Here is a 72,089-nt window from a genome sequence, read left to right as displayed (position 1 = left end):
ACAAATTTATATATTTAAATAAAGATGTCACAAAAAGGAAACTGTGAGTGGGTCAGATACTTTGGTTGTATTGGTCCCTGTCTCCTCTTTGTATCTGCTGCTTTTCATTTACTTTTCGTTTATGTTGCCACATGATAGCAGAAACAGGAAAAGAAGGGCTAAGGATTCATTTACCCTTGATCCCTCTGGGAAAGCTGACTTCACAGCCTTTGAAAGAACAACAACCAAAGAGTCACATCTCAACTGTGTTCCAGGACACTGTATCTTACCACCCAATTGTGTGGAGCAGTACATTAATAAAAAGCAGCGGCTATTGTGTGGACAGTTGCTGTCTGTGTTGCCTCTTGCAAACTTAGTTCTGTCTAGGTCTCTCCAAAGTGCTGGTTTATGTGGCATAATGATGGGAAAGAGTTGGTAGGCATGCCTTTCTAAGTCTCCTCAATGGCACCCGGAAGAGGTGGACATCCAGACTCAAGAGTCATATTATTCTCTGCTTGATGAGCAAATTAAATGGTATGAAATGGCTTGAGGTCCAGTTATGTTTTTCTAACTTCTTGACTTTATCCATGAAAGAAATATGGGCAATTAGGGGCTAGAGAGATGGCTCAGTGGTTAAGAGCACTAGATGCTCTTCCAGAAAAAAATGGTTTCAATTCCCAGCACCCACGTGGTAGCTCATGTAGCTCATCTATAACTCCAGGGGGTCGGGCACCCTCACACAGATGTACATGCAAGCAAAAGACTAATGCACATGAAAATAATTTTTAAAAAAAGAAAAAGAAATATGGCCATTCAAATATATAATACTTCATACTTCTAAAGACAGGGTTGACCCTGAGCTATTTTAGACATGTGGACTGGGATGTTTTAACAAAGAGCTTCTTAGGTTTAAGAATAAGGGCATTCCATTTCTGCCTTGGTAGCCTGAATAATTGCCTTTTTCCATGATTGTCCCTGTTTACACATGGGTGTTTACACATGCATTACAACAATTTAATAATCCCCACTGAAACTCCACCAGCAGCGGAGGAACTAGCCAGTTGGTTTCCACCTACTTACTCAACTATACTTAGCTCTCATAATAAGCCTGACACTAAGGGACCAGGACATGACACAGGAGCCCAGTGCAAATGTTAAAGATAAAAACCAAAGAGATTTCTTGTATTGCCTCTAAAGCCTTTGAACACAAACCAACATAAGTCAGTCTGTGTGTATATATGTACCTACGTGTTTTGATAACATTTTAATGACCCCCTTAAAATTGTGTGGTCAAAGCTACAGTAAGTTACTTCTGCTTTCTTGTCCAGTGATACTCCCTTTGCCAGGCTTACATTAAGCCTGAGGCTGAGGGATTTGAATATAAGACAGGAACACAGCAGAAGAACCTTGAAGATGTGACTCTTGGAGTTTTCTGTCAAGGCAAATGGATCAAGGATACTAAGATATTCAATCATGCAAAGGGCTTTACCTTCAGACACATCTTTCAAAGATTAATATCAACAGTTGCTGTATACTGGATCTAATATCATATCATTTTATCTGAGTTTTTAAGGTAAAGGCAATAGGTAAAGATACTCAGCTACTAGCTAGGGTTGTGTGCATATTGAAATAGAGATGTTGTCATTGTGTTTAAATATTTTCCAGAAATTTTAAGTATTTCAGACCAAAGACAATCTTCTCACCGACAAACAAAGGTAGGTGTCAAGTACTGGAAGGGGATTTAGTGTTAAGAAGAATTCATAAGGTAGCCTGGTTCTGAGACAAGGCATTAGACAAGTGTTGAGAGCTTTTCGATTGTTTAATGTGTGGCTGCTACATGTTAAAATCAATGCAAAAAGTGTTTTCCGATAAAAGCAATTCTTCAGATTTTCTCAAATTACCTTTTAATACAAAATGTAAAGATACGTGTGTTGAATTGGAGGAAAGAAAGAACAATGTGTCTCCATTCTGATTCCATCTTCTCCAGTTTATACAATCTTCCTTTCACGAAAAGTAGATAGTATGCTTAGATGAGTCATTCACTGAGGTGACAGCACCTAAGAGCCATGGGATTCAATGATGAAATATTTATTGATGATGTAATGAGACAAGGAAAGATGTTACTAATAAAGGTTTCCTTTCACGCCACACTCCCCACGCCCCCCAATCCACTGCACGGCTTTTCTTGGTGCTTTCTGTGGGGCTGTGACATTTCACCAGTTATTGGCATTATTTCTCTGCCTCTGGCATTGCCATTCATCCAGACAGTGACAAATTTTTATCTCCACTGCTAAAGTTTAAAGTTTCCTATAACAGCCCAAAAGAGAGCCCTACTGTGATTCTATGACACTGGGGCATCAGTGGTCGGACCCCATGGCTGTTGATACCCTTAAATATTTGTATTTCCATCAGACTGAACATGGCCAGAATAAGACCTGGGCTGCACTTGTGTGTGACATAGCTAGCATAAGTCAAGCGCCAACTGTCCTGAGAGGACCCAAAAACCGTGTGAGAAAAGACTAAAGGGTATATCGAGTAGGTGTATGCTTCTTAAATTTCTAATAAACTCAATGTCAGGAATACAAACAAAAGTAATCTGGGGGAGTCTGGCTCTATTTTTTTATTATCAGTTTTTGGTGCACAGTCTTAGGGGTGCTTCACATGTGTGAGAAAGTGGAGTGTCTATGATGTACCCAAGTTTATCTGGAAACTCCTTGACTTTTCAATTAAATAGCCTGTCAGGAAGTGTTTTTCTAGTATCTTTACACTAAAATTGAGACAAAGAAATAACTCCAACTTATTGAACACTCAAAGAGTGATTGTTCCAATAAATAAAAATGGTTTTGGAACTAGATATAAGTACATGTAAAGCCAAGTCCCAACATGCAACTGCTGCAATTAGGTGGAAGTATAGTCTCTTTTCATCTCGTCTTCCTCCACTGGGACTAAGTGAAAGCTGCTTCCTCGAGAATACATAAAAGAAACATTCACCAGACAACTGAGGCTCGAGATAAATGGACTCTTGAGGTCATGGTGACTGCTTTTTCCCAAAACTTACAAATGAGTCTGCTAATGATGCTCACTGGAGAAAGGAAGCAGGAACAGAAGAGGGGAGAGTAGGTTTCTAGTTGATTCCTGTGGTTTTTTATTGGTGGTGGTGATGGAGGTGGTAGTGGTGATGGTTGTTTTTTGTTTGTTTTGTTTTTTCGAGACAAGGTTTTCTGTGTATTTTTGGCTGTCCCGGAACTCACTCTGTACCTCAGACTAACAGAGATCCACCTGCCTCTGCCTCCAAAATGCTGGGATTAAAGGCGTGCAGCACCATGCCCAGCTTGATTTCTATGTTTTTGACAGAGACTGAAATTAGAAACCTGTGTTCAGACCCAGGAAGCTTCTTCCTGTTTCAGTCCTAGAGCATCTCACATGAGTCTCCCCCCACTTTCATGCACACACGCATACACACAAACCCCACAAACACACACACACACACCACACACACACACACACAGTTTCCTCCTCTTCCCTGCTTGCTCAAACCAATACTGATACTGATGCTGTTGACAGCTCACAGTTCGCAGTCAGCGTTTCATCGCTCACTTAGTTAATGACAGAATGAGAAGGGGTGAGACTACCGCTCCAGTTTCTCATGGCAGAGGGTTCAGTGCTGCCTGTCACAAAGCACATAAACCCCACGCTTAGTGAAAAACAAATGATCGTTCAGAGGAATTCCAGAATCTCCATATGAGCTATCCAGGAGTCTCCCTGTACAATGTAGAATATAACTGATAATAATAATAACAAATTAGGAAAAGTTAACTTGATAGTGGTCCTTTTACTTTTTGATAGGAAAGCCAAAATCTTTGCCACTCAAGTAAAATAACTGACAAAAAGAATTATAAAGATTTCATTAAAGCGAAACAAATTGATTGTTTTTTAAAGAGAGATTTACTTAGACCATTGGAAGTTTGATATCAAAAGAATCAAAATGAACCATGGTAAATTTTTTCTATTATAAATATTCTAAGTGACACTACTAGTGAATTTTCTTTTCCAATGTTGCTCTCTGTAGAAAAAAATATTGAATGATTTTCTGTGATAATTTGATTATTAAGTTAACTGCAATATTAAATTATGGACAACAATCTTTTCCAGGTGCTATAGCCATAAAAAGGAGCCTCTGAATTCCATCTTAGAAGCTTAGGAAGACAAGATAAACAGCCTGACGCTTGAAACAAAAAAAGCAAACAAAGAGAGAGACTGTTTTGATAGAGATGGAAAACTACACCAGGGTCAAAGAACTTATTTTCCTTGGCCTGACCCAGAGTCATGAAGTCAGCATGCTGCTGTTCCTTTTCCTTCTCATGGTTTATGTGACAACTCTGCTGGGGAACCTTCTCATCATGGTCACCGTGACCTGTGAGCCGCGCCTTCACACCCCCATGTACTTCTTGCTCAGGAATTTGTCTGTTGCCGACATCTGCTTTTCCTCCATCACTGCACCCAAGGTCCTGGTGGACCTTCTCTCAGACAGGAAGACCATCTCCTTCAATGGCTGCCTCACTCAGATGTTCTTCTTCCACCTTATTGGAGGAGTGGATGTGTTTTCTCTGTCAGTGATGGCTCTAGATCGATATGTGGCCATCTCCAAGCCCCTCCATTATGTGACCATCATGAGCAGAGGCCGTTGCATTGGGTTAATAGTGGGCTCCTGGGTGGGAGGCTTTGCTCACTCCATCGTGCAGATTTCTCTCTTGCTGACACTTCCATTCTGTGGACCCAATGTTCTTGACACTTTCTACTGTGATGTCCCCCAGGTCATCAAACTTGCCTGCACAGACATCTTTGTTCTGGAGCTGCTGATGATTTCCAATAACGGGATGCTCACCACACTGTGGTTCTTCATGCTCCTAGTGTCCTACATGGTCATATTATTATTGCTACGGTCTCATTCAGGAGAGGGACGGAAGAAAGCCATTTCCACCTGCACCTCCCACGTCACTGTGATCGCCCTGCACTTTGTGCCCTGCATCTATGTCTATGCCCGGCCATTCACTGCCCTCCCCACAGACAAAGCCATCTCTGTCACCTTCACAGTCATCTCCCCTCTGCTCAACCCCTTGATCTACACTCTGAGGAACCAGGAGATGAAGTCAGCCATGAGGAGACTTAGGAAAAGACTTGGACCTTCTGATGGAATAGAGAAGTAACTTCTGCTTGTTGCCACCCTAAATGTTTCTATTATAAATAAACTATTTTCTATTATGCCTTCTCATTTCTCTTGTTCTGTTATATTAAGACACCAAAAAAAATATCAAGTTGATCAGTCTAGTTCTCGATTACATATTCACTGTTTGGAACCCATTCCTAAACCACTGAGACTGTGAGTAAATCTTGCTAAAATCTGTGGGATTGAAGGATATAAACAAACGTTGAATATGATTCCAAAGTCAATTAAATTCTTTAGCATTCTTTTTATTCCTTTGGTTTTATTTTTTCACATAGGATCTTATTATGTTTGTCAGTCTAGCTCGACACTCACTATGTAACCCAGGGTATCCCCAGACACAGTAAACCTCTTGTACTTGCTACCAAGTGCTAAAATTGCAGATGTGGAGCCGGGCGGTGGTGGCCCACGCCTTTAATCCCAGCACTCGGGAGGCAGAGGCAGGCGGATCTCTGTGAGTTCGAGGCCAGCCTGGTCTACAAGAGCTAGTTCCAGGACAGGATCCAAAAGCTACGGAGAAACCCTGTCTCGAAAAATCAAAAAAATAAAAAATAAATAAATAAAATAAAATAAAAATAAAATTGCAGATGTGTGCCAAAACATCAATATAGTTTCAGTTGCTTAAATCTAACTATGTGTCTGTGTGCTGATGAAGCTTTATTTATAGACACTAAAATCTGAATTTCATGGGATTTCAGTGTATGAACTTTAGTTTTTGAACAGACATTTCTTCACTGAAACCAAAAGAACAAGAATTGATCATCAGGGTGTGCTGCAGTTCTCCCTTCCTGAGTATCCCTGTGCATCTTTAGGGTACAATCAAATGTCAGACTCAAACTCTTTGTTAGAACTTAGTTACAGCCCAAAGCAGGTTAAGGCTTCTCAATATTTATTTGTTCCAAGCTTAAATCATCCTGTTTTATGACTATGTGCAGGCAGATGTCTACACAGTATTACAATCAAACTGCAAAGACTATACGTTCTACTCAGTCAAAGAGTGTACACACGATTCTGCAGGTCCTGGAAACTTTTCCAAAATACACCACATCCCGAGACACAAAACAAATCTTACAAATTCAGAAAAATTTAAGTAACACCATTTATCTTATCTGACCACAATACCATAAAATTTAAAATCAACAGCAAATGAATCTCTAGTAAGTATTAAAATACATGTAGATTAAACAATACATTTCTGAATAATAAATGGGTCAAAGAAGAGAGAAATTAAAATTTTCTGAAAATAAGAGAAAATGAAAACACAATGCAACAAAACCTCTAGGAAGCATTAAAAGCAGTTTTTTTAATGTTTATTTATTTATTATGTATACAGTATTCTTTCTGCGTGTATGCCTGAAAGCCAGAAGAGGGCACCAGACCCCATTACAGATGGTTGTGAGCCACCATGTGGTTGCTGGGAATTGAACTCAGGACCTTTGGAAGAGCAGGCAATGCTCTTAACCGCTGAGCCATCTCTCCAGCCCCTAAAAGCAGTTTTATAAGGGAATGTGTAACTATAAACACTTGCATTTAAAAATTAGAAAAGATGACCCCATCCCCAGACCCTTCCTGCTACAAGTCCTACTCTGCTCCCAAACCCACCTATCCCCTGCTTCCTCAGAGGAACTCTGAAACACAGGCTGCAAGTACAAGGAAAGAACCAAGAGGTGAGTGACCACTCACCAGCAGGACCCCCAACTCTCTAGGCCCTCCATACCTGGGTAAAACCCTGGGCTCCTCCCCCACCTGCCTCAGCTTCTCTAGCCAGTCAACAGTCAAGCTTCCTACAGGTAAGCTGCTTCAACACCCCCACCTGACCAATCAGACCCTGCCAGCTACAAGTTCCACTCCACCCCCAAGCCCTCCTATCACCAACCTCCTCCCCCAGGCAACCTCAGAGGAACTCTGAAGCACCAGCTGCAACTGAACAGAGAGGACCAAGAGAGGAACTCTGAAGCACAGGCTGTGAATGCACAGAGAAGACCAAGAGAACAACCAAAGAGAGCAGACCAAAAGAGCTGGACGAGAGAGACCTCAGTGGCTCTCTGAAACACGGACAGCAATAGCGCAGAACAGACCAAGAACAGTTCCCAAAGACACAGTCACTGCAAGGATTGGACCAAGAAGCAAAGACACTGCTGACACCTATTAGAGGAAGAGATGGGTAGGCACCAATGCAAGAATTCATTCAACAACCTAAAAGGCAACATGGTAACACCAGAATTCAGTGGTTATACAACAGGAAGACTTGATCATCAACTTTATGAGGATGATGAAGATCTTTAAAGAGGAAACAAAAAATTCCCTTAAAGAAATGGAGGAAAAGATAAAAAAAAAACAATTGGAAGAAATCAATAAATCTCCCAGAGAAAACCAGGAAAACAAAGGGAAAAACAACCAAACAGGTGAAGCAAACAGTTCAAGACTTGAAGACCAAAATAGAGGCAATAAAGAAAACACACACCGAGGGAACTTGTAGCTGGATATGGAAAATCTGGGTAAATAAATGGGAACTAGAGAGGCAAGCATAACCATCCTCAGACCCTTCCTGCTACAAGTCCTACTCTGCCCCCAAACCCACCTATCCCCTGCTTCCTCAGAGGAACTCTGAAACACTGACTTCAAGTTCAAGGAAAGAACCAAGAGGTGAGTGACCACTCACCAGCAGGACACCCAACTCTCTAGGCCCCTCCATCCAATGCCTTATAGACACAGGAGCTGACAGGATGGTCCTCAGAAAAAAAGAGGTATCAGAAACAAAGAGGTACCAGCCTGCTGGGATCTCATAACTGGGCCGCCTATCACAGGAGTTGGGGTAAGGTCTATGTCTCAAGAAATGGCCAGTCCCATAACTTATGTGGGGCCAGACAGAGACAAAGGAAAGTTCAGGCCTTTGATCCTCCTGGGGTTGTCTACAAACTTCCTAGGTCAAGATTTGTTAGGACAAATAAATGCCATTATTACCACTGACCACCTAGCTTTTTATGATGATAAAACTGAGCAAGATGTCATCAGGCAGACCCCCAACACCTGGATTCACCCCCAAAAGTAGAGGTCACTACTCCCATTAGCAGGGCACCTGGTAAGCTGATATGGGTGGAGTAGTGGCCATTACCTAAACTTAAACTCAAGGAAATCACCAGAAATCTGCTTAGAGAAAAACGAATAAGGCCCTCCATGAGCCCCTGGAACAACCCTGTGTTTGTGATATGTAAGCCTAATGGGACCTGGAGAATGTTACAAGACCCAAGAGCAATCAGTGTCCTTATAGAGCTAGTAGGGACCCCTTTAAGGGGCTTACTTTGGGTTCCAGCAATCCCCTCCCAGTTTCACCTCACTGTAATTGATCTAAAGGACTGCTTCTTCTCAATTCCTCTTCATGAAGAGGATTGCAAAAAGTTCACCTTTTTCATTCCCATAGTTAACTCCTCTTAACCAAATGAAAGATACAAATGGGCTATTCTCCCACAGGGGATGGCCAATAGCCCACCCTTTTGCCAACAATATTTGTATAGTATCCTCTCTCTTTATTTTGACAAAGATAATAGCCTCCTATATGTTTATATGGATGATCTAATCATTGGGCATTTGGAGGAATCAGGGCTAGCTCCCTGGGTAACCACTATTGTTGATATCCTCCAACAACATGGCTTTAAAATAGCCCCAAACAAAATATAAAAGGGACCCCCAGCCGGGCGGTGGTGGCGCACGCCTTTAATCCCAGCACTCAGGAGGCAGAGGCAAGTGGATCTCTGTGAGTTCGAGGCCAGCCTGGTCTAGAAGAGCTAGTTCCAGGACAAGAACCAAAAAAAAAAAAAAAAACTACAGAGAAACCCTGTCTCGAAAATCCAAAAAAAAAAAAAAAAAAGGTACCCCCATTTCATATGTTGGTATCCCAATTAACACTCACTCAAGCCAAAGTGAATGGACCCCAGTGAGTTAATCCTGCCTGAGGCTCTCACTTTATCAGGGTTACAAAAGATACTGGGAGAAATGAACTGGGTAAGACCCTGGTTGCCTATAGAGACTGGGAGACTAGATGTGTTATGTGATCTCCTATAAGGGAAGCAACCTTATGTGATCATTTCCTTACCCCTTGAGGGCCATAAGGCACTCACTGAATTCGTCAATGAGCTCCATCAGACTTCTTTGGCGAGATATAATCCTAACATTCCAATGCAAGACTGGATATTATTAGGTGAAAAGACCATGCTGGCTGCCATTGTTCATCAATCACAACCACTAGAATGGGTACACACCACCCCGACGGGGAGGCACTTTCAGAGTATACTCTCTAGTCAATCAAATAGCTGATAGGATTATAAAATCAGGAACACATCCCTCCAATATTATGGAAAAGATCCCTCTATTAATAATTCCATTCAAAATTAAGGACTTAGAATAGACAGCCAGACATTGTTCTTGGAGCCTCACCCTAGAGGGATTTCTGGGAACCCTGGACACGCACTTTAGGGAGTTCCAGTTAGTGAAGCTATGTCAAGAACTACACTGGAGAGTCCCCTTAGTCTTTTCTTCTGGGTCCCTGCCCCAAGCATTTACTGCTTGCACAGATGGTGGGAAAAATGGGGCCACCTTTGTAGTTTTCCCTGCAGGGAGGACCAAGACAAAAATTACCAAAATTCTCCCTTGTGGAGGATCCTCTCAATATAAGGAAATGATGGCCATATATGTTGCCCTTCAAGAGATCCTAGAACCCTGCAACCTCTATTCAGACAGCTCTTATGTGGTGAATCCACTGCCACACTTACCCTATACCTACGTCAGATTGGATGCTAATCCTATTTCTGCCTTGATAATACAACGCGGATCACTCTTAGAAGGTAGGAAAAAAAAACACATGTATTCAACATCTCAGAGGACACCAAAACCTCCCTGGCCTCACTTCCCAAGGGAAGGCTGCTGTGGATGTTGCAGCTTCAGGGACCTGTCTCATAGAGGTCTTAACTCTGCCCATACAAAATGCTATCCAAATGCATGATTTAATTCATGTCAACTGAAGGGAACTCAAATACCTATGTCCCTAGATCCCTGCAACAGAATTAAAGATAATTGTTCATACATGTAAGACTTGCCAACAATTTCTGTGCCACCCCCCAGACAAGGGCCAGGGGTGAACCAAAGAGGATTAGGACCCAATATCATCTGGCAAACAGATGTAACACATTACCCTCCATTTGGCAAATTAAAATATATGTTTGTGACCATAGACATGTACTCTAAGGCATGCTGGGATACCGCCCACTCAGGGGAACAGGCAACCCATGCCAAAAGCCACTTCTTACAAAGTTTGCTATGTTGGGACTACCACAACAGTTCAAGACTGACAATGGCCCCTGTTTTATGAGTAAAACATTAAAAGAATTCTTCCAGAGATGGAATATATCCCACACTACTGGAAGCCCATACAACCCTCAGGGTCACACAATTGTCAAAAGATATCACCAATATCTCAAAGAGGTCTTTAAAAAACAGAAGGGGAATTCTCCCACCCCCATCTACAACTGTAAAAAAGGCATTGTTAACCATCAATGTCTTAAATTGTCAAAAATAAGATGAACAAAATACATTCCAGAAACATTGGGGATCCCTACCAGTGAGGCTCTGCCTAAAGGTTAGGTAGAAGGATCCTCTCACTAACCAATGGAGGGTCCCAGATCCCTTGTTGACACAGGGCCAAGGATATGGATGTCTTTCCAAAGATGTCTTCCCATATAGGGGAAACGCCTATATGACTACCCGCTCGCAATTTAAAATTTCTCTTCTCCCCTCCCCTCAGGACAATGGAGAAAACCAAGCTGACCAATAAAGAAAAAAAAAGATTATGGTGGACAACTCTTAAATTCAAACCCAAGAAAAGAAAAATTACCACTGCCCAAGGGAGATTGACCCTTGAGGAAAGGGTTGCCTGTTTATCTATTTCAGATGGCCCTCCTGGCAGTAATCATGTTAACTCTTCTCACGGGGATCAAGGTCCAGGCAGCATGCCTCCATCAACCACAGAAGATGACCTGGATCCTGTCAAGCTCTGGCACTGGAGTGACCATAAACCAGACTTCTCAGATGACGACACCCTAGACGTGGTGACCTGACCTGATGTTTGACCTCTGTGATTTGGCATTTGGGAGCAGGGACATGGGAGACTAGATTCAGTGGATTGAAGAAAGATCTGAACGTGGAGGTTCTTGGGGTTGTATCCTACCCCAGGCTTTTTACCCTAATGAGCCTGGGTGTTTACATGTCCTCAGGAGACATGCCCTCCTGCAGACACCCTTTTATGTATGCCCAGGAAGCAACTGGACTGCCTCCGCTATTAGAAACTGCAGGGGAGCTCCTGATTACTATTGTCCTTCCTGGGATGTGAGCAGATTGGGACTGGACATTGGATAAAACAACATGGAGATATAATGATCTCCAGGGTCTCCCAGGGACCCCATCCCGGAATTCCCTCTATGGAAGATGTACTCGATTTAGATGTAACCCTCTGATATTAAGGTTTACAACAGAGCAGGGAAAGAAAACAGACTTATCCTGGTTGTCTGGGAAGATGTTGGGATTAAGGCTACACCAAAAGGGATATGATCATGGCCTTATCCTCTTGCTTCACATGGAGAAATTTTCTGAGGACCCTCCTCTGGTGCTGGGACCTGCTTCCAAGACAATACCCATGGGGAACATGCATGTATATACCTCAACTTTACATACCCCAACATCAACTTTACATACTTAAACCCCCTATCATCTACCCCTAAAGTATCCTTTACCAAACCGCCTAGAGTTGTAGGGGTATTAGAAGCTTCTCCTTATTTGATGGAGACCATTAAGATGGCCTTTATGGCTTTAAACCTTACACACCCTGAAGCCACTGAGTCCTGTTGGCTTTGCTTACAGTCACTACCCACCCCCACTTTGAAGCCTTTGGGGTAAATAGCTCTTATGAAATACTAGATAAAGCTGACATTTGTAGATGGGAAAACCCCCAAATGGGGGAGATGTTGGGACTGACTATCCCCCTTTGACAGATGTCAAACGCAATTTGTGTCTCATACACCAGACACCCTTTTCTTAACCTCACTTGTGATGTGGCTGATGGGTCTATAGATTCATGGAGGGTGCCCAAAGATCATGGGTATTTTGGGATCTGCCAAGAGATGGGGGTTACTCCTTGACTGTCTGACCCATAATCATTCAGTATAATGATATTTGCCTGCTTGCATTTATTTTGCCTCATGTGCTTTACCACACACAAGAAGAATTCCGGGCCCAAAGGCATAAGAGAGAGCCCCTAATGGCCCTGGCCATCACCACACTGATGAGGCTAGAGGTGATCAGGACTGCCCTGGGCACCTCATCCCTGGTGATTTTACAAGAAATGGGAATGGTTCGCTGAAATTGACAGCAACATTAGAGAAGACAGAGACTGCATTACATTATTTACAAAAGTCTTTGGATTCCTTAGCAAGGGTAACGTTACAAAATAGAAGACTTGCTGTTTATGGAAAAGGGAGGAATTTGTAGGACACTTGGGGAAGAATGTTGCTTCCATGTAGACCATTCCAGTATAGTTATAAGAACCCTACATGAGTTAAGAAAAGATTCGTTTAAGTCAAGAACCCCCTATGGGACCTGGTTTAATTGGTCCCCATGGATTATCACACTCATCTCTTCCCTAATTGGGTCCGATGGTTGGTTTTTTGTTTTGTTTTGTTTTGTTTTGTTTTTTTTTTGAGACAGGGTTTCTCTGTGGTATTGGAGCCTGTCCTGGAATTAGCTCTTGTAGACCAGGCTGGTCTCGAACTCACAGAGATCTGCCTGCCTCTGCCTCCCAAGTGCTAGGATTAAAGGCGTGCGCCACCACCGCCCAGCCCCAATGGTTGTTTTTTGATCTGTCTTTTTGGCCCATGTGTTCTCCAAAGGCTGAAACAAGCATTCCAAAAACATATACAAAAGGTACAACTCATGGCCCTTCAAGTACAATACAATAGGCTCGATACATCTCATCCCACAAATGAATCTCAATTTTAAGGTATCCAGGCCAAAACTCTGAATAGGGGTGGCCCTCCTGTACTCTCTCCCCAGGGCGCTATTTTTTGCTTTGTGACCAGGGTAGAGAGTGGAATATAAAACAAAAGAGGGAGATTTGGGGCCAAAATTATCTCAGGGCCTGTACCTCAAGGCCTGTAGGACAGAGAAAAGCCAGGCTCGAGTTTGAGGGAACCAAGTGATGATGAGACAGCAAAAACTAGGTAGACGCCCTCCAGCCAGAGGGAGGGCTTGGCTGTCCCTCATTGGCTGGAGGTACCCCCACATCACACTATGTCACTTAACCTATATAAACTGATGCTCACAGTAATAAACTGAGTTCCTGCTTTGACTTGACTCCCTATTGTGTCTGATTGTCCTGCATCATGGGGCTGCCAAACTGGTGGATAGTGCACTCACCTTTCCCTAGGGAATAAGGAGGCTAAGGAGGCCTAACAACTGTTACCCAATGTGGGGCTACTGATCCCAGGACAAAGTGATCATCAAGGTGAGTGGGACCCCACAATGGGTAATGCAACTTCACACAAAAATAACCCAACGCTTAAGGTGTTGAGATATATGCTAGGGTACTGTATTGAATAGATATGGAGAGAATGGACAGCTTTGTCTTGTTCCTGATTTTAGTGGAACTGATTTGAGTTTCTTTCCATTTGATTTTGTTGTTGACATACTGTATATTTTCTTTATTATGTTTAGAAATGTTCCTTGTATCTCTGATCTCTCCAACACATTTATCATTAAGGGGTGTTGCATTTTGTCAAAGTCTTTTTTAGCTTCTAATGAGATAGTCATGCGGTTTTTTTTCAATGGCAGATGATACAGATAGATTTTCATATGTTGACCCATCCCTGCATATTTAGGATAAAGCCTACTTGATCATGGTAGAAGATTTTTATGATGTGTTCTTAGATTCATTTGCCAGTATTTTATTGAGTATTTTTGTATCAATGTTCATGAGGGAGATTGGTCTGTAATTCTCTTTCTTATTGCTTCTTTGTATGATTTGGGTGCAAGGGTGACTGTAGCCTCATAAAAAGAGTTTTGCAGTGTTCCTTCTGCTTCTATGATGTGGGACAATTTGCAGAGTGTCGGTATTAGTTCTTCTTTGAAATTCTGGTAGAATTCTGTACTGAAACCACCTGGCCCTGAACTTTTTTTGGTTAGGAGGTTTTTTTAGTGACTGTTTCAATATAGTACTTGAAGTTCTAGCTAGAACAATAAGACAGCAAAAGGAAATCAAGAAAGTATAAACCAGAAAGGAAGAAATCAAACTTTTGCTATTTGCTGATGATATAACAGTATATATAAGTGACTCCAAAAATGCTGCCAGAGAACTCCTACAGCTGATAAATACCTTCAGTAATGTGGCAGGATACAAGATTAACTCAAAAAAAAAATCAATAGCTCTCCTGTATACAAATGATAAATGAGCTGAAAAGGAAATCAAGAAAACATCACCCTTCACAATAGCCACAAACAACATAAAACATTTTGGGATGGCTCTAACAAAACAAGTGAAATACCTGATGACAAGGTCTTTGAAGAATGAAATTGAGAAGATATCAGAAAATGAAAAGATTGCCCCCACAATCTTGCATAGGTAGGATCAATATAATAAAAATAACAATCTTACCAAAAACAATCTACAGATTCAATACAATACACATAAAAATCTCAACACAATTATTCACAGACCTCAAAAGAACAACACTAAGTTTCATATGGAAAAACAAAAAGGCCAAGAGAGCGAAAACAATACTATACAATATAAGAACATCTGGAAGCATCACCATCCCTGACTTCAAACTCTATTATAGAGCTACAGTAAAGAAAATAGCTTGGAATTGGCATAAATATAGACAAGTGGACCAATAGAATAGAATTGAAGACACTGATATTAACCCACAAACCTATGGTACCTGATTTTTGACAAAGAAGCCAAAGACATAAAATGTATAAAAGAAAACATCTTCAACAAATGGTGATTGTACAACAAGATGTCAACATGTAAAAGAATGAAAATAGATCCATATCTGTCACCATGCACAAAACTCAAGTCCAAATGGATCAAAAACCTCAGCATAAAGCCAACCACACTGAACCTCATAAAAGAGAAAGTGGGAAGCATCTTTGAACACATTGGCACAGGAGACCACTTCCTGAATATAACCCCAGTAGCACAGACACTGAGACTGACAGTAAGTGGAACCTCCTGAAACTGAGATACTTGTGTAAAGCAAAGGACACAGTCAATAAGACAAAAGACCTGCCTACAGAAAGGGAAAAGATCTTTGCCAACCCCACATCTGGCAGAGGGTTGATCTCCAAAATATACAAAGAAACTAGACATCAAACTACTAACTATTCCAATTTAAAAATGGGGTACAGATTAATACAGAAAATTCTCCACAGAAGAATGTCAAATGACTGAAAGACACTTAAGGAAATTTCAACATCCTTAGAAATCAGAGAAATGCAAATCAAAACAACTCTGAGATTCCATCTCAGAAAAAGTAAATCTGGTGAATAACTGGTATCTTCTTAATCTCTCTCTCTCTCTTCATCTATAAATTTATATAAAGATGTCACAAAAAGGAAAATGTGAGTGGGTCAGATATTTTGGGAAAGCTGAAATGTTTAGTAAGTAAGAAAACTGATTACTTCCACTGCATGAAATTATCAAGTAGTGAATCCATAATCTAAAAGATATCCGTGCCTTGGAGTTTAAGAGGTTTGATTAAACAGGCCTCACATCTTATCTGCTAGGAATTGTTGCTTACAAATGGCATTGTAACGATGATAAAATGAAAGCCAGGCATCCTGAAGTCAGACAGCTTTTGATAAGTATGTGGTGGATGCAGAAGTAGAAGTCAAGGAACAGGAAAGAGTTAAAATATGGAAGAAGGGAAAGATATAAAAGAGTTGATATATTAATGGAATAACAGATGTCCTCCAACTTACAGTGATATTATCCTAATAAACCTAACACAAGTTGAAAATATCCTGTCATAGTACATTCAATGTATCTAGCCTGCTGCACATCACAACTTAGTCCCCTTAAACACACTCAGAATACTTACTTTAGCCTACAATTTGACAAAAGTCACCTATCATAAAAGCCATTATATAGTAAAGCACTGGCTGTCCATACAATTTATTGGATTCTGCACCTTATGGATTACAGAATCAGCTGCTTTCCTCTGAAATCATGGAGTTGGCTGGAGTCTGTGACTTCTTGCTGCTGTTTTGCAGCACAAGACTATCATTTTATAAACTGCTTACTTGGGAAGAGATGAACCTTAAAATTTAAAATTTTGGTTCAATTTGTATTTAGCTTTTTTGCACTATCATAAGTTAAAAATTATAATTTGAACCACTGTACATCGGGGATCATCTTAGCGTGTGTGTGTGTGTGTGTGTGTGTGTGTGTGTGTGTGTGTGTATATATATATTTGACTTCAAAACTTGAACATGTTCTGGAGTTATTATCAAAGAGACAAATCAAACATTGAGCCCTTGAGGTTTTTTCTGGGTAAATGAATCCATTGAAATATTTCTCTAGCAAAGTTATAAATTGTTTCTTGTGTTTTCCTGAAGTCTTCAAAGCAGAGGTTCTACATTGTCAGGCGGGAAACTTTGTGCTGGACAGTAGAGTGAGATGTTTCTATCATGGATTCAGCCACTTGAACACATGAGCAGAGGATACACTAAGAAACATAACTAGAGGTTTTCATGTGGACTCTATTTATTTTCTTTTGATCCTGTGCCAATCTAACTTTCTGTCCCTGTCCATCCTTCCATCCCAGGCATTTTCTTCCTGTATCAGTATAAACTCACTGCACTCATAAGCACTCTGAGTACCTGGGACTTTACACATGTGGCTTCATGGATGGAAAATAGTCACCCTGATTTACTGAAAGACAGGCCTCATTCCTGACTTTCCCCCTTAGAGAGCACAGCTAATTAGTTATTTCAGAGACAATGTGAGCAATCTAACTTCATTTTTAACTTTTACGATGATATCCTTGGAATGTTGCGAACCTGTTGGAAGAGGTGGATCACAGTGTGGTAGCCTCAGTCTTTGTTGTAGACCACTTATACCTTATGCCTTTCTGTGATACTCTTAGAAAGTGAAGTTGTGTGTCAGATTGGATGGTTACCATCAAGTTTTTCCTCAAGGTTTTGTTCTGTATCTGAAGATAATTCTCTAGGAATATTTTTAATCTTCCTTCCCTGTCCTCTTATTTCATTTCCCATTAATGGATGACTGGGTTATTTAATTTCTACCCAAAATAGTGTAGATGAATATCCATATTGGAAATGGGATTAGATTACATAAACAATTCTCAACGGTCTCTGCACCATAGGAATTTTACAGTGTTCTCTCTGAAGAGCATAGCAATTGTAATAGAGTTAATAGTGCGCTATATCTTGTGATTTTAGCATCGTGCATGTGTTATCTTAGTCTGTCTCCAGAACTAGCCCTTGAGGGGAGGGGAGTAATATTGCTTCTAATTTGCAAATTAGGAAACTGAGGGTTTAAAAGGATAAGTCACTTACTCAAAAGCATACAACTGGTGGGCATCTGAGCAAAAATTTTAATTAAAAAATATCTGAATCCAGACCTTTTGGGGTGTGTGTGTGTGTTTACCAGAGGTTGACATCCATTGTCTTCCTCTATGACTGCCTTTTTTTCTAGACAACATTTAAGTTTCCAGCTTGGCTAGACTGGCTGGCCAGCAACAGAGATTCTTTTGTCTCTGCCTTTAGTGCTTGGATTACAAGTGTTTTACCTCAACTTTTTATCTGGGCGCTGGGAATCAAGACTCCCAAACACTTTGCCAACTGAGCCAGCATATTCCCAGCATCAGACCTAGCCAGTCGTATAACAACTCTTTTATATTGCCTCAAACCTTGTTTTGAAAATTTGTGTACCCAATTTAAACCTTTAAAAGCAATGAGAAACAAGCTAATGATTTTTCAGGTAAGCTAAGTGGAAACAGTAATTTAGGTCGCCCCCAACTGACCTCATCACTGAAAACATGAACAAGTGAACTAAAACACAGTCCTTAGGGAAGCTGTACCAGTGGAATAGCCCTGATGTAACTTAACTCTTGGGTATGGTGATTTTTCATCTTGTTAATTTATGCTTCCCAAGCTGACCTCAGTCACCTCAGGGGGCCAACAATGGCTTGTTACTCAAGTTATGGTTGCTGGTTAATAATACTTTCAAATCTGAAAACTGGTGAAACTTCAAGGGTAAGTTCAGGAAGCTACAAAGATGTCATAAGTAAAGAATGATTTGTAACTGTGAACAAAGAAAAGAAAAGGGTGGAATGTACGTCTAGAAGAGCTAATGAGGTAGGAATCATGTCTGGTTTTCAGATGATTTCCCATCATGTTGTCAGTTAGCAACACTAGTGATTTAGAAGTGGTCACCACTGCAGCCTGGAGATTTTGCAAGGACACAAAAGCCTTGAGGCACAGACCTTGAGTTCTCAGACTTTTGCCAAGAATTCTTATAAATTCATAATGTATAGAAAGAAGTCCAAAGAAGTTCATCAAAAGGTAAGAATCACATCCCTTATATCAGATTTTAATATTAGAAAACTCCTGTGCCTGTCATCAGGCCAAGGCTTGGGCAGCCATTGGCCAGGAAGAGGTTGAGTGTGGAGCTTTGCAAAGCAGACAGTTGTGTAGTTCCTACTCAGAAGCAGCATTTGATGCCAGGAAGCCTTTCAGGAACTCAAGAACCATGGCCTAATGCTTGTCAAACTGATGCCAGGCAGAGAGAAACATCTGTTCCCGAAGAGTAAGAGGTCACCATCCTACGTCAGATAATATATGCTCGGCACTAAATCAGCCTTGAGACAGAAACATGAATATGTTCAAGGAGTTCTCTGCTATTTAAAAATAGCCACAATTTTAATTTCTCAGTTGTAGAAAACAGAAAATATTTAATTGTATTAGAGAAGAAATAATCAGAAGTTTCATTCACATGAGTCCTCTTTATGCATTAAAAGTAGCTGTGACAGCCCACATTTTGCTAAAAGGCAATACTGCAACCATAGCACATTGTCCTGCTAGAGCCGCCCTCAGCTGGATTTGCCTGGTGTGATTTTACTCTCTTTGGCAGTCAATGTTGAGCTTTCTTGTTTTCAGCTCTTCTTTCCCCCAGAAACTAGAGCCAAGCCTTGTATGAGATAAAATCTCAAAAAAGAAAAAGATAAGATAAAGACTCAATAATATTTGTTAAAGTAAACTCAGGTGTTGAGTGCACACCTTTGATGGGCGCCTTTGACTCTAGCACTCAGGAGGCACAAGCAGGCTGAACTCTGTGAGTTGGAGGCCAGCTTGGTCGACATATCAAGTTCCATGCCAGACAGAAATGCACAGTGAGAGCCTGATCCTCAACCCCTTCCTCCCTCCTCCCATCCCATCCTCTTTCCTCCCTCTCTGTGAGCATGGGGGTGTGTGAATTTCCCTGGAAACATCACTCCCTCCCCAAAAACACACACCCACATGGCAGTGTGGGGGGAGAGGAAGAGAGAGATTCCCCAAAATTATTTATGAAAATAAATATTAAATAAGTACGTGATGAAAGAGGAAGATTGGGAAAGAAATAGAGGTTCAAATTCAGCATGATTTCTAAAAATTTATTTGTATATGTTTGGGTGTTTTGCTGGCATGTATGCATATGCACTGTGTGTCTTCTTGGTGCCCAGGAAGGCCAGTAAAGCGCACTGAATTTTATAGGACATCACAAATTATGTTGCTTTTTCAGGTAGAGAGTTGGCTCAATGACTGAGCTGTCATATGGGTCCACACATACTCTTAAGCATTGAGCCAACTCTCTAGACTGAAACTCAACATAATTCTGTGGTGGGATGCTTGTGGCACAGCACTTTACAGTGGCATACTTTATCAGTTAAAAAAAAATCAGAAAACAGAATTAAAGGCCTTTCCCTCTCTAGGACAGCTGTCACTTACTCTGCACCTAGTATGTGTTCGGTGACCTATGACTTATGATGACAGACTTAATTCCAAGTGGATCTAAGCGTTAATGCCCTGTCATTTACTAACTGGGCAAGTTAAATTTTTAAACCACAGTTTATTCATTCAAAAACTATGAAGGGCTGAAGAGAGGGCTCCACAATTAAGAGCATTGGCTGCTTTTCCAGAGGACCCAGGTTCAGTTCCCAGCACCCAACCCACATGGTTCTCACATCTGTAACTCCAGTTCCAGGGGATCTGATTTCTTCTTTTGCCCTCATATGGGTACTCACATGGTTCACATATGTACATGCAGGCAAAACACTCATACACATAAAATAATAATTTTAAAATTAAACATACATGAACAATAAAGTCACATGTTATATGGGATGACTTCACAGTTCACTTGAAGACATATGCCAACCACATCAAATTGCCTGGGTACTGCCATTGTTGAACTTCAGGAGTATGCGATCAGTAAAAGGTCCAGCTTTGGCTCTCCTTCCATTCTAGATGCTACTGACAAGAAACAAACAAAACCCTCAGCAAATCATGCATAGCTGTTATTTAAGAATGTCACAGTTGAAGCTGGTGGCAGTGACCCACAACTCTAATACCGGCATTTCAGCCTACTCTACAATTTCAGGCCAGTCAAGGCATCATAACTAGATTTAGTATCAAAAAATTATTTCTTCATGAGCAAGGAAATCAGGACCACGAGGCGTGCACCCACCCACTGTGACAGTGGAAATGATCTCTTGGGAGCTCTTCAAGGCCAGCTGGACTGGGACTGAATAAGCATGGGTTGAAACTGGACTCTCTGAACATGGCGGACAATGAAGGCTGATGAGAAGCCAAGGACAATGGCACTAGGTTTCGATCCTAATACATGAACTGGCTTTGTGGGAGCTTAGCCTGTTTGGATGCTCACCTTCCTGGGCCTGGATGGAAGTGGGAGGACCTTGGTCTTCCTGTAGGGCAGGGAATTTGGACTGCTCTTCAGTATCAAGAGGGAGGGGGAATGGACTGGGGGGAGGAGAATAGGAGTGGGGATGGGGGAGGGGAGTGGGGGGAGGGGGCAATGTGTGGGAGGAGGGGAGGGAAATGGGAAACGGGGAGCAGTTGGAAATTTTAATTAAAAAAGAATAAAAAAAAAAGAAAAAAAAATTATTTCTTATAAGGATATACTAGTTTTTGTTTGAATGCATCTATCATTGAAACCTGTAATTTCCTGCTGGTGGTGCTGCTGTTGCTGCTGTTGTTGTTTGAGAGGGATCCAGTGTTTTTGTTTAACAAAAACTAAGGCCAGCGAGATAAAGGGATTTTCACTGAATCAAAATTGCTTTGATCCTTTGCCAACAAGATCATCCATTATAAAACAAAAGAATAATTGAAGAAGCTAATAAATATCAGAGGAGTCCAATTCTGTTCTATCTCCATTTTCTGAAACTCCTGTCCTACCTTGCCATTAACCAGCACCTCTTCCCTGACAGTTTCTGCCAGGGTCTCCAGAAGCTACCACATGCTGTAGTGAAGGCAGAGCTTTTGCCCTGGCTATGATGTTCCACCATTTCTGGTCATCTCACCATCACAATCCCCAAACCAATACTTTATTCCCATCTTTGGGTAAATCCAGAATTATGCTAATCTCTAAATTTAGGTCAGTCCAGTCATGAAGATGAGCTTAAAGTCAACATATTTTAAGATGGCGCTAGGAAAATGGCATTAGGATCTGTGTTAGAATCCTTAGCATCCACATGAAAAACTGGGTGTGACCACACCATGGTGAGACAGAGACAAGATGACTGGGACTTACTGAGTTTTAGCAGAGCTTAAGTAGTGAGCTCCAGGTTTAGTGGGAAACTGTCTCATGGGAATAAGGCAGAGTACACATATGTGCCCATACAGCACCACTCCCCCTCCACACACACTTTTCCATAAACTAGTGTCTTTTTAACAGTAAAATGTGATGTAGAAAACTGGAAATGGAACCAAGAGAGCCATAAAACCTCTTCCAGAAAATATAAGATGGGTTGTCACATATATTCTATCTACTCAGAAACTATTTTCATCCCCAGGACAGACAATGAATGAATCCATAAATCTACCCACTTTTTGGAGCATCTAATAGACATTTTAGATTATTTTTCTCATAAGTGTTGTTTAATTTGCATCTAAAAATAACTTTCTAGTGAAGCAGTGAGATGCTAGTCTGAGGAAATCAGGTAAACTGACTTAGAAGATACAAAACTAGTTAAGAGAGAAGGATGGGATTCTAACAGACTCCATGCAATTCCATCAAAGCCTGCTTTCAGCCACTGCCAAATGTATATAATGTATAGGAGCATAAATATATATTACACACATATAATTGGAATTGCATTACATAATCAAGAAGGCAGGTTTTTTTTTACCTAAATCCACCGACATTTTCTCTGAAGATTTAGTAAAATAAAGTTTCTTTGAATATACTCTTTCCTCCCTATGATTAAATGCTGTCTACACATGAAAAGTGATGGTAACTGACAAGGTGGGATTATGCAAAGTATTTGTAAATGGTGTTGTCCCATCGATCCCATAGAGGAGATTGCATTATATCATCTTTGAGACCCCTTTGCATCTTGTGACTAATTTTTAAACTGATCCATTATCAATCTTGAACAAATCAAACACTCTCTTCCTCAAAGAAATAGTCTAGGTAGCCTACAGAATTCTCCTTCTACAGGCATCTAAGTTTCTAAAACCACTCGCCAATGGACAGGGGTAAAACAGCCAAAGGCAAAGAACTTGTAAGCTGTTCTTCTTGGTTCACGCTGGTGAACAATTCTTGGTTCACGCTGGTGAACAATCTCAAGAAGTAAAAATAAACTATCTTCTTTTTATAAAGGAGAGGATTTTTGAGAGTTTTTCTGAGTTGTGCCTGTCTCAGAAGAATTTGCCTGATACGTTGTTTTCTTTAAAAATGGTAAGAGGGAAGCTATTTGAAGTGATGATTCCAGACCTAAAAAATTTAGGGAATTGTGTCTTGCACTAGGTGATAGTTAATCAATGTTCTAAATCAACACATCAGAAACCTTTTCATTCCTGTCTTCTAATCAGCAACAAGACAGCTTACACTCCTAAGAATTTAGAGATCAGCCACAAAAAGGAAAAAAATAAAATTTACTTGAAATCTTATTTTTATATTCCCAACATCACACAAATAAACCAATGTTTCTTTTAATATAAAAATTATTTCCCCCAATTTTTCAAATTAGAAATGATTTTTAAAATGTCCTGTAACTTCAGTTTTCCAGGAACACAGCTTTGTCCCACTTAGATCCTAGAGCATAACACATTCCAAGTCAGGGAAGATGTGTGGTCAGTGTCACCCCACGGCTGCTGTGAAAATGGAGTCAGCACTGTTTAGAGCTGTATGCTTTCACGAGGCCCAAGCTTTGGCTCAATAATTTGCCATTATATGGTTAGAAAGCCGTGTTGGAATATTCTGGATCATGTTACAAAGGCTGCATCTAGTTAGCCTCTTCATTGCAATGGCAAAAGCCCTTGATATATGCTAAAAATTCTGCTTCCATATGTGACCTAACTCACTGTTTTCCTCATCACCAGGTAGGTGGGGAAATGATGAACGTGAAGCAATTACATAAAAATGACATGGGTGCTGTGCCACCATTATGGGCATTGGGGTTCTGTTTCGTTTAGTGAAGTGCCCTGGGCTATGCAACACTTTTCAATGATTTTCTTCTCTTTTTCTCTACACTTTATGAAGAAATGAAAGATATGTAGTCACTGAAATACAAGTGCCTTAAAATTAGGAACATTTATGTCTAAAATGGGACTTCCTGGGCCTAAGAAGGCTTGAGAGAACGTGACAGAAGGCACCACTGAGACATCTCATCACTAGAGTCCCAGTGAACTGAGTAGTCATTGTGTATAGATTTGTTTTAATTTCAAGATACTGTTCTGATCTTTGACTAGAATCTTGGCAACCAGGAGGTAGACGTTTCAAACCCTAGGCACCTAATGAAAATCCTTGGGGCACTGCACAAGCGATCAGGTCCTAGCTCACGGAGGACTGTTTTCTTCATTCCCATTCTGTCGCTCATGAAACACAAATTAAACCACACCCCATCTCCCTATACCCCAAAACAGCATAGCCTTTAGACAAATACTTTTCCCCTGCTCATTAGAGACAACAAACAAAGATTCTTTCTGCTGCATTGCACGCAGCCCTTACCAGATGAGCCGCAGTCTAGGTTATAGAAGTGTCTTGAGTCTGAAGGCGCTGTAACCTAATGTTTAGTCCTTAGCTGTATCCTAGCTGTATTTTCCCACAGTGACCACCTAGAGATCTTCCTAAGGCTGAACTGTACTCAACCACTCAAAAAAGTGACTTAGCAGGTGAAGAGTGAGGCCATACAATACAACCTAAGGGTAAGCAGAAATGCTGCGTAACCAAATTGATCAAACCATAGTCTTCCTGTGTTAAGGTTCTGGAATGTCTGACACCTTCCTTTTCTTTATTTATTCCTACTTATTTATCTGGAAGAGACATGAAGACAGTTTATTGACAGAGGAATGTGTTCTTGAGATGGGAGTGAGCCACATCTTGTCACTGACTTTCTTTCTTTTTTTTAATATTTACTTATTTATTATGTATACAATATTCTGTCTGTGTGTATGCCTGCAGGCCAGAAGAGGGCACCAGACCCCCATTACAGATGGTTGTGAGCCACCATGTGGTTGCTGGGAATTGAACTCAGGACCTTTGGAAGAGTAGGCAATGCTCTTAACCTCTGAGCCATCTCTCCAGGCCCTGGCTTTCTTTTTTTAATTTAGAGTTAAGTTCAGCAATGAAGGTCAGCCACCTGGCAGATAAGCACCAGCAGGACAAAGGGGACTGGGAAGTCTAGAGAAAGAGTAAGGAAACCCAGAGTGTCAGGAAAAGCAAGCATAGGAAACAGCTAAGTTATGCTTTCCTGCGTCACTGGCTTCCTTAATCTCCTATGTGCGTCTTCACCTGTTAGATGAGCTTGGGCTGACTATGCATGCCTACTGAAATAGTGATATGGATTAGTAAACAAATTCATAATAAAGCATGTTCCATTATGAGCTGTTGACCTCAGAACCCCAGCCCTGATTTGGGAAAACCAAAAAATATAATTAGGAGCTGGGTGGTGGTGGCCCAAGCCTTTAACCCTAACATTCAAGAGGCAGAGGCAGGCAAATCTCTGAGTTCAAGGCCAGCCTGGTCTACAAAGTGAGTTCTAGGACAACCAGGACTACACAGAGAAACACTGTCATGAAAAATCAATATACATATATAGATAATATAATAATACATAATTATTATTTTATGTATTATATGTCCTGTATCCAGTAATATATGTACATAATTATATATGTATATATGTATGTGTATATGGAATGTAAGCATTAAAAAGGCAGTCACATTTGCAGGATATTTCATGGAACTAGAGATCATCATGTTAAGAAAAACAAGACAGACTTGGGGCTGGGATTCAACTTTGTTGGTAAAGTTCTTGCCTAGCAGGTACAATACACTAGGACCCCATAAAGCGAGGCATGGTGGCCCACACCAGCATTCCAGCATTCAGGAGGTGGAGGCAGAAGAACAGAAGTCTGATTAGATTCAACTCCTCAGTGAGTTTGAGCTCAGCCTGGGCTACGGAACACCCTTTCTCAACAACAGCAAAAAGAAAATAAAACAATAAAGACTCTAGATTTTTAAATACACAAGAGTTTATGATACAGTATATGATACAATATACCAGTAGCATAATTCTCTCTAAATAATGACACACATCTGTGTATACAGTCATAACAATTTTTATTCTAAGTTTCATGGAATCTATATTCTGTTTCTCTGTTTTGCAGCTTTGAACTTTAGTCTTATTCATTGATTTGTTCAGTGCATACTTTGGGGAACTCCTCTACAACAGGAACTGTGGTACACACTGCACTCAGATGTCATCAAAGCTCCCAGGACTGAGGGTTTCTCAGTCTTTGTTACTGGAGAGGAAGAAAAGAGAGACAAGGAGACGGCAAATGCATAGGTCATCTGCTCCATGGACTTCTGTGGAATAAACTATGCATGTTGCTGAGGTGCTTTGGAAGGTGCTCTAGCAGCGAATGGAGGTTGAAGCAGGGCATCATACACAGTGAGGAACACCTTGAGACTCCTGCCATTTTTCTTTGAGGTAGGCCTTGTACACTCCCCCATGGAAACAATAAATAAAACTGCTAATATCCAATTCTTCTTCCGTCCATTCTCACCTGACCCTGGGGTGCAGATGGTGATTTTTGTGGCCTTTTTAGTGATGTACCTGACAAGCCTCAGTGGAAACGCCACAATCGCTGTGGTTGTCCATACTAACCACTCGCTCCACACCCCCATGTACTTTTTCCTGGCTAACTTGGCAGTTCTGGAAATCTTCTACACATCAGCCATTGCACCTCTGGCCTTGGCAAACCTTCTCTCTATGGGCAAAACTCCCGTTTCCATTGCTGGTTGTGGCACTCAGATGTTTTTCTTTGTCTTTTTGGGTGGAGCTGACTGTGTCCTGCTTGCAGTCATGGCGTACGACCGGTTTGTCGCAATCTGCTACCCCCTGAGATACACACTTATCATGAGCTGGTCCTTGTGTGTGGAGATGGTGATGGGGTCTCTGGTCCTGGGATTCCTTCTGTCACTGACACTAACTATTTTAATCTTCCATCTTCCATTCTGCCACAACAATGAGATCTACCACTTCTACTGTGACATGCCTGCAGTCATGCGCCTGGCTTGTGCAGACACACACGTTCACAGGACCGCCCTGTATATCATCAGCTTCATCGTCCTGAGCATCCCTCTATCTCTGATCTCCGTCTCCTATGTCTTCATCATCACAACCATTTTACAGATCCGGTCTGCTGAAGGGCGACATCGAGCCTTCTCTACCTGCTCTTCCCACATCATAGTGGTCCTCCTGCAGTATGGCTGTACGAGTTTTATATATTTGTCTCCCAGTTCCAGCTACTCTCCTGAGATGGGCCGAATGGTGTCTGTGGTCTACACTTTTATCACACCCATTTTAAACCCTTTGATCTACAGTATGAGGAACAAGGAACTGAAAGACGCTCTAAAGAAGGCCTTGAGAAAGTTCTAGGGTGAGTGATCTTGTGATTTATTTTAATCAAGGCACCACTGAAAATGAAATGGGATTCTATTACTAATTATGAAGGTTCCAGACATACATGGTGCAATCTGTGATTCTGGTACTCAGGAGGCAGAAGCAGAAGGATTGCAAGTTGGAAGCTAACTAAGCTACATAAGAAAATCCTGCCTTAAGACAAATAAAACAACTGATTATAATAATAAAATAGTGGTGGAATGACACGAATAATTCAGAAATGTCCTCAGCACTTGGAGACACACGGTCAGATATGCTAAGGCTGATTTGACTTCCAGAGAAAATTTATGCTTCTGTCTTTCTTGGTTTTTTTTTTTTTTTTTTTTTTTTTTTTGCTTTTTCGAGACAGGGTTTCTCTGTGGTTTTGGAGCCTGTCCTGGAACTACCTCTTGTAGACCAGGCTGGTCTCAAACTCACAGAGATCCGCCTGCCTCTGCCTCCCAAGTGCTGGGATTAAAGGCGTGTGCCACCATCGCCCGGCTCTTTTGTCTTTCTGAAAATAAAGCAATATTATGCCCTGGACATGAATGCAGAGAGGCAAAGCAACATTCATAGGGCAGCTTTTACATACCAGGCACTTTGTGTGGATTAACTCATGTATACCATGCTAATTTTTCAGAGGAAAAAACTGTAAGTGGCTAAAAAAATGATATCTCCAAGATGAGAACATAATATATACAAATCTAAAGGCTAAACTCCCTATGTATGATGTTCTTATAATATGGGCTTGCTTTGCTAATAGGACCATATGTAAATACAGACAAGTTTCCCCATCTCTGTGGGCTCAAGTTTGCTTATTATACAACTAGCCCTAAAAAAAGTTTTAAAGTCTGTAATATATACATATATATGTACAATCTCTATATATTGTGTTATATATATACTTATATATACATAATTTATATTTAACAAAAAATGGTTTAACAAAAAAAAGCTGGATGCACCATCTTCCTCTCTTTCTCTGCACACTGACTTCCCAGGCCTGTGCACGCCCCCTCTGTTACTCCTAAGCGGTGGGGGGGGGTTGAAAATATCATCTCTCCGGCTTACTGCCTGCTGCCACGCCTTCCCACCATGATGGACTCTCTGAAACCACCAACCAAAACAAACCCTCTTGGCCATGGATTTTATCACAGCAGACGAGAAGCAATGAAAATCAATGCAACAAGCATAAGGGCTTCAGGTGTGCAAGTAAGTTCAAGAAATCTCAGCCAAATTCTTCCTGTAGTTGTAGTGTGCGCCTACAAATCTGATGAGTGGATGAATCTTAAGTCAATCATTCTTACCAAAATATAAAAAAATTATATTAGTAATAATTGGACAGAAAACTTGTTCAAAGAGCAAAGGCATTATGACTATATCCAAGATAATGTCTTTTGAGCCATTACTCCAATATTTGAAAACTGGCATTCTTTATTTACACAAATATATTTCTTGTCTCCAGTTATTGAGTTCTTCGTATTCAAGTTAATTAAAACAAATTCAACTCTCTTAAGTTTCACAAATATGCCTAAATGCTACAAACTTTAATGTGAAGATTAATATATCATGCTTGTATATGTATCCCTAAATATCATTGCTTCATATAAGACTCAAGGTAACAGATCAGAAAAGTGGATAATTATTGCTTTTTGACATGGGTCTCATGACAAATCTCCTAGCCTGATGTAAACATTCAAAATTACTGCTTCCTTTCTGTTTTGGTGTCCATGTTTTAAAACTATTTTCCTTTGTCTGAAAGTTTATTCCTTATTAACTATTCTTCATATGAAAGCACAAAGGACTCTGAATAGCTAATGCAATAATAATCAGGAAGAGGGCTGGAGAGATGGCTCAGAGGTTAAGAGCCTGTTCTTCCAAAGGTCCTGAGTTCAATTCCCAGCAACCACATGGTGGCTCACAACCATCTGTAATGAGATCCAGTGTCATCTTCTGGCCTGCAGGTATTACACACAGACAGAATATTGTATACATAATAAATAAATATTAAAAAAAGATTTAAAAAATAAAATAATAATCAGGAAGAACAATGCCGGAAGAATATAACAATGTCTGACCTCAAGAATTATACTACAGAGCTGGATATAAGGGTTCATGCCTCTGTGTGTTTATTTGGAACTGAATGGCTGTGGGACAGAAACTTCCAACTACAAATGGCACCCAATGTTCAGCAACCACATCCACATAAAACCTGAGAGAACTTGGGAAGGGATTCTAGGCAAAAAAGTACAAAGTCAAGTATGACTTCTTGGTAGCAGTATTTTCTTGGGTGGAGTCTATTTGCTAGAGGCAAACAGAGGCATGGTTCCTTTAAGAGAGGCTTCCTGACTCAGCATTAGTAGCAAAAACCATATGGTTCGAGACAGGGTTTCTCTGTGGTTTTGGAGCCTGTCCTGGAACTACCTCTTGTAGACTAGGCTGGTCTCGAACTCACAGAGATCTGCCTGCCTCTGCCTCCCAAGTGCTGGGATTAAAGGCGTGTGCCACCATCGCCCGGCTATGGTTCTTTTAAGAGGCCCTGTTACCAAACACTTAAATAGTGTTTATAAGCAGTCAGTGCAATGCTTCTTCTTGTTGACATGGACCTAGAAATAAATGTGACTTCTGCCAGTAACTATGCCAAGAAGCTAGACTCCCAGGAAACCAAGGAATGGGGCAGAACCAAGCACCAAAGCTGCAACATTAATCCTAGCCATGCTGCTAAGCAGATTAAAGACTCATGTGGTCAGAAAAAGATAGAGATATACAGTAGGCAGATTCAAATGAAAAAACTCTCTAAATGGTTTACAGCATGTTTTAAAATATATGTAGGCTTGGGAGAGAAAAGTAAAAGGATAGAGAAAGTCCTTAAAAAGGAAACAGAGCCGGGCGGTGGTGGCACACGCCTTTAATCCCAGCACTTGGGAGGCAGAGGCAGGCGGATCTCTGTGAGTTCGAGACCAGCCTGGTCTATAAGAGCTAGTTCCAGGACAGGCTCCAAAACCACAGAGAAACCCTGTCTCTAAAAAACAAAAACAAAAACAAAAAAAAAAGAAAGAAAGAAACAGAGTAGCTGGGCAGTGGTAGCACACTCCTTTAATCCCAGCACCTGGAAGGCAGAGGCAGGCGGATCTCTGTGAGTTCGAGACCAGCCTGGTCTACAAGAGCTAGTTCCAGGACAGGCTCTAAAACTACAGTAAAACCCTGTCTCAAAAAAGAAAGAAAGAAAGAAAGAAAGAAAGAAAGAAAGAAAGAAAGAAAGAAAGAAAGAAAGAAAGAAAGAACAGTAATAAAATCAGTCATGTAAAGTTGAAAAATACAGAAAGTCTAGATACTGTATGTTATTGAGTTGCCTTTGAATTGTTTGACTGCTGAGGAAGGAGCAACAACTGCTAAAAGACATTTGATTACAAATGCTTCTGGATTAAACCAACCTACATATTTTTAAAATATCTTGACCTCAAAATTTAAGTCAAAAGACATGTTACTTTGGGAAAGAGGCTCTGCTTTTATTTCCACAGGAAATAAGAGGCTGTGGATTCATTTTGGGCTAAGAAAAATCAGGTTTGGCCAAGGAAAATTCCCTGAAAAATCTCCAATAGTAGTGGGTGGCCCAGATGATCTAATGTCTCAGAACATCTGTGGTAGTTTCCTCTGAGTTCTACATCATAACAGCTTCAAGGTAAGTAACTGATTGAGGTGATCCACTTCGGAAAACTCCAGTCAAGATTTAACCGTAATCCTAAATTTTCTCAGGGCCTCTCAAAGATTTCCAATGCCCTAATAATCAGGAAGTAGCCTAGAAAACTATGCCCACATTCCCAAAACATAGATTATGGATGTTTGTCTTTGTTTAAAGTGTTGTTTACAAGTTGTTATGGATAATTGTCAGGAAAAAAAGCTAAACAAAGGAAATTAGATTCAGGATTCTTGTTTTCAAAAGAAAAAAGGGGAAATGCTCTGGGATAATACTCGTGTCACAGTAAAGATTCATTACTCATATTGGTTATTATCTTTATTATTTTATTTTTTATTTTTTTGGTTTTTTCAAGACAAGGTTCTCTGTAGCTTTGGAGCCTGTCCTGGAACTAGCCTCGAACTCACAAAAATTTGCCTGCCTCTATCTCCTGAGGGCTGGAATTAAAGGCATCTGCCACCACTGCCCAGCTTCATATTGGTTTAATAAAATGCTGATTGTCCAGTAGCCAGACAGGAAGTAGAATTGAAGCAACCAGACCAGGAGAATTCTGGGAAGAAGACAGGCAGAAACACAGTTGCATGCTAGACACAGTAGAAACAAGATGAGAATACCATACTAAGAAAAGGTACCAAGCCATGTGGCTAAGCATAGATAAGAATTAGGGGTTTTTTTAAGTTGTAAGAGCTGGTTAGTAATAAAGCTGAGCAATAGGCCAAACAGTTTATAATTAATATAAGCCTCTGTGTACTTATTTGGACCTGAATGGCTGCAGGACCAGGCAGGACAAAAACCTCTGTCTACAAATTCTAATTCTTAAACAACAACAAAATATATATATAAGGTTTCTTGATTTCAGTTGCCCACAAGGGGCAAATTAATTTCATTTCTTCATGGTGATGAGCTTGGTAGTTTGACTCAGTTAAAAGTGTGACCTGAACAATATAAGTTCTTTTTCAGAATTGTATTTTTAATTTAATTAATTTTTATGTGTGTAGGTGTTTTGCCTGCATGCAAATCTGTGTACCACATGCATGCAGTGTCCATGGAGGCCAGAAGAGGGCATCAGATCCTCTTGGACTGTTGATGACCAACCTTGTGGATGCTGGGACTGGATCCTGGATACTCTGGAAGAGTAGTCAGTGTTCTTAACCACTGAGGCATCTCTGCAAGCCTCATCTTCAGAACTGCTAACATTAAACATGATTAAAAACACTATCTCTTACCTCTTATCAGCTGTAGTTCCCAGTGTCAGCACTAACACTTTGTTTCTTAAAATACATTTTTCTTTTGTTTAGAAAACCTAATTTATCATATTCATGGGGGACGAAGACCAAACTAGAGAGACCAGCTAACTCTATTTCCATCTTCCTGAAAATCCAGATGTTTGTCTTTGTGAGCTTCCTGCTAATGTAGACTAGCAGTATCACTTGAAGTGCCGTCTCTCAGCATCTGGGCTGAGTGACAGTTCCACACTCTTATGCATTCCTCTCTGGTCAACATGGCAGCTCTTTCACTGGTGGCCCTCAAGCTTTGGTCAACCTCCTGACCGTGAGAAGAATACTGTCTTTCTCTTCCAGACCTCGGTGATAAATGATGTACATCTTCTCACTGCCTCTTTGGGGACTTGCTCTCAGAATCCAGTCATTACTCTGCAAATCAATTTGGGGACCACAAGAAATACCCACAGCTGAGTGCCTCATCTGACACCCTCAGATCTCCCAACTGGCAGACTGCACCAACTTCTTAATACTTCAAACTTCAGGCGATTCCTACTCCCAACAACCGAATGACTCAGCTTCCAGGAAGCACCAACAAATGACCCATGTAGTGGAGATGAGAAGCTCCCGTGGCATCATGGTCAAGTTTTAGATTCATTAGTAAAATCATTGTTTTCATCCACTGAATCCAGGATGGTGTGTTGTACACATTAGATAAAGGCAATAGTTCCCAGAGTTAAACATCAAAGTTGTACAATGGGTGTCTTAGTTAGCGTTTCTGTTGCTGTGAAGAGATATCATGACCAAGGCAACTCTTATAAAGGAAAACATTTCACTGAGGCTGACTTACAAATCAGACGTTTAGTCCATTGTTGTCATGGCAAGAAACATGGTGGCCTGCAGGCAGATGTGGTGCTGGAGAGGTAGCTGAGAGTTCTACACCTTGACCTGCAGGCAGTAGAAAGAAACTGTGCCACACAGGGCAAAACATATGAAGTCTCAAAGCCCACTGCCACATTAACACATTTCCTCCAACAAGGTCACACCTCCTAATAGTGCCACTGTCTACAGACCTATGAAGATTATTTTCTTTCAAACCACAATAGACAACCTAATTCAGCAGGGAAGAAACGCAATGCTAGAGAAATACCAAAACTCACTTTAAATATAATAATGACTTATATGTACCATTTGCTATAGGCTGAAAAATAGCTCCCCAAAGCTATCCAGGTCCTACTTCCAAGAACTTTGATTACATTATTGCAACGGGGTGTTGGGGAGGGGGTCCCTGCAAGCTCTACTGCTGGCATAGAAATGAACCACAAGAGGCAAGAAGGAAACTTGGTTCAGCACAACTGAGTTAGCAAAAACGGTTCAACCCTCAGCAGTTTATTTTTACATATCTAAACACAGTAAAACTTTTGGGACAAACTTCCTCATGACAATTATTACAGGAAAACTTAGGGCATGACTACATCGAAACTCCTTGGCAATGGATGTGTCTTTTGCAAAGCACCTGCGACCTCTTTCTAAGAGAAACAGCACTCAGGATAGGGGTCTAAAGAGGAAAGATTTGTAGCAAAACTAATAGTAAACTCTTTTGCAAAGCACATGGGACCTCTTTTACAAGAGTGTACTGTGACTGCGAAGCAACGCTCAGGAGTCTGGGGGATGGGTGAAGCTTTGCTCTGCAGGATTGCCTTTCACATGTTCAGACATAAAAATCAGCTGTAACTGACTTGTGCACACCACCTACATAATCTATACTTCTCTTAATGTAGATATGTAAGCTATTTTTAAAGAGTTACGTGTTTTCAGAGCAAGGGGACCAAATACCAATGAAAATGGGTGACTTGGGTGATGCAACATCTCAGAGTGTCTCTGTTGCAGTTTTCTCAGAGTTCTGAATCCCAGACAGCTTCAAGGCTGCTGGCTGAGGTGGTCCGGTCTCACACACTACTCCAGCCAAGACTTCAGATAAGCCTTATACTTTCTCGTTGCATAGAGATTGGACAACAAATACTACAGCTACCTGTCCCAGGATTTGATGATTATCCCAATTTTTCCAGGGTCTCCTAAAGAAGCCAGCACTCCTAGACAACAGGGAGCAGTCAAGAGAACACAACACCCACATTCCCAAGAGGTAGGGTGGATGGCTTTTGGTCCTTTGATGAGTTATAGATATTTGTAATCATTTAGGGAGGGGTTGATTACAAGTTGTTATTAGTCATGGTCAGGAAAAAACCTAAACAAAGGAGTTAGATAAAAGGATGTCTTTCTGAAGGAAAGGGGGATATACTATAAAAATATCTGGAGGCATCATAATCCCTGACTTCAAACTCTACTACAGAGCTACAGTACTGAAAACAGCCTGGTACTGGCATAAGAACAGACAGGAGGACCAATGGAACCGAACAGAAGACCTAGATATCAATACACACATCTTCAAACACCTGATATTTGATAAAGAAGCAAAAAATATCAAATGGAAAAAAGAAAGCATATTTAACAAGTGGTGCTGGCATAATTGGATATCAACATGTAGAAGAATGAAAATAGACCCGTATCTATCACCATGCACAAAACTCAAGTCCAAATGGATCAAAGACCTCAACACTGAACCTTATAGAAGAGAAAGTAGGAAGTACACTTGAACGCATTGGCACAGGGAACAACTTCCTAAACATAACCCCAGCAGCACAGACACTGAGAGAAACAATTAATAAATAGGACCTCCTGAAACTGAAAAGCTTCTGTAAAGCAAAGGACATGGTCAACAAGACAAAACGACAACCTACAGAATAGGAAAAGATCTTCACTAGTCCCACATAAGACAAAGGTCTGATCTCCAAAATATACAAAGAACTCAAGAAATTGGACACCAAAAGATCACATAATCCAATTTAAAAAAATGGAGTACAGACCTAAACAGACAACTCTCAACAAAGGAATCTAAAATGGCTGAAAGACACTTAAGGAAATGTTCAACATCCTTAGTCATCAGAGAAATGCAAATCAAAACAACTCTGAGATTCCACCTTATACCCAAGATCAAAAACACTGTTGGCAACTTATGCTAGAGAGATTGTGGGGAAAAGGGAACACTTCTGCACTGCTGGTGGGAATGCAAGCTGGTACAACCCCTTTGGATGTCAGTGTGGTGATTTCTCAGAAAATTAGGAAACAACCTTCCTCAAGACCCAGTAATACCACTTTTGGGTATATATCCAAAGGATGCTCAATCGTGCCACAAGGACATGTGCTCAACTATGTTCATAGCAGCTTTGTTTGTCATAGCCAGAACCTGGAAACAACCTAAATGCCCCTCGATCGAACAATGGACAAGAAAAATGTGGTACATTTACACAATGGAGTACTACACAGCAGAAAAAATAACAGCTTGAATTTTGCAGGAAAATGGATGGAGCTAGAAAACATCATTTTGAGTGAGGTAACGCAGACACAGAAGGACAATTATCATATGTACTCACTCATAGGTAGTTTTTAAACATAAAGCAAAGAAAACCAGCCTACAAACCACAATCCTAGAGAACTTAGACAACAATGAGGACACTAAGAGAGACTTACATAGATATAACCTACATGGGAAGTAAAGTAGAAAAAGACAAGATCTCCTGAGTAAATCAGGAGCATGGGGACCTTGGGGGAGGGTTGAAGGGGGGAGGGGAGAGGCAGGGAAGGGAGCAGAGAAAAACGTAGAGCTCAATAAATATCAATAAAATAAAATTTTTCAAAAAAAGTTTTTGTCATTATTTGGGAGCTGATGGTCCAAAGACCTACTCAATATGCTCATTGTCTCTTTTCTTTTTTTTTTTTTTTTTCTTTTTTTTTTTTGTTTTTTTTCGAGACAGGGTTTCTCTGTGGTTTTGGAGTCTGTCCTGGAACTAGCTCTTGTAGACCAGGCTGGACTCGAACTCACAGAGATCCACCTGCCTCTGCCTCCCAAGTGCTGGGATTAAAGGCGTGCGCCACCACCGCCCGGCTCATTGTCTCTTTTCTATAAACCTGCTTTGCAACAACTTATGATTTTACTCTTTAAAAGGTACCAAGAAATGGATGCTCTCCTTAGCCAGACGGCCAGCTTTTGGATGCACCCCGGTAAAATCAAGCTTCAAGTCTGGCTCAAGATTGTGATAATGATCTTATTCTTGGAATTAGCACTTCTCTAAGCTCTTCCTCACTTTCCCACTAAATAGTAATAATAAAGAGCATTTCATCCCTTCCCCATAGGATAAGCAGTTAATGTCACACAGCCCATTATCCTATTTTTTTTTCTTTATGGTCTTTCGAGACAAGGTTTCTCTGTAGCTTTGGAGCTTGTCCTGGAGGTCAGAAGAGGGCATCCAATCCCCTGGACTGAAGTTACAGTTGTGACCCACTTGTAGGTACTGAGATTTGAACCCAAGTCCCTGGAAGACTACACAGTGCTCTTAAATGCTGACCATCTCTCTAAACACAGAATATTGTTTTTAAGACAGTGTTATTATGTAGTTTTGGTCGGCCTAGGTCTCATTACATAGAGCTGGCCTCAAACACACAGAGATCACTTGCCTCAGCCGCCTGAGTTCTGAGAGTAAATGTATGTGACACCACATCCAACTGCTTTACAAGTTTTTAAAATGCATGATATATGTATATAACAAATAGGATTACCTTTAAAAACTGGAGAAAATGTAAATCCAAAGGAAGTTGGTATTGCTGTGAGGTATCCACCAAAGACTATTTAGACATAGGTTTAAGTCAATAGTAGGTCTTTTATTATTATTATTATTTTGGTTTTTTGAGACAGGGTTTCTCTGTGGTTTTGGAGTCTGTCCTGGAACTAGCTCTAGTAGACCAGGCTGGCCTCGAACTCACAGAGATCCGCCTGCCTCTGCCTCCCGAGTGCTGGGATTAAAGGCGTGCGCCACCATCGCCCGGCTCTAGTAGGTCTTTATTAGATGGCCTGGAACTACAATGGGTATTCGGGGCCCCAGTGCGGTCCTGAGCCTCTCAAGGTGAGCTTACAAGCACAGAAACCTTACCGAATTGACACACCTTAGCAAGTATGGTTAGTCAGAAGCCAAACTACAGGAACCTAAAAGCAAGGTCAGTACATCTAGGGACTTTCCCAGTCTATGGGACCTTGATGAATTAGGTCTTTGTTTCTGTGTGTGTGTGTCTGCAGGTATGTATGTGCCTACATACATGCTGGGTTTCAAGGCCTAAATAGAGTTTCTATTATATCATTAGTTGTGCTAAGGTCTGCCGGCCCATAACAGTATGGTGATGTCTGACACCCTTTCTCGGCTTGATTTTTTTTTTTTAAAGGCAGGGTCTATCTCATGTAGCCCGGATGGCATGACCTGCAAAACTTCACTAAAATATTCTTTACTCCTGAAGCTCTTGCCTCTATCTTGTTCTGTGTTCTGGAATTATGGATGTGCCACCTCCATACTTGGCCTCTTCTCAGCTCTTTTTGTGACAAGGCCTATGTGTGTGTCCCTGGGTTGCCCTGAAACTCAATTACTTAGAGCAGACTGGCCTTGAACCTACAGAACTACACTGCCTCTGCTTCCAGAGGCTGGGATTAAAGGCGTGCACCACCACACCCAGTGAAGTACTTATAATTACACCCATTTTACAAAAGAATACCCCAAGGATCAGGTGTTTAGAAAACACATACCCAGTATCTCACAGCAGTGAAAAGACAGCTGCTGTTTCCCACCCAGAACGTCTATTTTCAAACCCAATGCGTATAGTAAACCAGTTGATTAATGCAGTCACAGTAATATGTTAAAGAATTCACAGCGCACCATTCCCAGGTGAGGCTGTATTTAAGACACCCAGAGTCAGGTGGTCATGCAGACCTTTAATCCCAGCACTTGGGAGGCCGAGATTATAGGGATCTGTGAGGTCGAGGTCAGTCTGGTCTACAGAGCAAGAGCCAGGGCAGCCAGAGGGACAGGGAGAGGGAGGGAGTGATGGAAGCGGAGGTGACGGAGATTGGAGAGAGAGGAGAGAGGGAGAATCGAGAGAGAAAGGGGAGAGGCGAGAAAGGAGAAAGGGGAGAAAAGAGAGGGAGAGGGAAGAAAGAGCACAGAGAAGGAAAGAGAAAGTAGAGAGCTGAAAGAGGAGGTGAAAGAGACAGAGAGAAAGGAGAGAGAAGAGAGGAGAAAGGAAAAAAAAAACCCAATCACTTGAGGTGGGGGAGGAGAGGTTGAGCCAGAGCAACACCAGAAACGCTAGGGCCAAACAAAATCAAAGCACCAGACGTCTAGAACAGGCTTGCAAGCTGGACAAACTCCAAGGAAGTGGCTGTCGCCCTACTGGGCATCCAGGCTTGCAGACCGTGGCGCGGTGACTCCAGCCGCCTTTTCTTTTAAAGAGTGCTCTCTCGCTTCCCTCCGGTCTGAAGTGCCTGGTGAGTAAAATCACCTTAAATAACCCTCCTTAAATGTATCCCCGGCATTTTTCTAAGAAAACAGGCGCCGTGAACACTTTGACCCCTTATCAATCACAGCCTCGGTCTGCTGATTCAGCAGCCAGCAACCTTTCCCTTCCCAAGATCACTGACTTTCCATATTATTCCCCGTCCCCGGCTAAGCCAAGGCACCCCGATAAGGACGCTAAGCGTTAAAGAAAACCGCCCAAGAACCCGGGATTTCCTCAACCGAGAAGCTTCAGGGACGAATCCTGTGACAATCACAAGGCTTTTCTCCGCCCAGGCACTGACGGCAACCTCGTGACTCAGAGCACAGCGCCTCCGGGAGCAAGAAGGCGGAGCGGCAAGCCCAGGACCCCTAGGTCAGCGCAGACAGCCCGCGCATGCGCAGTGCCTCGCCTCGGGATTTCCTTCCCGCCGCTCACACTGGGAAGCCAAACGCCAAATCTGTCCCCACGTAGCCGCAGCCGCCTGGGCGCCCGCCCACTCCCAGACGCGCCTGCGCACGTCCCCACGCACGCTCCGGCGTACGGCGGCGGCCAGGGGTCGCGAGCCGGTGGAAGACCCGCGCGCGCGGAGCAGCCCGGGGAGTCGGCGCTTCTTTCCCTCCCTCCCCCCCATTCCCCTCCCCGCTCCCTTTCCCCCTCCCCAAGAATGTTCCGCTACGAGGTGAGTGGCTGCGACCGGAAGTGACCCCTCCCTCGCCCGCGCGCCCCTTTTTCCTCTGCCGCCCCGCCGCGTGGGTCCTGTTCCGCTGAGGAGGGGGCAGGGCGCGGGTGGCTGGGGACTCGGCATCGGCCGTGGGACTCGGGCGGAGCCCGGACCGGACCGCGGAGGGGCGGGACTGGAGAGAGCCGGCCGCTGGGTTGCGGCGGGGAGGGCCCGTTAAGTGCGGTAACCTGACCCTACACTTGCGCCTCCGCTCCCGGAGCTGCCGAGGAGATTAGCGTTGCTCCTACCCGGTTGCTTTTCCTCAGGCAGACTCCCCGGGGCCTGCCCACGGAAGCTTTTCCCGCCCTGCACCCGGAACCCCTTCTTCCCTGTTACACACATCCCTATGCACGCGGGCAGCCGTCAGGTGCAGGAGCCGGGACTGGCCTTTTGGCCGAGACTTTAGTCGGCCGGTGAAGAAGGCTTGGAGTGGGGAGGGGGGCGTGTCCGGCAGAAGTTTCTATGGGGTGAGTGAAGGAAAAGGGTGGGTTTCGGGACGTTGTCCGTAGAATGTAGCTGTTTGCTGACAGCCACCCACTGCTGTGTGACCTTGAGCAACTCCTAATCTAGGGGTGTAACAGATTCCGGATCCACGGTTTAATGACTGAGCTAGGGAAATCTTTAGAGAGTCATCCTGATTTGAACAAGTAGATCATTGTGATTTCATAGAGAGTTGCTAGTTGTTGCTTCTGGTGTGGAGGCAGTTGGGGGCCTGGCTCTGTGGAAGATTGAGAGAACCGTAGCATGGGTCGAAAAAGTTCCAGGTGAGGTAAATCACAAGCCGTCCTATTAGCGTGTGGAATTCCAATTTGGAATCTTTGAACATTGAAAGCAGTAGGGTCCTTGATTTTACATTTTTGACTCAACTTACTTTGTCTAAACATGGAGATGATGAGATACAGTGAATAGAAATTGCCAGAAGAAGCAGTTGTGCATGCCCTTAATCCCACCACTCAGGAAGCAGAGGCAGGCAGGTTTCTGTATTCAAGGCCATCCTGGTCTACCAGGCGAGTTCCAGGACACCCAGAGCAGGTACGCAGAGAAACCCTGTCTAGAAACAAAACAAAACAGAATTGCCAGAAGTAAAGAAAACGTGTTAAACTGAAGCGAGAGAAATGATTGAAATTAGAATACACCTAGCTAATTTACTGGCTGGAAGGTGAGGCAGGAGGATCAGCCTGTACCTCAAGAAACAGTAGAACATACCCAAGATGATATGGTGATTCTTGCTTTTATTCAGCGTTCTACAATCTTTGCTTTGTTTGATCTTCACACAGATTTCTTTAAATCAAGTTATATTTGGCTCAAAATTACAGCTTAACGGACTGAGGTTTAGTACCTAGCACAAAGCCTGAGACATAGTAGGCCCTCAAACGGTATCACTGAATTAATTTAAAAAATGAGTTGCAGGGGCTGGAGCAATGGCTCAGCTGTTAAAACCACTGGCTGCTCTTCCAGACGACCCAGGTTCAATTCCCAGCACCCGCATGGCAGTTCATAACTAACTTCAGTTCCAAGGGACCTGGCACCCTCACACAGACATATATTCAGTTAAGCCACCAATGTGCGTAAAATAAAAATAAATTAAAAATTTTTTAAAGTTGATTATGTGCATGATTAGACAGTTTTGTAAGAGTAGAGTAAGAACCTGTGATTGTTTTTCTAATGTTCAGCTTAATTGTGGATAAAAATGTTTTGAGTTCTGCATTCTGGCTAGAGTTTAGTTCTACAGGAAAGAGGAAGAAAGATGGAAAGGTTTCAAAGGGTTGGGAAAACAGCATGGATGTAGTGAGGAAAATATATTTTATTTTCAAAACTATATGAAACTCAAGATAATGAAGTATTCATTTATAATTAACACTATCTCAGCATGTGGAATAAAAGAATTGTGTGTTTATCTACCAAAAGTCTTAAGATGTTACTTCCATTAAAGAGAACCAGTATTAGGACTTACTTTAAATGACTGAGTAAATTTCATGAAAAGTTAACTGCCTTTCTCTTTTTTGCAGTCTTTAGAGGATTGTCCTCTAGATGAAGATGAAGATGCATTTCAAGGCCTGGGAGAAGAAGATGAAGAAATCGATCAATTCAATGATGATACGTTTGGGTCAGGTGCAGTTGGTAAGTGGCATCTTTCTTTTTATAGTGTCTGTTGATCTTATCAAGTGCTTTGGTCTTAGTAAAGTCATTCTGTATGCGTATGCATGAGCGTAGGTCAGTGTAGCATGTGCCTGGCCGTTTCGTGGAGGTCAGAGGACAGCGTTCAGGAGTTGGTTCTCATATTCCACCTTGTTGAGAAAGGATCTCTTGTTTCTGCCTCAGAGCTACATATTCCAGGCGAGGTGACCCAGAGATGGAAGTCATTTTTGTATCTCCACCTCCTGTTCCAAAGTAGGAATGTTGAGATTACAGATGTGGGCCCAGTGCATGCAGCTGTACTCTGAGGTTCAGACTTGTGCATGCAGTGGTTTTATCTGCTAAGCTGAGCCTTCTTCCCGACCCAGTTCTGTTTCTTATATAATAGTACAGACTCCCCTCAGTCACAGTAGTTTATCTTCTCTTCTGCTCTCCCGGGCCTCTGCCTTACCTGTAATAAGGGGAAGTCTCAGTACAGTGTAGCTCTAGGTTGCCAGAGCAAAGAATTTAAATCCCTGGAAAAGTAGACATTTAAATGATGATGAAAATAATTGTAGATAAAGGGAGTGTTTGTAGAGCACACAAGGAAAACTAATGGACTTGTAGAAAATTCTATGTAAGACATTTTAAAATTCAGTCTACCACAATCAAAAGGAGGAAGAGGGGGATTTTGAGTGCTAAGCTAGCTTGGGCTACATGGGAAAAAGCCCTGTCTCAAAAGGGGGAAAACATTCTAGACCATCACAGGTTTATTGCATAATTACTGCTGTCTCAAGGTTTCTTCAGTACATTGAAAACACTTTCTGCCGGGCGGTGGTGGGCACGCCTTTAATCCCAGCACTTGGGAGGCAGAGGCAGGTGGATCTCTGAGTTCGAGACCAGCCTGATCTACAAGAGCTAGTTCCAGGACAGGCTCCAAAACCACAGAGAAACCCTGTCTCGAAAAAAAACCAAAAAAAAAGAAAAAAGAAAACACTTTCTATACAAAGAATTTTGGTAATTGAATATCTTATGAGTTCATAAAAGTACTCAGAACAAGTTCAGAGAAAGTAAACTAACAAGTTTGTGCTTTTAAAAAGAACAAGTAAAGTGTACAGATGAGAACATGAAATGTAGGTATTCCTGCTTCTGCTGTCGGAATCCGGGAATAACGGTGTTTAGATTAGGGGTGTGTGTAAATATTTGTGATTTCTTTGGAATTGCTGAAGTTCAGTCTCTGCAACAAGTGTTCCAAGTTAAATAATAAGAAATCCAGGAAAAATACAGTAGTATTGGATGATCCTAAGGTGTTCAGTTTCAAAAAACTTTAAAATTGTTATAGTGGCTACTGGTTTTGCAGTAATTTAGACAGCTTAAATTCTTCAAAGCTCACAGAGTTGAATGAAGTGGCAAAAATGGAGAGGTTTGCTTTGTCTAGAAAACCAAAATTGTCACAAAGGAGAGCAACAAGAGATAACTGAAAGTAGAAGCAGTGCTTGGTAGAGAAGGGCATAGAGAGCTTTGGAGGATAGCCAGCGCTCAGGAGATGAGATCGTCCAGGAGAGTGGCATGATCCAAGATGCTGTTGTCTGTCTCCATGGAGATAGCAAAGGAAGCTATGTAGAATAGAATTACAGGCACTGAGGAATGACATGAATTGCAAATCGTATTTAGGAGGTAGTTTAGCGGTAACCCCTAAAATACAATAGAAGCAGCAAGCAGCATATGCTTCTCTGGATTTTTCTATTATTTACTAGATTTCTATTCTAGATTTACTAAGATGAGACAGCATAATAATATATTCTCAATTTCGAACCTTGATAGAATGATTTTCACCTTCTTACTGACCTTCAGAGTTTTGACAGTATTCCCCCCCCCCCCCCGTACATTTTTGTTTGTCGTCACAGTATCCTTGGAAAGGGTACTGGATTATGTAGAACTGTTATGTGGTCTGGTAAAGGTCCTTGGGGTGTGTGGTAGAGCGGCTGGTAGAATGTAGAGGCAACAGGGTAACATGGCTGGCTTACTCTGCACCTGAGAACAGAAGGGTGGTTAAGGACTTCTTTGCCAACAAAGGTTATACTAGAGAGAAGTTTTCCAAAGTCTTTGCTTTCCATTCAGAGTTTGATAAGATGGAATTGTAAACTGAAATTCTTGATTCCTTTACAACATCTTTGTTATGGAAAAAAATGCTTTATAAGTTGATCTGTCACTTCTTCGGAAAAACCATTATAGATACACAAGCAGTATACAGAGTTTAAACCAGTGGGTTTAAATTGTCGATTTAATGATTTGTGATTTGTGGTGTCAGCGCCTTGAATAATATCTGTTGGTACAGTGGATACCTTAGGTCACTGGCAACAAAAGTTCTCATGTCACCTTTCTGTAAGAAACTTAACCTTTGTCTTCTGTATAAAAAAAAAAAAGTGTTTATATCATCTCAGAGCAACAAACGGTGTTAAGTAATCCCTATCCGTTTTCTAAAAATAAAAGCTTAAACTTAACCTGGTGGTCATAGACTCCATTCTCAATATTGAACATATATTATTAATTTTTACAGCAGTGTTTGTTTCCCCTGTACTAGGGGTTGAACAAAAGCCTCACAAGGTGAGTGCTGTACCACTGAACTATATCCACAGCCTCAATATTGTCCTAATTTTAATAGATAAACAGTGGTCAAGGGGTTCAGGAACTGTGAATACAAACTGTGAGTTACTGATTGTAGTACAGGTGTATTTAGTGAAGTCTGGAAATCTGCTTTGATTTAGAAGAGCTCAGTGTTCCTCCCTGCTTTTCTCCTTATCATAAACTTAATGACTTAGATGACATCCACTTCTTGTTTTTATTAGAAATAGCTGCCTGGTGGTAGTGGCGCAGGCCTTTAATTCCAGCACTTGAGAAGAAGAGACAGAGGCAGGCAGAGCTCAGTGAGTTCAAGGACAGCCTAGTCTACAGGCAAGTTCCAGGACAGCCAGAGCTAAACTGTCAAACTTTTTCTCGAAAAACCAAAAAAGAAAAAAAGAAAAGAAAAATAGCCTGAAGATGGGCTTGAAGTTTATGGAAAGAGTTCATTCAGGGTATACAGGTTAATTAAGTGAAAAAATGTCTTCTTTTATTATTCTTTATGTCTCTTTGACAAATAGTAAACTTAGGTCAGACATTGGCATATAGCTGAGCAACTATATTTTTAGTTTGTGTTCATGTTTTATTTCATTTGTATATGCTTGTGTATGAAAGTGCATGTTTGTGTGTTGAGCTTTTAGTTTCACTTTTTATCATGTGTATTTTGTGTGGTGTATGTGTGTTCATGTTTGCATGTGTGAAGGTGTGTGTAGAGGCTAGAGGGTAATGTAACTTCCTCAATCACCCTCCCACTTTATTAAATGCTGAGATAGGGTCTCTAGCTGAATCCAGAGCTTGCTAGCCTTTCTAAGCAACTTGGCCCCAAGATATCTCTTCCCCGTCCCCTGTCCTTTTACCCCACCTCTGCAGCACTGGGATTACAGATGGAATACTACACAGATTTTTTTATGTGGATGCTAGGGATTTGAACTCTTAACCTCATGTTTATGTGGCAAGTGCTGTGTCCACTGACCCATCGCTCCAGTTCAGTTACCCATTTATTATTATTGCTGTTGTATTATTATTTTATGTTCATTGATGTTCTGCCTGCATGCATGTCTGTGTGAGGGTTGTCAGAAGCCCTGGAACTATAATTACAGACAGGTGTGAGCTGCCATGTGGGTGTTGGGAATTGAACCCAGGTCCTCTGGGAGAGCAACCAGTGCTCCTAACCACTGAACCATCTCTTCAACCCCAGTTACCTTTTTCTTGATAATGTTTCATAATTAGCCACGTGAATTCTATAATTATATATATACATATATTCTTATAAGTAAGATTTATAAGTAAAATTTAAATTACATATTATATATATATATATATACATATATATATTATTTATTTATTTTCAAGACAGGGTTTCTCTGTGTAGCCCTCACTATTCTGGAACTCACTCTGTAGACCAGGCTGGCCTTGAACTCTGAACTCTGAGATCTGCCTGTCTCTGCCTCCCAAGTCCTAGGATTAAAGGTATGAGCCACCACCACGCAGTTAAATTCTATCATTTTTATCTGAAGTATATTTTTTCCCTTTTGAGTACAACATGGTGTCTTTCCGAGCTTCTCATAATAAAGTAGCTCCTTAAATTCTTTTCTATAAGATGACACTTGACCATGCATTTTATTAAGGGGCTGAAACCCCACATGAAAGATGTCTTACCTTTAGAGGCTTGGATTTGTTTGTTTGGTTTTGGTTTTTTGAGACAAGGTTTCCTCTGTATAACAGCTCTGACTGTCCTAGAACTTACTCTGTAGACCAGACTGGCCTCCAACTCACAGATCTACCTGCCTCTGCCTCTGGAATTAAAGGTGTGCACCATCACCACTGCCCCGCATAGTCCACAATTATTTTTAATTCATTTATTTTATGTATATGAGTGCTCTGTTGACTTTATGCCAAAAGAGGGTATCAGATCCCTTGTTGTGAGCCACCATGTGTTGCTGGGAATTAAACTCAGGATCTCTGGAAGAGCAGCCAGTGCTCCTAACCACTGAGCCCTCTCTCCATGATCCACATCATTTTAAGGACACCTTAAGAAGACTAATGTTTGGATCTTTCAGAGTTCTGAAAAAGTCCTTTGACACCAAAATATTGAATTTGGAAGTCCTACCTGCTTTGCTTTTTGGATTATTAGTATTATATATGTGATACATTTCTATTTGATAAATAGTAAAGTTTAAATATATAGCCTGACTCTAAACATGAGTTAGCCTATGTAAATACTTAAGTCTCTTAAGATATGCATCATGTTTCCTACGGTGTAGTTTTAAATTTCGGAATGCTTTTCACTAGGGAATAAGTTAAATTAGTATGTTGATAGATAGTGGTTTAAAAAAAAATAAGAAAAATATCAGTATTGGGTGCTGGGAGAGACAGCACAGCAGTTAAGGACACTGGCTGCTCTTCTGAGTTCAATTCTCAGCAACCACATGGTGAGTCACAGCCATCTACAATGAGATCTGGTGTCTTCTGGCCTGCAAACATTCCTGTATGCAGAATACTGTATACATACTAAATAAGTAAATCTTTTTTTAAAACATGAGTATTTCCATGTATTTACACGAGAAGATATCCAAGGTACAATGTACAGAGGGCTCTGTCGTCATCATCACAGTGTGACCTGTCTTTGAACGTCTGTCTGTTTACACTTTCGTCTACCTTTCTTCCATGCTCCCATAGAATTTTCTTCTAGTACAGTGTGTCCTTTGCTTATTCATTGTGTTTATTTTCTTTGTTTTCCTGTTTGAATGAAGACTAGGAGAGGGTAGCTTTTCTGTCGTGTACATTGGATCCTGTGTTCCTAAAACAACACTTGTCATATAATAAAGACTTTAAAAATACTAACTAAAATTTAATAGATTCAAAAACTTAAATTCTAAGTGGTTCTCAACCTTCCTAATTTTCAACCCTTTAATATAGTTCCTTATGTTGTGGTTACTCCCCAACAATAAAATTATTCTCATAACTGTAATTTTGTTATTTTTATGTATTATAAATATTTTTGGAGATACGCTTGCACAAGAGTCTGTGGCCCACAAGTTGAGAACTGCTGGCTTAGAAGAAGATGGCAGTTAAATTTAAGAGAAAGTCTTGTGTTAGTGCTATAGGTTTTTACTTTTTTCCTGTAGTGTTTGCCTGAAATATCTTCAAATTCTGAAACTAGTTGTGTACCCAAAGTAGTATAAAGACCTATCCACAGTTTAGAAGTAAGATTCAGACATTATTAGTTAATACTTGAAACTGTTGAGAGAGAGAGAATGAGTATGTGACTGTATTCCTACATGAGTGTCCAGGTATGTGCTCTTTTGTGTGTGGAGATCAAAGCAGGTGTCCCACCTTGGAGCTAGTGTGCTAGGCATCTGCAGGATCCCTGGCCCGTTATACAGGTACTAGGATCCAGATTTCAGTCTTCATGATTGTGCAGCAAGTACTGTTATCCACTAAGTCATTTCTCCAGATCCCCAGAGCTTGTATTTTATTCCTAATATTTTCTATTTTTAATAGTGAAAAGTTCACTTTATGTCGTGTCTGTTTACAGAAACTTAACTGTCATAAAACCTTTTTTATAGATAGATAGATAGATAGATAGATAGATAGATAGATAGATAGGAAAAATTTATTTGCTTGTTTGTTTTTTTCTGAGGCAGGGTCTCATTGTTCTACTCTGGCTGCTCTGGAACTTGCTGTGTAGTCCAGGCTGACCCAGAGCTCACAGACATCTACCTGCCTCTGCCTCCCAGGTACTGGGATAAAAGACATGCACCACCCCGTCCAGCTGATCTACATTTCTTCTGTGAACTGACTTGTCTTACAGATGATGATTGGCAAGAAGCACATGAGCGCCTGGCTGAGCTGGAAGAGAAGCTACCTGCGGCAGCTGATGAACAAGCAGGCAGTAGAGAGAGGGATGAGATGGACCTGTTGGGTGACCATGAGGAGAATCTCGCAGAAAGGCTCAGTAAGATGGTGATTGAAAATGAGCTAGAAGATCCAGCTATCATGAGAGCAGTGCAGACCAGGCCAGTTTTACAAGTAAGTTACTGTTATGTGGGAACTAACAATAGCTCAGATAACAACAGATTAATAAAGTACTGAGCTTTATCATTTATTTTCTGTTTAATAACAGAATTACATGTGCCATAGAAAATTATTAATTGGTCAGTTGGGGTGACTCACATATAAATTGCCAGCACTGGGGAGGCTGAGGCATGCAGATCTCTGTGAGTTGGAGTTAGCCTAGCTACTTAGTAAGTTCAAGGACAGCCTGGGCTACAGAATAAGACCCTATCTCATAAAAGAAAACAGACCGAAAGGTCGATAATTCCTGATATTGGCATTTTTGTAGATAAAGTTGAGGAATTGTGTATTCTGGGACAGTGTGACATCTTATTCCCAAGTAGTTGAGTATCAAGTCCAAGAGCCACACTTTTCTAGACTCTGTGTGTACGTTTCTTTTTTGGCAGCCTCAACCCAGAAGTCTGAATTCCAGCATCTGGGATGGATCTGAAGTTCTGAGGCGAATCCGTGGACCACTTCTTGCTCAGGTATTAAACATTTTCTTTTTGTGTACAATGACTTGTATCCACAGATAAGTTAGCTCCCGTTGTCATCCTTGTCTTACTGTGATAATATAGTATATTATTAACAGTAATATACTGTAATAATATAGAAGTGTGTCTCATTCACCAGTGTTAGCATTCTCTGCTGTATCCAGAGAAATGCTAATGCTCCCTTCCTCAGCCCTCTGTTTAAAGGCTAAAAGGGAGTTGTTAGAGCTCATAGATGTCAGTGTACGATTTGAGCTAGTTAAATTCTAGACAGAACTGCAGATCAGGGCCAGATTGTTGGACAGTGGTAGGACACAGGGCCAAAGGGCTGATTATGAAAGGATAATATAAAGGAATTTTATGGGAATCATAAAATTGGTCATGTAATTTATCAAAAGTCAGAGAATTGTATACTAAAGGATGACTTACTATATGTGAGTTAAAATTAAATAAAAATTAAGATAACTTCATTACAAGCTAGATAATTTCTCTGTATGGTTTTTAACCACTTCCTCAATTAGGAAATGCCTACAGTGTCTGTATTAGAATATGCCTTGCCTCAGCGGCCCCCACAGGGCCCAGAAGATGATCGGGACCTTTCTGAGCGAGCTTTACCAAGGCGGTCAACATCACCTGTCATTGGAAGTCCTCCTGTTCGAGCTGTTCCTATAGGCACCCCACCTAAGCAGATGGCCATTCCCAGCTTCAACCAACAGGTACCTTTCATTAATGTACACAGCCCAGAATATTGGGAGTCTGGGCAAAATTATTTGGGATACTGGGAGGAGGGTGGACATTGTGGGTAGGCACTAAAAGAATAGCCAATTAGAGAAGAAGTTAGTGCAGATGAGACACATTCCCTAATACCATTTGCTGCTGCTGCTTCTGAGATCTTTTAACTGGGGGAGAAAAGAGTAGTTAGCCACATTAGTACATTATATCCTTTTTGAAGTGTTTTGCTGGCTGCCGGGTACATTAGCAGAGAGATAACTGAAAGCTGGGGGGAGTGGGAACACTCAGCATTGTCCACATCCCTTTTTACCTTTAAGATATCCCTGCTTTCCCTAGAGCCTGTGCAGTCCTGTTCCATAGACTTTCCTCCACCTGAAACCAGCAGCTGAAAAGGAAGGCCAATTTGGAAGGTATGGGGGGAGGGTGGTGTTGGTATGGCCTAGTTAGGCTCAATATTCTAAGAAATGGTGGAGTCACAATGTATCACAACATTGCTGAGCATGGCGGCCATATCACTGAGGCTTCAGAATAGGACTTAGTTAATCCTCCAGCTTTCTTATCATTCCTTGTCCCTCGCTATAACCAAAATATATCCACTTGGAGAAAATTTTCAAGTCAGAATGTCTGCTGGTACTTCCCTCAGATAGCATGGAAGGGTGGGGATACTGGAGAATTAGCTAAATCTTCCTCAGTTAAGATGAAACTAATTTGTGAGAGGAAGTGAACGAAGGTTCTATGTTTGAACCCATAGCCAGAGCAATTTGCTTAGAAGTAGGGCTTTGCATTGAGTTCTGTGTCTCTACCAGTACTTGAGGGGAGGGAGTGTAGGAAGGCAAAAGACTGATTCATTGAATGTAGTTGTGTATGTTTGTCTTAATAGATTCTGTGTCCGAAGCCTGTTCATGTACGGCCCCCAATGCCACCACGTTATCCTGCTCCCTATGGTGAGAGGATGTCACCAAACCAGCTCTGCAGTGTCCCGGTATGTCACTTTATAACATAATAGGAATGTATAATGTGAGCTTCATGATCACCATTAGTATGTAGTAGAGCTGATATTTTCTAGATTATATGTATTCCTTGTAATCTCCTTATTTCCTGAGGTTTGTGGTCCCAAGGTCAAAGGAGAAAAATTTACTTTGTTGCCTGCCACTTTTTGTAAGCTCAGCTGGGAATTACTATATATGCCTGTATTCCTAGCACTCAGTAGACTGAGGCAGAAGGATTCTTAATTCCGGGCTAGCCTGATCTGTATAGCGAGTGAGTTTCAGGCTACCAGTTCAAGCTACTTAGCAAGACTCTGTCTCAACAAAAGGAAAAGCGCAGAAAGATCTGCGTTTGTTTTTATTTTCTGCTACTTAAGCCTTTCATTCTGCTGCTGTCTTTTTCCTTTTACATGGATATAATGTTTCATAATTTCTTGCATTCTTTTCTGATATAAAGCTCTCCAGTTTGAGGGTATTTAAATCTAACTTTATACCAAATTTATTCTGAGTTTGCTTAATATATTGATTTGCTTGATCCATAATATGAACATAATTTCCCTTTTTTGTGTCCTTAGAACTCCTCCCTTCTGGGTCACCCTTTTCCGCCTAGTGTTCCTCCTGTACTTAGTCCCCTGCAGAGAGCACAGCTTCTTGGAGGAGCACAGGTAAGCTTACGGTTTAGCCATACCCCATAAAGATAATCCTACTGTCCTAAAATCCATTGAAGCGTGACACCTGCTTCTTTCACTCTTAGCGCGTGGCCCTTTGTTTTTATTCCACGCCCCCCCTCTCGTTTTCTCAAGCAAGAACATTAATGGAAATAGTATTTACCTTTCTGATGGTGCCTGCCTATAATTTCAACACTTGGGAGACTGAATTAGGATCATGTGTTTGAGACCAGCCAGAGCTACACGGGAGTTCCCAAACAACTTGAAGTACATAATGAAACCCTATCCACAGAGGGGAGTGGAGCTAGTGGGAATTGCTAATTCTATTATACTAAAGATCTTGTTCTTCTTTGCAGCTACAGCCTGGACGGATGTCTCCCAGCCAGTTTGCACGGGTCCCTGGATTTGTTGGTAGCCCCCTGGCTGCCATGAATCCTAAGTTGCTACAAGGGCGAGTTGGGCAGATGCTTCCCCCAGCACCAGGCTTCCGTGCCTTCTTTAGTGCTCCACCCCCCACTACACCACCCCCCCAGCAGCATCCTCCTGGCCCAGGACCTCACCTGCAAAACCTAAGGTATACAAAACATGTCTCTGTTGATCCATTGTCAGCCATTTTAGTTTTATGGTATAAAAGTTTTATTTCTCATTTAGTTTTACAATGTAAAACTTTTATGATATAAGTGTTTGAGAAGCTCCTGGATCCTCAAGTTGTCAGAGAACTGCTTGAGTCTTCAGGCTCTACACTGCTCTCTGGAGTATTATGCCTCTTTTGCACATGATAGATTAATTGCTTCTTTTACTAAAGTTTTATTTCATACCCATTTTTCAATTATTATGCAGTAAGATACATGGTGGTGATGACTGAAGAATTACCACAAAGAAGTAACAGATAAAGACAGGCCAAGAAGCTAGCTGATCTCAGTCCAGCTGAGTTGCTGGTTTTATAAGGAGATGGACTTGGATTCTGCTCTGATAAAATTGTGTCATCTTATGTAGATCATGTCAGTTCATGTTCTCAAGAGAAACATCAGTGGAAGATACATATATGTGGGGAAAGTTATTTTAATCTAAGGAACTGACTGGCAAATTGGAAATCCATTTAGTAGGCTAGAAACTACGAGTCACATTGCAGTCTTGACCCTGAAGTATGTCAGCTCGTAGGCTAGAGTCCCAGCAGAATGTTATTTCTGATCTTGATAGAGGTTTCTTCTCTGAGGGACTTCTGGTTTTGGCTGTTAGGCCTCCCAGATTAGGGAGGGCAATTTCTTAAAGTCAACTGATTATAAATGTAAATTATGTCTATAAAATACTTTCATAGCAGTGTCTGCAGTGGGATTTGGTATCATAAATAATAATATAAACTTTGGTAACATAGATAATCAGATTGACATGTAAAATTAACTGCTACATATACAATTTCTATGTCATTCCCACAAAAAAAAAAGTTAAAGCTAAATACATTGAACCTGTTAGGAACAAGAAGAATTGTATCACTTTGCTACCAAAGCACTGAAGTAGTTCACTGAAGGAACACTGAACGTGTTTCATAGTCGTCCTCTGGGTTAAGGGATTGGTCATTGTGGAAGAAATTTAAAAATACAGCTTTCCCTTCTAAAAGATGGTTCACTCTGACCATCCCTTGAGTGAACATGTGTAACATTATCCTGTACTGACAATCTTTTAAAAAATGAAGTCATCAAGATGAGGTAATCAAGATCCATTTTCCCATTTTTCTTAGACCCCAGGCCCCAATGTTTAGACCAGACACAACTCACCTTCATCCACAGCACCGGCGCCTGTTGCATCAGAGGCAGCAGCAGAGCAGAAAGTAAGTACTCATCATTCTCCTGACATGCAAGAGGAAGCTGCTGATGCGGGCTACTTTTGGTTTGTTTGGTTTTGCTTTTTTTTTTTCTACATTTGTTAAGTATGGAGCATATTTTGTTGTGTTTATGCTGTGTGTGTGCATATGTGTATCTGTGGAGGTCAGAAAACAACTTTGCAGGGATTGGTTCTTAGCTTCCACCAAGTTGGTTCTGGGAATTGAACTCAACTGTCAAGTGCCATAACCCACTGAACTATATCACTGGCCCTTCTTTTCTTCTCTTTGTTATATATACGTGTGTATACTGTATACACACACACACTATATGCTAGCTCTCTAAATGACAAGATTTATGTTACATATATTTACTTATGTATGTGATAGTCAAAGTCATGTTGGCCTTAAGTCATAGTTAAAGTTGATCTCTGACATTTATATTCCTTATCAAATTTATAATCACATCTTAACTGCCTTTTTCTTGTCTTCTAATTCAGAAGTAATCTTAAATACAGTAAGTAGCCAACTCTAAATGTAGGTGTTAGTGAGCACAATGGTCATTCTTTTCCTGTCATTACTTTGTATTCATTCAAATGTAAATGTATACACACACATGTGTGTGTGTGTGTATGTGTGTGTGTCCCTGACTGTGTGGCAAAACTTCAGTAGGTTTTGAAAACTAAAAACAGTAGGATATATAAAGCTTCTTCCTTCTGTGTCTATATCAAGTCATTCTATAATTATTTGCCTAGATAAATTAAGGAAACTAGGTATAGCTTTGAGGGGGTTCTCAACATCCGATTTTGTTCTCTGTATATAATTCTCACTTTCAAAAATGTTCTAGAATATATTTTTGCAGGGGAGAAAAAGGAAACCAATGTGGACTTATAAACAAAACTCCAAATATAAGCTATATAGAGAAAGATTAATACAGTTAACTGTATTAAAATAATTAAATTTAATTCTTGGCAGGTATTGGTGACACATGCTTGTAATTCTATCACTTGGAGGCAAAGACCTAAAAAAGGAAGAAGCCAAACAAATAATAAACAAAGATGGCTTAAAAAAAATTCTTTGATAAAGAAATGAAAACACTAGCAAAATACATGCCTACATATTTAGTTCTCATTAGAAGAAAGTGTGTTGAGTGGTACCTAAAACTGAAGAGATGTTCAAGCACACTTAATTCAGTGTAAAGATGAAAATTAAGACAAGTTACCATCTTCAGACAAGCACAACTTGAAGTTTCTCACTGCTCTATTTGGGATGACGATTGAGTATGTAGCTCCTCAGGAGAGGATTTAGGCAGTAGACAAAGTTACAAACATGGCTAGACCACATCTTTGCGGCTTCACTTTATAATATACTTTTGTGATGTAAGGAAGCAAGTAGAATTATCCTGTTACCATTTATGCAATCAAAACTATACAGAATAATACTGTATAAGACTTGAAACCCTGCAGTGGGGTGCACTCCTTTAATTAATCCCAGAACTTGGAAAGCAGAGGCAGGCAGATATCTGTGAGTTCAAGGCCAGCCTGGTCTACAAAGTGAATTCCAGGATAGCCAAGACTCTTACACAGAGAAACACTGTCTTTGGGGGGGGGGACGACTAAAAGACAAACCAAGCATGGTGGTTCATGCGTTTAATCCCAGCACTGAGGAGGTAAAAGCACTGTGGGTCTCTGAGTTCCAGGACAGCCTGACCTACATAGTGAGACTATATACATAGCCAGGCTAGCCAGGTCTGCATAGTGAGACCCTGAATCAAAAAAGAAAAAAGAAACATTCAAAGACAGATGAACAAGCAGTATAAAAGTATGAACATGTTGAGAATCATTCTAAAGACTGCATGGTGGTTCTTATTTGAAAAGGAAGCTGTAGGAGGACCAGAGTTGAGTTCCCAGCTTATACCCACCTATTACTCCAGATCCAGGAGATCTGACGCCCTCTTCTGCCTTGTACATGCACAAATACGCATAAAAATTTTTACATAATCTTTAAGGCCTTGAACTCTCAACTATATTACTTGTTTTTTTGAGGCAGGTTTTCACTGTGTGGTCGAGACCAGCCTCGAACTCTATCCCAGACTGGCTTCAGATCCACGGTTTTTAGTAAACCTTGAGTATTGGGAATATAAGTTTGTGTCACCATGGTTGGCTGTGTGACTTCAGAGTGAACCAAATTTGCCAAAATACTAAATCTGGACAATGGGCAAATATTTATTAAAGTATTTGCTTGAGCTAGATATATCAAAGTGTTATGATTTTCAGTGAGTTAAGGAAAAATTAAAGAGTATAGACTTCAGGATCAGATTGGCCAGTATTCAGTCTTACTCTGCCACCCACTAAATAGCTTTGATTTCTCCTGGCCTCAGTGTATTAAGTGAAGAAATCTACCTCCAGCGTGTGGTTATAATTGCATAGAAGTCCAGATATGGATGTACTTAACAAAGGGGAAGTGCTCAGATCTTAATGTTATTTCTGTGACTGTGTATCACATAGCTTTATTTCCCTTTGATTCTTTTTTCCTTCACAAAGGCAGAGGGGGATGTTTTTGAACCAGCATGTTTGTATTTTGAAAACCATGGCTGGCCGGGTGGTGGTAGCGTACCCCTTTAAACCCAGCACCTGGGAGGCAGAGGCAGGTGAATCCCTATGAGTTTGTGGCCAGCTTGGTCTTCTACAAGAGCTAGTTCCAGGACAGCTAGGACTGTTACACAGGGAAACCCTATCTCAGAAAGAAAGAAAGAGAAAGAAAGAAAGAAAGAAAGAAAGAAAGAAAGAAAGAAAGAAAGAAAGAAAGAAAGAAAGAAGAAAGAAGAAAAGCATGGCTAATATGCTGACTTGGCCTGAATGCAGCATGCTCTTGCCTTTCAGTCAGCATCGGAATCTCAATGGTGCGGGAGACAGAGGAAGTCACCGGACCAGTCATCAAGATCATCTCCGGAAGGATCCCTATGCTAATCTCATGTTGCAGCGGGAGAAGGATTGGGTCTCTAAAATCCAGATGATGCAGCTACAGAGCACTGATCCCTACCTGGATGATTTCTATTACCAGGTAAATAGCCAGTGCTTGCTTTGAGAACAATTTATTTGTCCACTTATGCTAATAATAGAATTTTCTATTGAGATATTGTTCAGGGATGCAAATTGACTAAGTAGATTCTGTCCATTTTTTAATACTTGATATTGTCAAGCTGTATGTGCTCAGATTGATATTTTCATTTTGGCATTAATAATCTTAAGAATAGGGGCTGGAGAGATGGCTCAGCGGTTAAGAGCACTGTCTGCTCTTCCAAAGGTCCTGAGTTCAATTCCCGGCAACCACATGGTGGCTCACAACCATCTGTAATGAGGTCTGGTGTCCTCTTCTGGCCTGCAGACATACACACAGACAGAATATTATATACATAATAAATAAATATTTAAAGAAAAAATAATAATCTTAAGAATATTGGTGGTGTGGAGCTAGGGTTGTAGCTCAGTGGGAGAGCACTTGCCTAGCATGTATAAGTTCCAGGCTTCAATCTGTAGTACCCCCATACATACCAAAAAATAAAGAGAAGAATATTAGCAATCTAACTTTAAAGACGTCTTCATCTTTTTTTTGTTTGTTTTTATTGAGCTATTTATTTTTCTCCCCTCCCTCATCTGCCCTCCCCTTCTATCTTCTGTGATCCCCACGCTCCCAATTTACTCAGGAGATCTTGTTAAAAACATCTTCATTAATTCACATTTTTAAAATACTCTTTAAAAGCATTTATTTTGTGGGCATTGAGGCACAGCTGTCGAGGCCAGCATGTGGTTGTCAAGGGGAATTAGCTTTTTCCTTTCATAAGGTAGATCCCAGAGATTGAATGTTAAGTCTCAAACCCCAAGACAAATGGCTGAGGTGCCTATTTAATATATCAAGGTGGACCTGGCCACCAGGTTCTCCCAGAATCCTTTCCTCCACAGGGTATGACCAATATACTCCACCCTTAACCCCTCCCAACACCTCCCCCCCAGAACACTCTAGCTCAGAGCCTGGGCTGCCCTTCCCCTTGAGGTGCTCCCCTATAGAATCCAGCTATTTTGGTTGCCTGTTTTGTATCCTTGTCCTCTTGGCTGCTGTACCTGGGTCCTCCTCTCTCCCTTGTCTCCTCCTTTGCCCTTCCCTTCTCATGTGGCTCAGGGTCATCCCCCCCTCTGGACTTTTCCAGGTGTCCCTGTCTTTGCCTACAGTTTCCCTTTTATCTACAATAAACCTTCTCCTCTACCATATCTAGGAGTAGTGGCTGAGGTGCCTATTTAGCAGTCATCATGATTGGTGACAAGTGCCTTTGCCCACTGGAACATTTTACTAAACCAGTCAATGTTTTTGAAGGCTAAGGGATTTGAGGGTGTATGAGTGTATGAGTGCCAGGTTTGTGGTGCTGGGCATTGACAGCTTGAACATGCTATAAACATTTTTTTTTTTTTTTTTTTTTTGGTTTTTCGAGACAGGGTTTCTCTGTAGCTTGTAGACCAGGCTGGCCTGGAACTCCCAGAGATCCACCTGCCTCTGCCTCCCGAGTGCTGGGATTAAAGGCGTGCGTCACCACCGCCCGGCCGGTTTTGTTGTTTTGTTTTGGATTTTGAGTGTGTTTTGAGACAGGGTTTCTCAGACTGGCCTCAAACTCTCAGATATCCACCTGCCTCTGCCTCCTAGTTGCTGGGATTAAAGGTGTACACGGCCACCACCTGAATAAAGCAAGGATGGATTTACATGCCTTTAATCCCAGAGGAGGCAGAGACAGGAAGATCTCTGAGTTCTAGACTAACCTGGTCTACATAGTGAGTTCTAGGTCAGCCAGGGCACATTGGGGGGAAAAAATCAAAAAAATAAGATAGCCTGGTGGTGGTGGCACATGTTTTTAATCCCAGCACTTGGGAGGTAGAGGCAGGCAGATCTCTGAGTTCGAGGCCAGCTTGGTCTACAGAGCTAATTCCAGGATAGTGAGAGCAGTTACACCAAGAAATTCTATCTCAAAAAAGCAAAAATAAATAGATATGTAGTAAGCTTTCTTGTTGAACTGTCTTGGACTGTCAACCCTCAGTGACACAGAGACTTATTAGTAATTATGAAAACTTGGCCTTTAGCTTAGGCTTCTTCCCAACTTGCTCTTATGGCTCAATTTAACCTGTTTCTATTAATCTACATTCTGTCGTGTGGCTCTCTCCCATTCTGTGTGTCCAGCTTGCTGGCATCTCCTGGTGCCTAGATTCATCTCCTCTTCCTCTCTTTGTTCCCAGAAGTCCTGCTTAACCTCTTCCTGCCTAGCTATTAGCCGTTCAGCTCTTTATTAAACCAATCAGAAGATGCCTTGGCAAAGACTTATCTACACAGTGTACAAAAAAGATTATTCCCACAACATAAATAAAATAAAGTTAAAACAAAACCTAGGCATCAGTGTATTTCTAGAGTCCAACTTTATTACTCCCATTAGTGTAATTAGTTTGAAGAACAGTGGTGATCTGTATTTGTTTTGCAATGAAAGCCATCTTGTCTTGTAGAATTACTTTGAAAAACTGGAGAAATTGTCAGCTGCTGAAGAAATACAAGGTGATGGTCCTAAGAAGGAGCGTACCAAGCTCATCACCCCCCAGGTGGCCAAACTGGAGCATGCTTATAAGCCTGGTAAGGTCCCAGTCTATTAAGAGAAACTTGTGGAGAGCATGAGTAACCTGACAGATGAACTCATAGATCCTTTGCTCGTTGAGATTCTGTAATTTTTAAAAACTTACTATGATCTTTTTAGTATTCCTAAAATAGATGAAATATTCTTTTGATAATTATTTTAATGAAAGGGTGGAGAATAGATTATGCAAAGGAGTTACATTAGGTGGCTGTGGTGATTCTCATCTGTAATCTCAGTATTGAGGAGGCAGAAGCATAGGATCATGATTGAAGCGAAAGAGAAAAGGAAAGGGGTTGTTTCAGTACATACATTCTTGTGGTAAATTATTAAACCATGGGTGAAGAACCAAGAAAAGATTTGAATGCTGTCTGCTTTATGCCAAGTCTTTACTGGAGTCTTCTTTGTCCTTGCAGTGCAGTTCGAGGGCTCTTTGGGTAAGCTTACTGTCTCTAGTGTGAATAATCCTCGGAAGATGATCGATGCTGTTGTGACTTCTCGGAGTGAGGATGATGTAAGTGCCAGTTAATGGGTGTTCATTTTGGAGTCACTGGAATGAGATGAGGCATGGTGGAATTGTCTGTAACCTAGGTTGACCTGGTGTGTCCTGACTTTTTGGTTTTTCACACATACCCTGAAATATGGTGCTTTCTTAAAAAAAAGTGGGGTGTGTATGTGACGCATGCCATGGTGCACTTGTGGAAATCAAGAGGACAACTTTCCGAGATTCTCCTTGCCACAGGGACTTGGATCACATTCAGATGGTCAGTGCAGCAGACACTGTTAACCAGTTGAGCTCTCCTGCTGGCTCTAAAGCCTTTACTTACAAGTCGGCCACAGGGCCTGCAATAGCAGGGGTCTTTGGATATGATACCTCTGGCTGCAAATAATGCCTGTTTAGTCCAGTTTGCTGCATAAAACATTATTTCTGTGTTTTTAGATTTATTAATTTAGCTTAATTTGTGAGCTGGTTTAGTCAATGACCTTTGTTTCATAATTTTGTCATTTTAGATTATTAACTTTTAAGGAGTCTGTATTCTCAAGTATTTTCACCAATAAACCTAAAGGTGCATTCTTGGTTAAATGTTCTTAATAGAGATAAAGAATTTGTACTGAATAATTTTATTTTATTTTTTTTAAGGAAACAAAAGAAAAACAGGTTCGGGACAAGAGAAGGAAAACCCTTTTCATAATTGAGAAAGTAAGACTAGAATCTATTTCTATATTTAGTTTCAATTTAAAGAACTATCAGATATATGTGTGTTCAAGAGTAGAAAAGTGAGCAGTAAATCAGTGTTCTTTGATTTTTTTTTTAATTACATTTTTTTTTTTTTTCCGAGACAGGGTTTCTCCCTGTCCTGGAACTAGCTCTTGTAGACCAGGCTGGCCTCGAACTCACAGAGTGCTGTCTCTGCCTCCTAAGTGCTGGGATTAAAGGCGTGCACTACCACCGCCTGGCTTTTGTAATTACATTTTATGATTGGAGGTGGCATTGTGCATGTGTGTCAGAGGACAACTTGAGGGGGTGGCATCTTGCCTTCCACCATGTAGGCTCTAAGGCGCTAACTCAGATTGTCAGGCTTGTGGGGAGGGACCTTTATCTGCTGAGTCATCTCACTGGCCCATGTTCTTTTCTATTACCTAAGAATTAATTTGTGTTGAGTGCTTGTTGTTTACCAGAGTGTTCCGGCAGTGATTGTTCTATACCTTGCCTCTGGAGTCCTGGGAAGAACACTGCGCTGAGGTTTTATTCGCAGTTACTCAGCTAATAGATGATTATCTTTGAGCAGGTCATATGTTTATCTCATGTGTCAGTGTTGTATCTGCTACAACTCTTGTGTGGGAGTCAGATGATAATTTGTGGGAGACAGCATGCAGCTCCTTCCAACACATGGCCTGCAGGATTGAACTCGGGCAGTCAGACTTTACCACACTGAGCAATCTCATGAACCCAGGTCATCTTCTTGAGCCTAATAAAAATAAGAGTAAAAGTTTTGTTGTTCCATGAACTAATTTAGTTTTACAGCACTTATTAGGCGTTCCTGTGGACTAAGGGAAACATAATGATACATAAAGACGGTCTGTGAAGCACGCTTACCACAGTGCAGTACTGCATATATACCGCACTACACTACCTAGAACACAGTGGTTTAGAACATAGCGCAAACCAGCCCTTTTGAGTCTATAACGCGAAGCTGAGTTACTTAACCTTTTATGCTGTCGTCAGTTTCTTCATGGGGATGATTGTAGTAGTTTGTTTGGGGGTTGAGTGTGCAAATGAATTGAATCCTGCAAGTGCTAGATCACTAGCTGACACCTGGAAAGTTACATTTAAAATACTGCCTGGGGGCTGGAGAGATGGCTCAGTGGTTAAGAGCACTGGCTATTCTTCCAGAGGACTTTGGGTTCAGTTCTTGGATCCACATGGTAACTCACAACTGTCTGTAACTCCAGTTCTAGGGGATCTGGCATCCTCACACAGATATGCATGCAGGCAGACCCCCAATGTACATAAAAAATAATTTTGATCCCAGCGCTTGGGAGGCAAAGGCAGATGGATCTCTGTGAGTTCGAGGTCCACCTGGTCTACAAAGCTAATTCCAGGACAGCCAAGGCTATACAGAGAAATCCTGTCTCAAGAAACCAAAAAAGAGAAGAAAAATGGCCTGATTAGTAAATATTTATCAGGAATCCAGTGTGGTAGATTTGAATCTGAGTCAGTTTCTAAATGTGAGAACTAAAGAGTCAGTTCCAGAAGAGCTACACGGTGAGACCCTATCTGTCACACAGATTATCATGGCTGGAGAAGATGATAAAATTGTATAAATTTGAGGAACAGAGTTTGCATCCTTGGCATCCACATAAATGCCAGGGAGATATGGCAATCCTCCCAGTATACAGGGGGCAGAGACAGAATCCTTGGAGCAACGTGGCTAGTTAGTTCAGACTAATTGGCAACCTCTGGATTTGGGTAGAGATGCTGCATCAATACAAAAAGTACTAAAAGATGGAGGGAAACCCTTGACACTCAAGCTCTGGCTTTTCTAAAAACTCATTTTAGCCGGGCGGTGGTGACGCACGCCTTTAATCCAGCACTCGGGAGGCAGAGGCAGGCGGATCTCTGGGAGTTCAAGACCAGCCTGGTGTACAAGAGCTAATTCCAGGACAGCCTCTAAAGCTACAGAGAAACCCTGTCTTGGAAAAAAAAAAATTGTATTATACTCTTGTATTTTTACTTCTTCGGCCTAAACTCTGAAGACGTTTAATACTCTGTGGTGCTGACCCAGCATGTTATAGCCTGTTCTGTCTCTCCCCTAGACCTATAGTTTACTCCTTGATGTGGAAGATTATGAAAGGCGCTATCTCCTAAGTCTAGAAGAAGAGCGGCCTGCCTTGGTGGATGAAAGAAAGCACAAAATCTGTAGCATGTATGACAACCTGAGGGGCAAATTGCCTGGACAAGAGAGGTACGCACAGTGCACTTTGAGGAAAGGGGAGACTTCTCCCATTACCACTAAACTTCACATACTTGGGATTGTGGTGTACCCTGTTCCATCATTTCTATAAGCATTGCATCTATCTTTCCTGGGTTTTGTTTTTGTTTTGAGACAGAGGCACACTGCATGGCCCTGACTGACCTTGAATTCACAGAGATTCAGTTGTCTTCCAAATGTCCTTATTAAAGGTGTGGGCCACCATACTATACTAGTATCTTTCTTTTTGTCCTCACTTGGGTGCTACTTCATGTAAAACATTCCATAATCCTTTTGAGTTCTTTCTTGGATTCATTTTTTCAACAATATACAGTGTCTACTAGGATTGTACTAGTGCTGCAGATAAGAGGGATCGTTACTGGATTTTGGTTTTGAGGTGAGAAGTTATATCTGGAGTACAACTACTGGTGTGTTCAACTTTGTACTCTATATGTATTTGCTTTCCTGCTAAACTGGCACTTAACAATATTTATACTTTCTTGGGATTTCCATCTGTAGACATACTCTAGTGTATATATGGAAGCCAGTCGATCCTCCAGTGAAGAATGTTGACTTTCTTTGTCATCTTTCTCCTGCTCATTGTCTGAAGCAAACCTAGTTGTGATAATGTCCTATAAATCCCAAATATTTAATGTAAGAGGACCACATCTGCTGACAGCTCCTTTCCCGTCACTCAGGTTCTCCTGAGTCAGAACTTACACAAACAAAATACACTTCTTTTTGGCACACTTTTGTGCTGTTGGTCTGATAAATGTAGTTTATCCATAGATAGGCATGTTATGTACCCATTAAATGCATTTAACTGAAGCATATTTATTGATGGAGAAAAGTGGTTCCCTTAAGAGGTTAACTGAAGTTGGAGATTGCTGTAGATCAGTGGTAGAGCACTTGCCTAGCATGCAGGAGGCTCTGCACTCAATTCCTCATATCAGGGAGGGAAGGTGAAAAAAGTCAAATTATAAAACCATGCAAATTTTATGTGCCCTCCTAACACAAGTTAACATTTAATTTTTACTTATATCAAATTTGATCACATTTTATATATAATATGGGAAATATATTTGTAAAACTTAATTTTACTTTTTATTATTTAGTTAGAATTGGAGAGTAATCCTCAATATTGGTAATACAGATGATTATGAAAATAGGGTTGCTTTTTTTTTTTTTAAATGTGGATTTTCTATATTGCTCTTACTGACATTAGGTGGCATTTTTCTTGCAGGCCAAGCGATGACCTCTTTGTACAGATCATGTGTATCCGAAAAGGAAAGAGAATGGTTGCCCGCATTCTCCCTTTCCTCTCCACAGAGCAAGCAGCTGACATTCTCATGGCAACTGCCAGGAACCTCCCTTTCCTTATCAAGAAGGACGCACAAGATGAGGTACCCACCACGTAGGGCAATTTTTCTTAGGCGTGTCAAGTTGGAAACTTTGACTTTTAGTTGCTCTTTTTTTTGTTTGTTTGGTTTTTCGAGACAGGGTTTCTCTGTAGCTGTGGTGCCTGTCCCGGAACTAGCTCTTGTAGACCAGGCTGGCCTCGAACTCCCAGAGATCCGCCTGCCTCTGCCTTCCAAGTGCTGGGATTAAAGGCGTGCGCCACCACCGCCGGGCCTTTTAGTTGCTTTTGTGTATGTAAAATATCTCTCCCTGCTCTGTTGTCAGTAGCTTTCTGTTAGCCTGGAGATTTAGTTGAATGGTGACCCACAGGTAAATTTTTGATTAAAAGATCCCTGTTTATCCTTGTAATAATTTTTCAAAGATTATCAAAATTTCTCGTACTTTTTCAAGTTCAAGACAAGAAATTGCTAAAAGAATAGTATTATTGAGCATGGGACTCAGAACAACGAGATACTTCTAAGGAAACATTGTAGTTGACTACAGATTGAGTAGTAACTACCTGAATTATCTGTGCAGAAGATATGCCTATATAATGTAAAACACAAAAGAGCAGGAAATTGCTACTGTAGCTTTTGAGATTTTAGTATTTACAGAAAGAAATGAAAAGTTTAAATCTCATTAGAAAAATGTACCAGAATGAAAAAAAATTGTTTTAAAATTGATTAGATGTTTTACGTTTTATTTAGGAATAGTTTGCCCGCAGGTGTTTACGTGCATTGTGTGCATAACTGGTATCCATGAAGGTCAGAGTAGGTAGTTTGTGAACCACCTTTGGATGCTAGGAATTGAATCTGGGTCCTCTGTAAAAGCAACAAGTGCTCTCTAAACAGCTGAGCTGTCTCTCTAGCCCCCAAAACCAGTACATTTTTAAGAGACTCCAAGAATGAAAAATGGAATGGAGGAAAATTTTCAAGATTTGAGATTTATGCTAGAGAATAAAACATAAATGCCAAAAGAAGAGAATGCAGCAGTAGGCAGTGTGTCGATCATGATCTCACAGAAATTCGTCAGTGGAAGCAAGTTTGGGAAAATCTTCCACATTTACCGTATGCTCACTTAATACATCTACATACCAGGTACCATTTTATGTCGCAGAAATGAAGCTAGGAATTCAAAAATACCTTCATGAAGCTTACTTGCTAGTAAAGAACAGTTAGTTAGCTATGTAGAAAAGTTGCATATGGTAGCTCATGCCTAACTTTCCCACATTAGGGAGGCTAAGACAGAGGGGCTGCCATAAATTTGAGACTAACCTAAAAATATGTATGTATAGAGTTATAGTTCATGCTCTCTCTCCCCCGTCTCCGTTTGTGTATATGTATGCTTACATATGTGTACATGCATGTGCTGAGTTTTTAACCTATTCAATTAAAAAATAATCTACTGTGTCCCCAAAATCCATTTTCTTGCAGTAATTGCTGGTTCCAGGTGTGAGGCTTGGGATTACAGTTAATCCTGGTCTTACATCAAAGGCAAGTAACTAATAGGTTACTAGGGATACACATACCAATCTGAGCGACTATTTGCCAGAAGTGGTATACTTAACATCAGAAAGAAAAATTACAGCAATAGACTGAATTAGATTTCATTTAATGACTTCATAGTACCAAAAATATATCAATCATTTGTAGTGAGTACTAGGCCAATAACTCATCTCAAAAACTAAAAAGGAAGAGTCAAGTATTTATCCTACCTTTCCACTATAGCCAAATATCCTGACACACAGTAGTACTGTAATGATTTTGTATATGGTGAGTATCCTGCTGGGAGGTAAGTGAAGGGACAGTTGGCAGAAGGTAACACTCTTGTTTATGTTTTGTAGGTGCTGCCATGCTTACTGAGTCCCTTCTCTCTTCTCCTCTATCATCTTCCTTCAGTGACTGTCACCAGCCTTCTGCAACAGCTAATGAACCTACCTCAAAGTGCAACTGCACCAGCACCCTCCAATCCTCACCTCGCTGCTGTGCTCCAGAACAAGGTGGTCTTGTCCTTCAGTGTCCTCAGCTTATGTGGCATCTAAATTTGACTTAGGAGAATTATGATTACTATAGCTTTCTTCCACTCAGAAATTACATTACACTAACAAAGGCTAGAAAACAAACAGTGGTTTGGAGAAAATAGTTCTTTATGAAATTTGTGGCATCAAGCATCTAGTCTTTTTTACAATTACTCTGGTTCTCTTTAACAGTGTATTTCCATACTCATGATGCTTCAGGACAGTTCTGAAAGCTAAAACTGTCTTGGCATGAGGAACAAAGCTGGGTATGGATGATTAACTGCTTGTCCTCTTTGTTAGGACTTTCCCCAGGAATTCTTATAAACAAGTTTCTGTCCTGCTTGGTCCTATAGCCGTTCAGTCCCAACAAAACACACAGAGGCTTATATTAATTATAAACTGGTTGACCTATTAGCTCAGGCTTATTATTAACTAGCTCTTAAAACTTAAATTAACCCATAATTCTTATCTATGTTTAGCCGGGTGGCTTGGTACCTTTTATCAGTAAGGCGTTCTCATCTTGCTTCCCTTGCATCTAGCTAGTGTCTGCATCTCTGCCTTTCCTCTTCCCAGAATTCTGTTAGTCTTGTTGTCCCACCTATACTACTGATCAATCAGCATTTTATTAAGCCAATATGAGTGACAAATCTTTACAGTTTACAAGAGCATTATCCCACAGCACTTTCTCTTTTTTCTTTTCCAAGCAAGAACTCTGAATCTAATCTCCTTTGTTTTAACTTTTTCCTGACCATTATCAATAATAATGATAATAATAATAACTTGTAACCAACATTCTAAACAAAGACAAACATCCATAACCCACTTTTGGCGTAGTTTTCTAGACCACTTCCTGCTGATTGAGGGTGCTGATAATCTTATGGGGACCTAAAGAAAATTTAGGATTATAGTCAAGTCCTGACTGAAGTATTATATGAGCCTGGATCATCTCAGCCAACAGTCTTATATTTTTGGTTGTGAGCCCAACCTTTTTAATGGCTGAGCCATCTCTCCAGCCCCAGCCAGCAGTCTTTAGGGTTTTCTAGATTTAGAATTCAGGAAAGTGCAACAGAGATGTTCTGAAATGTTTGATTATAATTTTCTGTGGACACAAAAGCAAAACCTCTACTCCAAAGTAACATATCTTTTAATTTAAATTTTTAAGTAAAGGCTTTTCAAAATATATAGCTTACATTAATCCAGCAGCATCTCTGATCAAGTCTTTTAGCCACTGTTGCTCCTTCCTCAGCAGTCAAGCAATTCAAAGACAACATAATAACATAGAGTATCCAGACTCTCTGTATTTTCCATCTTTACGTGACTTTTTTTTTTAACTCTATTTCTTTCATTTTTATTTTTAAGTCTGGTTGCCTGCCTATACTTCCTGCCTGGCTACTAGCCAATCCACGTTTTCTTAAACCAGTATGAGTGACAAATCTTTACAGTGTATAAATCCCGCAGCAAATTCTAACCAGCCTCTGCTGAGAAGCCCTTGCCTGCTCTTTTCTAGCCTTATGACCCTGGGTGTTTGTTGCGATGTGCAAGTGTTGATGCAGGTTTTACAGTCGTCCTAGTATTTAGATGATGTCTGGTATGTAGTAGGCACTTGTTTAGGGCCACACTAAGCAACAGAGGTGAAGTCTCAGGACCTCTTTCTTCTTTGACCTGCCATCAATAACAGGCCATCTGAGATAGGAGAGGATACCAGTGTCCCTTGGGATATTGGTGGGTTCTCAAGTGACCAGTCATGACCTTCCTATTACTTAGTCGCTGTTTTAATTTTCATAAGAACAGTAACATACAGATCATGAGCCTGGTGAAAATTTGCCTGCAAATAACATCAAGGGAAGCTTTGTGGAAAAGAAAGATTACCCTCTAATATAAACCCAGGAAAATAGAATGAAATCCCAAAATATGTATCCATTTATGATCCGTTATAGATATGACTTACACATTTAACCTAGTGCTGTTGGTATTTTCATTTGGTGCCCCTTAAGTGTTCATGTTGTGATAGGCATGGTAGCACATACCTATTTTCCCAGCAATCTTGAGGTACGGAGGCAGGCAGATCTCTTAAGTTCAAGGACAGCCAGGGCTACACAAACCCTGTCTCAAAAAAAAAAAAAAAAAAAAAACAGAAATCATGTGTCTGATTATTTTAGATGCCTATTAACACTCTGTAAGTTTTATACTTCAGATAAGAATATACTCTGTGGGGGGCTGGAGAGATGGCTCAGAGGTTAAGAGCACTGACTGCTCTTCCGGAGGTCCTGAGTTCAATTCCCAGCAACCACATGGTGGTTCACAACCATCAGTAAGGAGATCTGGTGCCCTCTTCTGGCCTGCAGGCATGGAGGCTGAACACTGTGTACATAATAAATAAATTAATTAATTAAAAAAAAAAAAAGAATATACTCTGTGTATACACACACGTGCACTTTTGGTGGTGTGCATGTAAAGGGCATATGGCCAGAGGTTGACATCAGGCGTCTTTCCTTGATTATTCTCTGCCTTTGCTTTTTTTTTTTTTTTTTTTTTTTTTTTTTTTTTTTTTTTTTGATTTTTCAAGACAGGGTTTCTCCGTAGCTTTTGGTTCCTGTCCTGGAACTAGCTCTTGTAGACCAGGCTGGCCTCAAACTCACAGAGATCTGCCTGCCTCTGCCTCCCAAATGCTGGGATTAAAGGTGTGCGCCACCACCGCCCGGCTCTGCCTTTGCTTTTTGAGAGAAGTTCTCAGACTGAACTTGAAATTCATCAGTTTGGCTTAGGCTGGCTGGCCACTGTACATGAAGGTCTTCAGGCTCCATCTCCTGAGCTGGGGTCAGGTGCACACCACCACGTGCAGATTTTTCTCATTTCTGGGGATCTAAGCTCAGGTATTTTACCAACTGAGCTATCTTCCTAGCCCCAGGAGTGTATATAGATTTTCTCAGTTTCCTTTGAGCTTTGATTATTTTGTTTACCCTATGTATATTTCTCTTTATTTTTGTTAATTTGTTTTGTTTTGCTTTTTGAGGCATTGTCGTGTATCCCAGGCTGGTCCCCAAACCCCAGTGTAGCCAAGGATAACATTGATCTTTTGATCCTCCTGAATGTTGGGATTGTAGTTATGCATCATCACAAATTTATGCTGGGTCAGACCTGGAACCTTGCGCATGCTAGCAAAGAATGCTACCAACTGAGCTACATCTCCAGGGCACCTTGTAGTTCTTTCTCTTTTTTCTTTTTTCTTTTTTCTTCTACCTCGGGATAGGGTTTCTCTGTATAGCTATCCTGGAACTCACTCTATAGACTAGGTTAGCCTCAAACTCACAGAGATCCACCTGCCTCTGCCTCCCAATTGCTGGATTCAAGGTGTTACTTACTTTTTTTCTTCTAATTTTCTATGAACTTTGGCTTTTCTTCTTAATCTATTTTATTCTTAAAAATAAAAGAAATGCCAAATGATGATTCTTCATGACTGGGAAGAAAATTTTTTCAAAAACAGAATAGGATAGAGAGAGGGCTTTCTGTACTTGATGTCTGCTATGCCAGAAACAATCCAGAGGAAAGACAAACTCTAATACCAGGCTTGCCTGATCCCCTACCCCTGGCTACACAAAAGCTTTCGTGAACAGCCCTTCCCATCAGTGCCAGGGTTCCATTAACTGAAGTGTAAGAGGCTTAGATGTACTGTTTTGGTTTTTGCTGTTGTTGCTTTTAGATATGTTTTATGCGCATGAGTGTTTTATGTGCATGAGTGTTTTGTGTGCATGTACACCTTACAGATATCAATGGATGTTTGTGAGCCATCCCATAGTTTCTGGGAACAGAACCCTGATCCTCTACAAGAACAGCAAGTGCTCTTAACCACTAAGCCATCTCTCCAGCCTCTTAGATGCATTGTTAAGTCTGATTCCATTTGGCTTCTCTTACAGTTTGGCTTGTCACTGCTCCTAATCCTCCTAAGCCGCGGGGAAGACCTACAGAGTTCGGACCCTGCTATAGAGTCAACACAAAATAACCAGTGGTCAGTACTTGTATTTTAAATTCTTCTAAATAATCTTTGCTCTCCTTTCTCTTCCCCTTGTGCTTCTCATAACGTTTTGGGTTTTCTCTATCAGGACAGAGGTGATGTTCATGGCAACCAGAGAACTTCTACAGATACCCCAAGCAGCCTTGGCCAAGCCAATTTCTATACCCACAAATCTAGTGTCCCTTTTTTCTCGCTATGTTGACCGGCAGAAACTGAACTTGCTGGAGACAAAACTACAGTAAGTTCCAAATACATTTCACTACCTTGGTGTTTTAGACATCATACTGTGAGAGGATGAATTTGAATGGGAGCGAAAGGTTGAGACATCCATTTAAATGTTTGTGTGTTTGCTAGAACAAATCACTGTATTGTGTGCAACAGTCCCTCGGAAAATGACAGAATGCTGAGAGAACAGAAATATCTAGGGTCTTTTATTATGAGGATTCTTACAAAGATGTAGCTTTAATGCAAAAGATTCATCTTATTTTAACTTATTTATACAAAAGTTGTCTTTCTCTTCATACCCTTAGGCTGGTTCAGGGGATACGATAAAAGCTCTCCGGTGTGCCCTGTACCTCCTTTTGGCGGACACCTGCACTGCTGCCATCACCAATGGAGTGTTTTTAATGGGGGGGGGGGTAGCTTATGACCCAAAGGAAAGTCTTGTGGGATCGACCTATTTTCAGAGGTTAGCTCTGAATGCCAGGTATTTCCCCACTGCTCTGATACTTCTGCTGGGTAATACTTCCGCTGGTTTCTTTGACCTCTGTGTTACACTTTGCATGTCCTACTTTTACTCAATTCTTCTCAATTTTGCATTTTCTTTGCCCTAGAGACACAAACATAATATCCCTTTATCCCATCACCACTATTACAATTCAAAGTAGGTTGTAGTCTGCCAAAGTCTTTTTTTTCATCTTCCCTTATTAATATGACTATAGAAGAGCCAAAACCAAGTAGAAGTCAAGATATAGGTAAATATACACATCCTACACACACGTTCATATGGTCTCCAGAGGGTCCTTAAAGAATGGGTTTTAGCTTGAAAAATATTTAGTTGACATATACCTCTAAAAATAAACCAGCTGATATATTTTTAGTCTGTTTCTGTTCCATCTTGTAATTTGGTGGATTCTACTTTTTTAATATATAAATACAGGGTACACGGCACATCACATTAAATCAAACTGTTAATTGGCTGTTGCCCAGCTCTAGGCTGAGAACTCTTTTCTTTCTCTCTACCTGTATTTCCTTTTTTTCCTGACCACCGTAATGGAAAGAGCACACACACAGCTAAGCCTTTCCTGTGATGACTACAGCGTGCTTGAGCCTGTCCCTCAAGTGCATTCACGAGTACCCAAGACGAGCCTCACGTAGAGCCTGCTTTTGCAGTGTAGCTTTGCGCGCTTGCACTGTCTTCCTGATGTGACTTCTGTAAGCCATGCTTCTGCTTGTCTTCCCCATTTCATTTAGTGTCTTGGGTAGAAGCCTCCAAATGTAGCCATGGCTGCTAAGCTTGGGCTGCTCCGCCCTTCAGTCTCCTCTACCCTGCAGCAGAACTGCTGTCCTGGCTGCTGCTTAGTCTTGCCTGAGCCCCATCTACTGGCAGCTGGGGCCTGGGTTTGAATCTTAGGGACACTTTCCTTCACCTTTCTTACCTTCAGCAGTCAGCCAGGATAAGGGACTTAGCCCCCTAGTAGTTGCAGTTCTAAAAAACTAAATTGAATTTATTTTATATTCCCATCCTGATCCTACTTTCTGCTCTTTTCACCTTTTTGAATGTAGTCGAGACAGGCTATGATATTTAAAGAGAATAAACGTTTTTGCACATACCTAGATATGGTAAAGCCCTCCGTTACAACCAGCTGTCCTCCTTCTCATCTTCATTTCTTCTCGGTCTGTGGCCTAAGGCTCCGCCAGCTGCTCCCCTCTACCGTCTGCTGACTGTCTCCACTGAGCCTTCCCTACCCTCCCTTCACACCTGATCAAGTAAACACTTGATTATTCTCTTCCTTATTGTGCTTTTTGTTCAGTTCTAATTAATAAAAATAAAAGTTTCTAAATTTACATTTTTATAGGGTATTGTAAATAAAAACAAATTGTATACTTGAAAATGTGTACTTGTATTTTATACCTTTTTTGTTTCTGAATTTGTTTTTAATGGGTTTTCTATCATACTTGCATTCACTAGCAAAAATCTTAATGTTGAAGAAATGGCACTTCACCCTGAAGAAATTCACATATTTCTAGACAGATGCCCATCTCTCTTTACTTTTAAATGGCTTAGGTAGTCCTGTAAGCATTTAGCTGCCCTCGTGGTTTGTATTTCTCTTAGCTCTAGCCCTGTAGCTTTGTTTAAGCTGTAAAACAAAAGGACCATCTTGCTAGGCACATAGCTGTAATCCTAGCTTACATGATGTAAAGTAGAAGGATCATTCATTTTTACTCTTAAAGTGAGTAAGATTGAAGAGTCAGCAAACGAGTAAAGAAAATCAAAGGAGGACAAGGAGATGGTTCAGTGGTTAAAGGA

At 41.0% G+C, this 72,089-nt stretch overlaps 3 protein-coding genes across 3 annotated transcripts; all 3 read left to right on the top strand.

Moving 5' to 3' along the window:
• Positions 1-4,250: 4,250 nt before the first annotated feature.
• On the top strand, positions 4,251-5,186 carry LOC130880281 (olfactory receptor 4D10-like). Its single transcript, XM_057779241.1, has one exon. The coding sequence runs from the start codon at positions 4,251-4,253 to the stop codon at positions 5,184-5,186; it is 936 nt and encodes a 311-aa protein (XP_057635224.1).
• A 21,316-nt stretch (positions 5,187-26,502) lies between these two features.
• Positions 26,503-27,432, top strand: LOC130880558 (olfactory receptor 10V1). Its single transcript, XM_057779660.1, has one exon. The coding sequence runs from the start codon at positions 26,503-26,505 to the stop codon at positions 27,430-27,432; it is 930 nt and encodes a 309-aa protein (XP_057635643.1).
• An 11,885-nt stretch (positions 27,433-39,317) lies between these two features.
• Positions 39,318-71,649, top strand: Patl1 (PAT1 homolog 1, processing body mRNA decay factor). Its single transcript, XM_057779737.1, has 19 exons — positions 39,318-39,466; positions 41,518-41,629; positions 48,060-48,277; positions 48,709-48,789; positions 49,314-49,508; positions 50,405-50,506; positions 51,086-51,175; positions 51,535-51,752; positions 52,917-53,006; positions 55,880-56,060; positions 58,538-58,661; positions 59,076-59,173; positions 59,801-59,860; positions 61,978-62,126; positions 63,376-63,535; positions 65,374-65,529; positions 69,462-69,553; positions 69,648-69,797; positions 70,090-71,649. Exons 1-19 carry the CDS (start codon positions 39,452-39,454, stop codon positions 70,109-70,111), a joined length of 2,313 nt encoding a protein of 770 aa, XP_057635720.1. The 5' UTR covers positions 39,318-39,451; the 3' UTR covers positions 70,112-71,649.
• The last annotated feature ends 440 nt before the right edge of the window (positions 71,650-72,089 follow it).

The sequence above is a fragment of the Chionomys nivalis genome, chromosome 8 (assembly GCF_950005125.1).
Source record: "Chionomys nivalis chromosome 8, mChiNiv1.1, whole genome shotgun sequence".
Classification (NCBI taxonomy): domain Eukaryota; kingdom Metazoa; phylum Chordata; class Mammalia; order Rodentia; family Cricetidae; genus Chionomys; species Chionomys nivalis.
This window is presented reverse-complemented; position numbering and strand designations above follow the sequence as displayed.

Coding starts and splice junctions, on each gene's coding strand:
- LOC130880281 (XM_057779241.1), top strand. CDS start 4,251: ATGGAAAACTACACCAGGGTCAAAGAACTTATTTTCCTTGGCCTGACC.
- LOC130880558 (XM_057779660.1), top strand. CDS start 26,503: ATGGAAACAATAAATAAAACTGCTAATATCCAATTCTTCTTCCGTCCA.
- Patl1 (XM_057779737.1), top strand. Junction 41,630..48,059: donor GTTTGGGTCAGGTGCAGTTG/GTAAGTGGCATC, acceptor CTTGTCTTACAG/ATGATGATTGGCAAGAAGCA. Junction 48,278..48,708: donor AGACCAGGCCAGTTTTACAA/GTAAGTTACTGT, acceptor CTTTTTTGGCAG/CCTCAACCCAGAAGTCTGAA.